The 52,999-nt window shown below is 42.1% G+C and overlaps 1 long non-coding RNA gene and 1 pseudogene across 1 annotated transcript; both read right to left on the bottom strand.

Annotated features, from left to right (window-relative positions):
- Positions 1–951: 951 nt before the first annotated feature.
- Positions 952–10,450, bottom strand: LOC100731291 (microfibrillar-associated protein 5-like; annotated as a pseudogene).
- Positions 10,451–17,371: 6,921 nt separating this feature from the next.
- Positions 17,372–30,544, bottom strand: LOC134473541 (uncharacterized). Its single transcript, XR_010043840.1, has 3 exons — positions 29,520–30,544; positions 24,673–24,802; positions 17,372–18,336 (listed from the first exon to the last, which is right to left on the bottom strand). It is a non-coding gene; the product is annotated as an uncharacterized LOC134473541 (long non-coding RNA).
- Between the last annotated feature and the right edge of the window lie 22,455 nt (positions 30,545–52,999).

The raw sequence follows: 52,999 nt of genomic DNA, 5'->3' as shown, positions 1-52,999 counted from the left end.
AGGCTGTGGGGCAGGAGCTTGTGGCCAACAGGGCCTACTGCTTGATGAGTAGGAGCCAGAGGTGAGAAACCAGCTGGTGTTTGCACCATCCGCCCTGAGTCAGAATGAAACTAAGGGAAAGTATGAACAGAGCTCTAGTGAGCACAGCGCATACTTGAGCTTCCAGCTTGCTCATTCCAGGAGAACAGAGAGTTTTCTTGAGTCACAGGGATGAAACATGGGTAAAGTCAGGCTCATAGTGAAGTCACCTCAATTTGGGAGGAGAAAGTAAATGCCAGCCTTCTCGGTAGGGAGATGGGGCTGTTGCCTGCACAGGAGGTCAGTAAAAAATTCAATCCCTAGTGGATACGTTTACCAGACCCTTTCATTCCAACACTGAAGATCCATTGTTTAATGGTACATAATTAATTTCCCTTATAATACAAATTCCAGGCCTGAGGAGGTACCTCATGGGAGAGTGCTTGCATAACTAGCATGAGGCCCTGGGTCCAATTAGCAACACCAATAAAAAAAAAAAAATGTGTAGAGAACATTAGAAAATGAGAAATGGCACAACACAGAAATTCAGACAAAAGTAAGAGTACACCCTGAAACTTCGCCTAGTGAGACTGTCAAATTGAAAAGGGCAGAAAAGGAAAAGGGCCCATATCTGGAGGAGGGAAAATAAATTGGAGATGTTGTAGGGGCAGCAGCAGAGTTGTGAAGGGTGGAACAGAGGAGAACAGAGCAGAGACACTGGAAAGATCCTGGTGCTAGGTTTGGAAGTGGGTTAAAAGAGCACAAATTGGCTGGGAATTTAGCTCAGCAGCGCAAGTGTCTGCCTGAAAAATGCAAGGTTCTGAGTTCAATTCCTGGTACCAGAAAAAAAAAAAAAAAGAGCATAAATGTAAGTCTTTCTTGTAAACATAGACAAGAAGAGAGAAAGCAATAACCAGACCAAAGGCCAGTATATTCTAAGAAGGAAATGGTAAAAAAAAATTCATTTTAAATATTTAATTTGCAATACATATACCACAGTGATACCCACTGGAGATGTCAGTCATATCTCCTTCAACAGGCATCAAAGGGTCCTGCTCATGAGAACTCTGTTTTTTCTTTTTTGTATTTTCTCAACTTCCAAGAACAAAGTGACTTTTTAAAATGTTTCCTAAAATAAACATTGAATTGATTTATTAGTTGTTGATTATTATGTTAAGTATACAGATGTATGGCATACAATGTACTAGTTCAGTACGTGTCTGTAGCATGCAATGATCATATCAGGGTAGTTCATATTTCTGTCTCTACATTTTTATTAACATGCAATCACTGCATATTTATGAAGTACGTGTTCAGATTTCAATACATGTACACTATATGCAGTGTTCAAATCAGTTTAATTGTGCCAGTCGTGATGGCACATGCCTATAATACCAGCACTCAGGAGGCTGAAGCAGAAGAATTGCTGTGAGGCCCATGTCAGTCTGGGCTACAAAGTGAGTTCAAGGCCAGCCTGAACTGCATAGTAAAACTCCATCTCACAAAGAAAAAAAATCAGGTTAGTTAATATCCATCTCATTACTTCAAATTTGGAGCATTTTGAAGAAATTCTTAGAAAATCTGTGCCCATGGTGTCTCAACAGTCACTACAACATTTTTATTATATTTACATATGAATATATTTAATTCTAGATACTATGTGTAGCAGAGATTATATGAATTGGGGTTTTCCTCTTGTACCAGTTGTGCAAATCCCATTGAACTGAAATTTTTCTTCTCTCCTTTCTTGCATTCTTTTTTGGGGGAGTGTGGTTGTTTTGTTTTTTTCTTGTTGGGTTACGGGCATTGCTCATGGTAGGCAAGTGCTCTGCCTCTGAGCTACAGCTCCAGGCCGTAAGCTGTTTAGCAGCAAGAACCCAGTCATTGCCAGGTGTCCTGCCACATGCCTACAATTCCTACTACTTGAGTCAAGAGGACTAAAAGTTAGAGGCCAGCCTGGGCAATTTAGTGACATCTTGTCTCAAAATAAAATAAAAAGGGCTGAGGATGCAGATCCTTGGTAGGGTCCTTGCCTGCATTCAACCCTCAGCACCATAGAAGAAAAAAAGAATCTGAGCCTCATTTCACTAGTTTTCTCAGCTACAGAAAGGAATCCACCCCCCACTGTCATATGTAATCTTTGTCTTCTAGTACCCATGTAAATTCTGCTGGCTTTTATGGAAAGTTTTTATTATTCAGAAGGAAGAGTTCATGGTAAATATTTGTCACTTATTAAAATGGGATTTTGGTGGCTGGGAAGAGTAGCTCAGCAGCAGAGTGTGTAGCATGCAGGAGGCCCTGGGTTCAACCCCAGGACTGCACTGGCTGCGTTGCTGGACTGCTGTCCATACCTAGGGCAAAGCAAGCATGCAGGCTTGCTGTGAATGTGGTTGGTGACAGCATATGTAGGCTCCAGTGCATCCAAACCCAGAGATTCATAGAATGAAACCCTTAAAACAAAATATGAGGAAATTAAACCAAGGCTCATCAGAAAAATACAGCTCTACCTGAGGCTTCATGGTTACGGAGAGAGCCAGGATAAGTGACTTTTTCCCCTTCCATTTTAAACATTAGGTAAGTTTTCTGCTTGCCTATTGAAGTTTGGATCCATCCTCCCTTCTTAGGACCCAGTCAGAATATTCTAGAAGGCACTGGCACAGGAAGCTGTACCTGTGCAGGGGGGAAGTGGTGATGGGGAACAAGCACAGTTTGAGGGAAGTCAGAAACATGGGTGCAGTCTCAAAAGAAGTTTAACTTGCTTGGTGGAGGAGGCCACCCGCAGCACGTGAATACTAATAATACATGATAATAATAATAATGATAGTAATGAATAACACATGAATCTGAAAACCAGGCTTCACTCCCCTTCCTATTTCCTGATGGGACAAAGGCATGACAAACTGGAATTAAGAGTGCAAGTTCTATAACCAGCGTTGTCCTCTCTCTGTAGCCCCAGCCTCCAAGTGTGGCAGAACGCAATCCTAAGTCTTCATGTATTTATGTAAGATTATAAAACACTTGGCTGTGTTGGACAGTCTCGTAGGACCACAAAAATTACAATCACCCCTCTTCTAAAAAGACCTCCCAGGCAAAAGTTAGGACAATCAAAGCTAAACATTTAAAATGAATATGGAGGAATGATGGGAGGTTGATCTAGAAGCCAGAAATGCAAAATAGTTGAAGCTCTATGGCCAGCCAAAATAGGCAAGAACAGCACTTCCACCTAAGATCTTGCTCCAACACATTTAATGGTTAAGATTATTAACCTAAAAGGCCGGGGCTATAGCTCAATTCTAGAGCCTAGCATTCGTGAGGCCTTGGGTCAATTCTTAGCACCACCAAATATATATATATATGTGTATCTGATATGAAAGCAGTGACAGCATATCTAGACTCCAGAGCATCCAAATGCGGAGATTCATAGAATGAAAACCTTAAAAGCATCAAAAGATGAAGAAATTAAACCAAGGCCTAATGCAGATATATATATATTTGTGTGTGTGTGTGTGTATACATATATGTATATATATAAATTTTTTTCTCTTCTGAAAACAGTATGTAGAATGTTTCTCCATCAGCCAGGAGGTCATCATGTGTCGACAGTGCCTATGATTTTGGGAAGCAGCAAAACTATGTAACAATTACATTTAAAGTACTGAAAACTGAGATAAATGTTATCAGACTCTGAAAACTTAGGGAGCAGAGGCAACAGCTACACACTATAGGAAGACTGATTTAGGAAACAGTGATGTCTCTGGATTAACTGACGGCAGATGGAGAAGCAGAATTCCCATGTTCCGGCTTTCTTCTTCCTTGATGATCACAGTCCAGAGGTCACTGCGAATCCACATTGTCACAGAGAGGAAGTCGGAAGTAGCTGGAGCGGCGGAGTCGCCTTGGGGGCAGACCTGCCCTCTGCCGGCACAGCTCATCTGCAGGGGAAGCAGGTATCAGGTTGGGGGGATGATGTAGGAGACAAGGGAGGGCTCTCATTGGAAGGGGAAGAAAAGACTTCATTCGCAGTGTGGTGTACTAAATACGTTGAAGAGAACAAGATCTGGGTAAGACCTCAGCTCTGCCACTTACTAGTCAGTTACCACTTACTAGAAAGTTCCTTTTCTTCTATGCAGTTCAGCATCCCTTTCTGTAAAATAAGCATGAAAATGCCCACCTCCACAGTGTATCTGTGAGTACTGATGTGCGCCAGGTGCCTAGTGCAGGTGGTCAGGGAACGGTAGTTTCCTTTCTACCCAGCTCCTGATTCTGCTAGTCATGAGACGTGCTAAGTGGAAAACAGGGTCCAGTCATTCCATGTCCCTTTGGTGTTTACTTTGTACAAACGGCTAACTTTAGCAAATCCCTCGAGACACCTGAAAGTGTCTATTGTCCCAAACACTCGTCTTCTGGCCCAAGGTGATTCCCTAGCAGGTGGCTCGTACAAATCACCAGGGGCCAGCAGCAAGTTTTCTCCAGTGAAGGTGAGTCCAGCTCTTACTCAGTAGCTCAGAGCCAAGCAGCTGCTGAGTCAGAAGGGGCTGTGTCTGTGGCTTTGTTCCTGACCACAGCTCAGCTTCGGGGCTGTCCACCGTGGGGTGAGGTAAGAAATGTTTGTTCCCACCACGCATGGTCTATAACCACACTTAGGACCCTTGTAAAGTGTTCTTACAAAGTCTTTCTACCTCGGCAGTTTCACAGAAAGCAACATACATGCTTCCTGGCATTGGTGAGCTGTTTATAAGGTAGTTGATTTCTAAATGCCCCATCCACAGTGTATGTTTTGTAGACCTTATCCAAACCTTACCATCTCCAAATGCACTGGTAGGGGGAATGTGTGTGTGGGTCCTTTTCCTGGGGACCTTTAAAGCAGCAGGAGCTTTAGAAAACTCTACAGAAGCACAGGGTTCCATCTCATATGAAAGGCATCCAGGGGTCCAGCAGTTTTGTTAGGGTGTGTGTGCATGAAACACAATCCTGGCCTTGTTTTAGGGGCTGCTTCCTGCAGCGGCTGATGGGAGTTAGTGAAGCTGAGGCTCCCCCAAAACCAGACCTGAGATGCAACAGCGCCATGGCCTTGTTTACCATCCCCGAATCTGTCGTTCCCCTTGTACACTCAGACACCATCTCACCTTTCATGGCCTCGTGCTCCTGCAGACGAGCCGGGAGCACATCTCATTGTTGACAATGTACATGTGCTGTACACTGCCGCCATCCCAAAGTCACAGTGAGGAGACAGAAAAAGCCTTGAGAGGGAGAACTAGCCTAGGCCTAGGATGCCTCTTCAACTCACGTGTTGCCCACCCATCCCTATCTGATGTCCCTAAGCCTTTCAGGCTTCTTTTTTCTTCCTCTTCTACAAAATGGAGGAGATGGAACGTGTTACATAATTCTTAGTGACACCTTGCCCAGATTGTTTGGAGTTCAGCTGAATGCTCCCTTACGTTCTTTTCTACTTTTGGGACCAGGTCTTTGCATCAGCCTCTTTCTATCAGGTATATTAAATCAGAATACCAGTGTTCCTTCCTGACCTTCTCTCCTCCAGCCTCACATTCACAGCCTGCTGGCATCTATCAGCCAGCCCTCACCCCAGATTCCAGCTGCTAGCGAGAACCTTGAGGAACAGCTGGGGGATTATGCTAAAATCTGCCCATCAAGGATTGCAGTTTCAGCCTGGTGTCTACAGTGCTAGTACTGTGAAAGGTTGAAACAGTAGAACTGCAAGTTTGAGCCCAACATGGGCAATTTAATGAATTGGCAAGCCCTTGCCTAAACAAATAAGTAAGGCTCGGGTATGTAGCTCAGTGTGGGTGGATTCAATCTCTGGTACTCCCAAAATACTAATAGAAATAATAAGTGTAATTCCACGGTGAGCACTCACTAAGTGGATACTGATAGGAAAATACTACCCAATAGGGAAGGCCCTCCCAGGTCTTCAGCCCTCACCTGGTAAAGCAGATCTGGTGGACACACTGCCTGACTGGCCGGTGTATGGAGTCCAGTCTTGTGCAAGTGAATTTTTCATCCTAGCACTCTGCTGGAGCCCAGCACAAAGCACAGGGAGATCAAAATCAGGCAGCAGAAACAGAGGCTTAGAGGCTGGGGGAAAGGAGCTAGAGGGGAAGAAACACCCAGCAGTCACCACAAAGGGCCACACAGCCGGGGGCGTGTGCTCCCCACTTACCAAAAGCAGCAGAAGAAGAAACTGACTCAGATGAAATTTAGGTGCTTCCCTACCTGCAAGCAGAAGAGCATAAAATAATCTCTATGAGCTCTTCTAGGAAAAAAGGCTTTCTAAGATTATTCAGGTGCAGTCGGAAATATTAAACCGAAAGACTGATGATCTCATTCTGGAGAATGAGCGTTCCTGGCAGGCCTCTCTGTGCTCTTCCAGCTGTTTCCACCCCAGCTGCAGATCAGAATGATCAGTGCGTTGGGGAAAGCGCTTATATCTGTAATGTCTAGGGTGATATGAGTCTCTGCCATCAAACTGATTTTATTTACAGTCTATTACCCACTTAATAAAGTTCAGAGGTAGGATAAAAACAAGGTTTGGGGATCATTCACCATGGTCTCCTCTTTCCCCAGTGACTTTTAGGGCAGGGCTCATCTGAAACAGGCAAATAAACAAGACTGAGGGTGGGGAGGGAAGAGCACTAAAAACGCTCTGTGAGGAAGAAGTAGAAATAAGCCAGATGGTGAACAAAGCGCTGTCTAAAGAATCAGGAGGTGGCTGGGGGTTGAGATTGGCCACTTAAACACTTGCCTGGCAAGTGCAAAGTCCTGAATTTGATCCTTGATACCAAAAAAAAAAAAAAAGAATCAGGAGGTAAGGGGTCCACAGAAACAAAGAAAAGCCTAAGCACAAGACATGAAAAAAGTAACCATACCTGCACTGGCATTTTTATCACTGGTCAAAGCTGGAAAGCAAAATTTTATTTAGTTAGTACCAATTATAGAAGTCACCATCTGTAACTGTGAGGTTGTCTCATTTGGGATCCCTTTGGGCTAGTCATGAATAGGGAAGGAATGAGTTAATAACTCTCAACAGAGTCTAAAAACCTCTATGGGGCTGATTGGATCCACATAACTGAAGAGATTGCTGTGTTAGGATGGAATTTTGCCTTTTCCCTGTTTCACAATGAAAAAATTCATTGCGTAGTAAAAATCTTTGTAGTTTTCATAAGAAAAAAAAAAAAGCAAAAGTGGAGTGTGGTGCACACACCTGAGGTTCCAGCACCCTGGGAGGCTCAGATGGGAGGACTGCAAGTTCAGATCCACCCTGGCCAAGACTTGGTGGCTTAGTGAGACTCTGAATGAAAATAAAATATGACCTAAAAAGAGGAGGGCATTAGGAACATAGCTCAGAGCAAAGGCCCTGGGTTCAATCCCTAGTACTGAAAGAGCCAAAAATAATTTTTTTTTAAATTTTAGAGAAAGTGTTTCATATGTTGCCCAGGGTGACCTCCAACCTGGGGGAACAAGTGATCCTTCTGCCTCAGCCTGCTAAGTAGCTTGGACTATAGACATGTGCCACCATGCCCAGCAATAAGCAAGTTTGGTAAGGACATCAAGCAAAGAGCCACATGCCCCAAAGAGCCTCACCCAGGCACCAAGGAGAAGACATCACTAGAGAGCAGAAGGTTCTCCCTAGGGAGAAAACGTCTTCCTGTAGTCCAGATGCATGGTCATGGGATATTTGCTAAGAGTATAGGGAGGGTCGTGTCCTTAGCTGAACCTGACTTTAGGAGCAAGGTTAATACAGGCTTAGTTTGCAGAATGGAGAACTGATTGAGGAGTGTGTATTAGAAAGTCATCTGGGAAAACAAATGTCAGAAGATCTCTGAGACAGGGGCACCAGGAAGGGTGCCAGGTGATTTCATTCGGCCTGTGACCAAGGCAGGTCCCAGTGCCGACCATGTCCAAGTCTGTTTCTGGGCCACACTCTCACACATAAGCTCCAGGGTGATTCATCTCAGTGCCCTCTTATGCAAGTGGTGTTATTAAATTTCCCAAAGATTCTTCAAATTCATGATGTCACAAACTGATAGCTTTTCCTTTGCCAGTCTGGGCTGTTCTTCAGGGAATGGTACCACCAACCGCCCATGCATGGCACCGGGACAGCCTGCTCTCCTGCTGTGTTGTCCTGCCCTACTCGCCTCAGGTTGCTGTCCCTCATGGAGAAGCTGTCCAGCATCCTTGGTGGTTTTCTAGGTTCCAGACTGATCTTGCTCAGATCAGTTTTGCACACTGCCCCAAAGGGCCAGGTAGAAGCAGGGGGTGCCCTGTGATCTTTCCTGGGTACCTGTCTGATTAGACACTTTCCTTATAGAAATGAGCTCCATTCCCAGCTTTTTGTTCTTGTTTTTTAGTTTTGAGCTAGGTTCCCATCAAATCACTTAGTTGCTCAGGTTAGGCTTGAACTTGTGATCCTCCTGCCTCAGCCTCCCAGAGTGTTGAGATTACTGTCATGAGCCACTAGGACCAGACTCTAATTGGTCATTATTTCCACCTGGTGCCTTTTGCATAAATCGTTTTCTTTACCTACAAGTTGGTCCCCACTATTCTCGATTCTCCTCTCACCTTCCAGGAAGCAGCTTGGTCTGGTGCACAGCCTTTTCCACCTCAGCCCTGAGCACTGCCCAGGGCCCCTTCTGTGTCCACAGCTCCCTTTGCTCACCTTTATCATGACTGTTGTGGACCTGAAGCAAACTGCCTGTGCATTCATCTAGCTCGTCTCTTAGATGAAGATAGCCAGTACAAGAAAACTGCTTTGTTCACCTTTATAATCCTATTAAGTAGCAAGCTTTCAAAAGCTATTTGTTTCAAACAAATCTGAGTGTAGCTCAGTGGTAAAGTGCCTTCCTAGTATGCAGGGGGTCGTGGATCCAATCCCCAGTACCACAAAAATAAACACATAAATGGTAGTTACTATCTCCTTTCCTTACTTCCTACTGCTGTCCCTTGTCCCTTGCCAGTTAAAAATCTCAGTTCCCCTCTGGTGCCAACTGTATTTTGCTTTTGCATCTTTTGAACTCACTGTTGTTCCCTGAGGCTGAAGGACCCTCACCTCCTTGGTCTTCTCCGTCTTGCCTTTGCCCACCAAGTCTTGGAAACTTTGAGAGAAATTTCCCTTCTCCATGTAATGCATATTAAACACCTAAAGTCCTGTTTGTTTGGGGCCTAAAATGCCATTCATTTCCATGGAACTGTTGGAAGAATCTGCTAGATAACCTGCAATTCTCCCTACTCAGGCTGCTTTGACAGCTATGCTGTCTTCCTTAATGGACTCCAGGAAAATCCCGGTAGCCCTGGGATCCCAAATCTGAACTCACCCAGGTCATCTGTGGAAGGCTCAATATCAGCCAGAATTGAAAAGGCACAAAACAGCAGGTGTGAGGAGGGCTTTGGACTGCAAGGGGGAAGGGAGGGGAGGACAACCAAGAGTGGAGATGCAGGGCAAGGGCAAGGCCACGGCAGCATCTATGGGCCATGTCCAAGGGGACTGAATTCACTGACACTAGCTGGAAAGGTGTTTTGAGGAACACTGGCCCTGCTGATGTTAAACTAAATTTTGGAAACCTTTATTATCCATGCCTTATTTTAGCTACGAATCCACTTTGTTCCACTGTCACTGAACAACATTCCTGCAGCTCCTTTGTGCAGAACTAAGATCACAGAATTAATTCAAGAGCTAAAATGAATACTGTGACTATTAATAAAATCAAGTCTTGGGCTGGGGATTTAGCTCAGCAGCATAAGCGCCTGCCTTGCAAGCAGGCAGTCATGAGTTCAATCCTTGGTACCGATACAAAGGAAAAAAACAAAAAAATAAAGTCAAGTTTTTTTTTTTTTTTTTGTCTTTTTCGTTTTTATCGGTACTGGGGATCAAACTCACGACTGCCTGCTTGCAAGGCAGGCACTTATGCCACTGAGCTAAATCCCCAGCCCCTAATCAAGTCATTTTTTAAGGGACTCCCATAAAACTTGCCTGTTTCATCTGTAGACGGATCATTCACCACATCTGCAAAGACACAAAACAGGAATTGAAAACTCTAGGTAGGAAAAGCAGCTAACAGAAGAGGACAATGGAATGATTATCTAAAAGGAGACAAGGATTGAAACTGCTTCATGCAGACAACTGAGAAGAAATGGGAGAGGCAGTAAGAGGAGACGTGTTCACAGCACCGGTGGCCTCTAAGGTGGACAGGAGCTCACAGTGCCCACCAAAGGTCTCGCAGTCTTGTGCTCACTTCTGCAGCGCATATACTAAAATTAGAACAAAGTTCTTGCAGTCTTTATTTTCCTTTGGGCAGATACCTCCCTCAACCCTTCTGTCTCCACTATGACAGCAAATAAACAAACAAAGAGGCAGCTTACTAGGATCATCTGTGAATGTTTCTTCAGTCACATCATCTGAAAAGAAATCAGAAAGCATTTTCTGAGAATTCTCTGGCCCCTGCACTCCTGTACTCCTCGAAATGGGACTTGTCTAGTGCAGCACCCAGCAGAGATCCCACACCTTATCTGCCTGCAATAATTACAATGGACCAATGTTCTCTAGGTGATACTTATATAAAATTAAAATTGCTTATACTAAATACCCTGAATTCTATATATATGGTGCCAAGAATGGGACCTAGGGCCTTAAACAGGATTGCCGAGCACTTGTTCCACCACTGAACTACCTCTTCAGCCCACTTTGTCACAGTAAAAGTGAAATAACAAGGCAGTGTTATCCAGGCAAGGCGGTGAGCACCTGTATTTGGGGCTGAGGCAAGTGGGATGCCATAAGGTCAAGACCAGCCTGCAAGCCGGGGACTTAGCTTAGCAGCACAAGCGCCTGCCTGGAAAGCATGAGGTCTTGAGTTCCGATCTCTGGTTAAAAAAATAAAAACACCGGTCTGCACTTCATAGTGAATTCAAGGCCAGCCTGAACTACATTTGAGAACCTCCTCTCACAAAACAACAAAGCAGTATTAATAATACCTCATATTTATGCCTACTTTGTTTTTATTTATTTGTGCACACACATGTGTGTGTTTGTGTGCCTGTGTGTGGTCCTGGAAATCAAACCCAAGCCCTGGATATGCCAGGCAAATTCTTTACCACTCAGCTACACCGCAGCCTAACATTTCACTGTATTTTTAAATATATGTATTCCTGTTGTATGTATTTTGTTAAGGTGTACAACATGTTTTGGTATTCATAAACAAAATGACATAATTACTACAGTCAAGCAGTCAAATTAATATATCTACCTTATCACATGTGTGTGTATATATATATACACACATATTGTGTGTGTGTAAGAGAGAGCATGCACTCCTAAAACACCTGCAAACTATCTTGTTAAATAACGTTTAATTTTTTGTTTTCCTTCTGTTGAGACAAAGGTTTTTCTATGTAGCCCAGGCTGGCCTCAAATTTGGGGTCGTCCTCCTGCCTCAGTCTCTCAAGTGCTAAGATTACAGAACAGCACCACCACCCCTTGTTTAAACACTATATTTAGTAAATGTTCATTTGCAATTAACCTTCAGTTTAGTGTAGTTTATTGTCATAATCCATTTTTTCCACTAGAGGGCAGAAAATTCACAGTTTGCTTCAACTCGTCGGAGTCTAAAAAAAACTTTTTTATAATGCAACCTAATTCACAACCTCAAGCATGCCAGGTAGGCATTTGAGCTGCTGAGCTAAACCCCGGCTAACCTCAGATTTAAATCTACTGAGAATAAACATTTTCATAAAGGCGTGTCAGTTATGGGTAATTGCCCGAGAGGTGCAAGTAAAGCATTCCACAGTGTCCTCTGCTTGTCTGGTCTTTTTGTATTTTTCCCCTCCCTAAATTCCAGATGGAATACATAGGTACTTTTTCTGTGCTGAGGGTGGAACCCAGGGTCTGGCACACGTTGCACATCTGGTCTGATCAAGCACTAACTGCTCTGCCACTGAGTACGCCCCAACCCTCGGCCCATCTTGAACACTCAGGATGAGCGTCCTTCCAGAACAGCATTTGCTAAGAGGAATCCACATCCGTTCCAATCCTGTTGTAGGATATTTGAAAAATCACTAACCCGCATCGTTCTGGAGACTAAAAGGTGGTGAAGCCCCGGGAGGACCTCGACCCCTCCCAGTTTCTTCCCTTCTGGAGGCGTCGCGGGTCCAACCCAGTGACCAAGCAAGAACACGGCGCTGCGGAGCTGCGGGCAGAAGTGCGTCCAACCTGGACATCGGCGCGGAGCACCGCCTTTCTACACGCTCTCAGGTAAACCAGCTTCCCCGGAGCTCCCACCAGGAGAGGAGTTAGAGATCTCGGTAAAGGAAATTTGAACCATTTTCATCATAAGCTAAACTGTTTCTGCTAGAAAAGCCTCCTAAACTCATAAAACAGGACTGGTCTTTTTAGCCCACCTGGAGAAATCAGTTCAGATTTTTAGTTTCGCCTGTGGTGAAATCTTACCTAGGTTCACAAAGTCAAGGTATTTTAACTAACAGCAGAAAAAAAGATTTCGTTTCTACATTTTTATCCTTTTCGGTTTTTTCAGGACTTCAAGACCTTCACACTGAGCCACCTCCATTTTTATTTTTTGAGACCGAGTTTCATTAAGTCACTAAATTGCTCATGCTGGGTTGAATTTGTGATCCTCCTGCCTCAGCTTCCCAGAGTGCTGGGATTACAGGCAGAGGCCACCATATTGGGCTCGTGTTTATCTACTGTAGCAGACTTGCAGCAATAAATACATATTACATTGGGTCCACGGGGCACAGTGACACAAACCTGTAATCCCAGTACTTGGGAGGCTGAGGCAAAAAAATCACTACAAGTTCAAGGCCAGCATGGGCTACATGGTGAGTTCAAAGTCAGCCTGAACTATATAGCAAGACTGTCTCATAATAATATCAATAATAATAATTGGGCCCCACAAGCAAATGCATGAAACTGAAACAAATTTTATAAAATAATACTTTGCTTTTGTGCAACACATTCTGATATATATTTTAGTTGTAATTTCATTTATTAAAAAATCCTGACCCACTAAATGCTTTTGTCACCCATTAGCGAGTTCCATAATGCTGTGCTGAGTCCTCTAATTCCCAAGGCCTGGGAGAAATAAAGAGACAAAGTAGGATTATGTAAAAAGCCTTCAGGCAGGGTGGAGTTTCCTTCTTCAGAAGGAAAAGGTCCCTCCGGAGTTGAAACAACCAGTTCTGTCCAGTTGTGCACAAGTTCACTGTAGTACCAAGATAACTGCTTACTGTCTCTGCGTTTTACTTTTTCCACTGTTACATGGATAGAATAGTGCTTCCTGAGACCTAGGAGTGCAGTTCAGTGATCGCCCAGCATAAATAAGTAAATGAATGAATGAAATTTCCCACCCTCACTCGAGTTTGTTTTTGTTTTTTTTTTTTTTTGTTTTGTTTTGTTTTTGTCTTTTTCCTTTTTATCGGTACTGGGGATTGAACTCATGACTGCCTGCTTGCAAGGCAGGTGCTTATGCTGCTGAGCTAAATCCCTAGCCCTTCTTTTTTAAGTTTTTAAGATAGAGTCTCACAAAGTCTCTAATTGCCTAAAGCTGGTTCAAATTTGCAATCTCCTTTTTAAAAGTTTTTACATTTTTTATGTTTATTTTTTAAAATTTTATTTAAAGAAAGACAAAACAGAAAACAGGTAGAAATAATACATACTTTCAAAGAAAAAAATAAACTAATAAATCACTAGTTGATGTTTACATATTGTCCTCTTACAAATAATTGTTCAAGGTACAAAAGTGTAACATATAAATGTGAATTCAAACAGCAAGACTACAAATAGTTCTGTTCAACTATCTAATAAAAACGTAGTAATATGGGTATCTATCCTATACACTAAAACATACATACATTTATCCATATCTTCATTTATGTTGAGATTAAGCAAACCAAAGCAGACTAAAATCACTCTGAACAAAGAATAATAGTATTTCTGGATTTCATATCATGACACTCCGGAATCAGCACTGGGTACTGTAGTGTCTTTTTTCCTTCAAATTATTGGTTCATTTCATCACATGTCATAAGATCAGTTTTCATAAACTGCTTATAGGTTTTATGCAAGCATGAGTCTTAACATGTATTTCTATCCTATCTATATTAGAGGGAGAAACAGAACAAAGCAGGACAGAACAAAACATGTTCCTATAGATACCTAAAACTAAAAAGACATATAAAACTGCTATACAAGGAGTTCTACCATGGTTACTGTGTTGTCTCTCTTGTTATCATCCATAGAATTGGCTATATCATCAGTTATAGTATAATTGAATATATCAGTATATAATAGTATTAATAGAAATACAACTTTGTAGATAGCGTAGAACTACAAAAACAGGTAGTAATCAAACCAGAATGGGTATCATACTGATTCATTGTCATTTTCAGTATAGTTGTCTATACTCTCAGACTTGATACTATCAACCTGAACAGTTTTGAATAAAATTTGTCAAAAACAACAATCAAACACATCAGATTTAACTAAGATCAGTCATGATATAGCAGTATAAGTTACACAGGGATGTATATTAAGTTAATAGGAAATTAAAGATGATTACTGTGTTGTATCCTGATATTTTGGGGATAGCTGTCTGTGCCCTCAGATCTAGTACTTATATACAAACTGGAACAGAATAAGTTCTATCTAAGCAGAGTGGTGTGAGTAATATGGGTTTTAATTCCTGATACACTATTAGCAATATCTTCTGCTGTCTTTTTTAAGACTATTCATCCCCTTTCCCTCCCCCAGGCTGTACTGTGCATTTTTGGGTCTCCCCAAGACCCATGGTTTTATATTGGGGGGGGGGGGCAAACTGCTATTTACCTAAGTGATTCCGAACTTTCTCCCTCCTAGACTTCATCTCTAGTTGTATTTCTTTACCTATTAAAGCCTGTCTTTCCAACCTATCCATAAATACTGGTCCAGTTGCCCCTGTTACTCTCTGCTTCCCTATCTCATAGAATACTGTTTTCTCATATTTGATTTTCGGTCCATATATCCTTCTTCAGGTTAATTATATTTCCTATAAAGAGCAACTCAGTGGACCCTACCTCTTGGTCCACTCTGCCTGTGATTCTTTTTTTCCTTAATTTAGTGTATCTAGGCCATCTATATTAGAAATTATATCCAACCTTCTCTGGCTCATTTCCATTGTGCTCTTTTTCAGTCATTAGTTGCCTGTTTGCCTTCTTCATTTCACTTTCTGCTCCATTCATTGAGGCCTCTCTGCCACTAATCCTGAGATTCTGGTACTTCTCTCTCTCTTTAGAATGTCCTACAGTATTCTCTGTAGAGTTGGATTAGTGGTTGTGAATTCCCCCAGTTCCTCTTTATCTTGGAAGCATTTTGTTTCTCCATTAATTTCTAGAGGCAGTTTTTCAGGGTACATGAATCTGGGCTGGAGGTTATTTTCTTCTCTTCTCAATTTTCATGGTTTGTGCCAAGAAATCTGCTGTAATTCTGATGGGCTTTCCCTTGTAAGTAATCTGTTTCTTGTCTCTGATAGCTTTTAATATTCTGTTCTTATATTGGATTTCTGGAATCTTGATTATCCTATGCCTGAGTGTAGTTCTGTTTTGGTTATAGGTCACTGGAGTTCTGTATGCTGCATACATCTGAATATCATTTCCTTTTCCTATGTTTGGGAAGTTTTCCTTAATTATGTCTGTGAATAGCCTTTGTAGTTCTTTTGTTTGTACCTCTGCTTCTTCATTCACATTCTTTATTCTTAAGTTATAGATCTTCTTGTCATCTTTTAGCCTTTGTATTGTTACTGCTTGTTTCCTTGTTATTTTTAAGAAATTTTTCTTTTCATGGTCCCACATTGCAAACCTGTCCTCCAGTTTGGATAATCTATCAGTTTCTTTCAAGCAGTTTTGCCAGCTTTAATGGAGTGTTTAATTTCCTGATAATCTCTTTGAACCTGCTTCATGTATTCTGTGTTTTCTTTATATTCTTCATCAAACGACCCTCCCCTTTGTGTTCCTCCATTCTTCCATCTGTGTCTTCTTGAGAGGTGCTTAGCATGTCTTTTATTAATCTATTTATATCTTGTGTTACTTGGTTAAGTATTTCACTTTTGAACTCATCTATGAGGTCCCGAAGATAATGCTTTATGTCCACTGGTGCCCTGTCTGATGTTGCATGTTTGCCGTCCTCAATCTCCTTTGCATTTACCTTTCCTGGATCAGTGTTCTCAGGGTTGGGGGCTGGGGATCCTTTCTTGTTGCTTCCTCTTCTCATATTTTTTGTTCCTTACATACAATTGTATATAGGAGACCCCAGTTTCTTTCTTTGTTGGTCACAGTTTGTCTGAAGCATGCTGACTAGGTGGTCCCACCCACTGCAATGTACTGTGAAGGTATAAACAGGAGCATTGTATGCTGGGTCCTCCCCTTTGGGTCAGTCAACCTGCTGAGGGCTTCACTGCATTAGGGTGCACTGCTGGGTGTAGGGAATTGGTTTGGGCTACGCTATTGGGTCTTAGCCCCAGGTATGACCCAGGCCAAGCACAGCCCACCAATCCCACTTGAGAAAGGAGCAGCTGATGGAAGTCACTGCTGCTCCTTGTTCTTGCCAGTCTGGCTGGCCCCAGAATGTCATCTGTTGGAGCCCCTCTTTCTGTGGATTGGTTTTATTCCCGTCACTCACCGCAGGTCGATGCAGGTTCCCCACTAGCTGAGCTCTCTGTTAGGCTCATAGATCCCCGACCTCAGTGTGAGTGCATCTCTAGTGAGTTGAAGTGACGGGCTTTTGGGTAGCTCAGTAACTCTCGGCTGCGCTAGTTCAAGCACTGTACCAGGAGCACCAAGCCTTTAGCTGTTCCAATAGTAGCACTGGGACTGTACGTTTAATTGGTTTCTCTCAGCTTAGTTTGTTCCTGAGTCTGGAGAATCCATCTCCCTCTGTTCATGACTCCCCATGCTGTATTATTTTTGGAATCTAAGTTGACCATCTCAGGGAGCCTCTGTAGCCTGCTGTTATCTATCAGCTATCTTTACCTGCGAGATTTATTTACTGATTGATTGATTGATTGATTCATTGATTGACTTTTTCAAACAGGGTCCCACTATGCAGGTCAGTCTGCCCTTGAGCTTCCTTTGTAGTTCAGGCTGGTCTCAGAATCACAGTAATCCACCTGCCTCAGGTTCCCAAGCACTTGGATTACAGGTATGTACACCCAACTCTCCCTGGGTTCTGAGATCACAGGAATGTGCCATCACACATGGCAATATTTCTTTTTTTTTTAAAGGGTAAAACTAAACATAACAAAGCAGATCAGAAGCAAAACATTGTGACACAGATTTCAAAGCAAGACAACAGGAGATATACAGTGGCTACCATAATGTATTTTGTTTTCTTCTAAATAGTTGTATCTTCACACACAATGAATTCATACAAAACAAATGGTATAAAACTGATCAGAACACAGTAATGAATTTTTATTCTGAGACAGAATCTCACTATGTAGTTCAGGCTGCCCATCTTTCACTATATAGCCTAGGCACTCAGTGATCCTCCTGTCTCAGCCTCCTCAGAGCTAGCATTATAGGCATGTGCCACCACATCTGGTTCTGTCCTTCTCTTTTAAAACAAAAAATTCATGTTCTTTTATTTCTTTTCTTCATTTTTTTTTTCTTCCTTGTGCTAGTGTCTCACAAATGTTAGGCAAACATTTCCCCACTGAGATATATCCCTGCCTCTTCTCTGACTCACACATTCAGACTCTAGCGTTTACTCTCAGAGATACTCTGTTTATTCTTACATCTAAGCAAACAGACACTAGGAGTGGTTCATCCTAGAGAAAGGCTATCTGTCTTAAGTTGAGGCAGTCAGAACTCTCAAATGTGGAGCCCCTCCAAGACATGCCAGCTTTACTTTGTCTTTGGCTTTATTTAGGCTACGACTATGGTCAGGCTGTTTTTGCTATGCATCTTAGAGTTTGGAATCTGAAAGTCAAAATTTTATAAGCCCAAAGACAACCGGGAGACCAGTTTATTCTGCTTGCCTCCCTGTCTATCAGTATTTTCCTCATGTCGTGTATAAGTAACATTCTCTGATCCTGGAATTTCCAAGTCTTTGTACTTGATCCGCTTTCTGAAGAGTGGTCAGGTCATCAGAGCTGGTTTGCAGGAAATGAACTTAAATTTGAAGCTCAGGTCTGAGGAGTGTTTAGCAGACGCGTGTGCTTTCCAAGTCACCTGCCAGCTGCTTGTGTCTACATCGTGAACCTCTCGGCTGAGGTAGATTAAGGAAGAGTGCAGGCAGCAGAGAGCTGCTGGTACAACACATCGCTACCGGAAGCAAGAAAGAGACAGCAGTGGAGAGAAGGGAAGAAAGAAGGAAGGGTTAGTGTGGAGAAAAGGGCAGCAATGGACATGGACATAACAAATGCCCACGCTCCTCGGAGCCAGGCCGAAGTGTCCCATCTTGGGGAGCTGGGTTCTGGTCCAGCCCCAGAATCAGTCTGAGGGAAGATCCCTCCCTGCCTGCTGAGCCTCCAGGCCTTCCTCTCTGCTCTACATGGCAGGGGCAGAGCTGGGGAAACAGATGTGATTCCAGCCCGGGAAAGCCAGGGAAAGAGAAGCCTGGGGCAAGAAGGTGAGGAAGAAGCAAACAAACAAAGGAAAGGCAGATGCAAAGCAGAGCTAGGCGGGACCTAGAATTACGCCAAACTCACGTTTTCCATGAGTCTCAGACAGCTGGGGAAAATGAACTCGGGCCAGTCTTTGACAGAGAGCGCAATGACCTCAATGTACTGGCAGGCTTGGGCATGGCCTGCCGGGTTGGAAACCTCCCAGGGCGGTAGGAGGGGGCGCCCTCTAGGGGTGGGAGTGGGGGAGCCGCAGGGCGGAGCCACAGCGCCGGGACCTGGGGACAGCCTGTCCGCGAAAAGCCGGCTCTGGCGCACCTGGGGACGCGACAGGGAGCAGGGCCGGCGTCTACTTTGGCTGGCTGCACCAACTTTGAGTGAGCCCATGTGTTTCAGCCCTTGTCTGCTAGCGCAGCTCCCCACTTATTTGGGGATTTATTTTTCTCAGACTGATTTGGTCGGCTCTGTTCTGCCACAGTATTTTTAGCATTTAGTTGAATCAACTCAAAATTAGCTCCAATGCCCAGAAATGAACCAATGCTATCTAGAGCCGCGAGCCTGTCTTCTGAAGTTCTTGTGAGTGAGAGACCTCCCTGGGCAGCAGCTCATACCCCCATCTACAGCCTGAGCTCCTGCAGGTAGAGAACGCATTTCCCAGCCAAGGAGAGCCCTCTCCATATGACATCTCCAATAAAACTAAACCAATCTCTATTCCAACAAAAACCTCAAATGAAAACTGTGGGGGCCTTACAATTGCCCCATCACAATTATGGCCTATAGACAACCCTGACAATTCACAAAATGGTTGGGATCAATTAATAAGCTACATTTCAGTTACCCAGGGTGTGAGGTTTTAGAAAAGTTCTGTGGAAGTGTGTGAATCGTAATTGAGCCTTCCCAGTTCATCGTCATAACCAGGCAGAAATTTAATAATAAAAAATCAATAAAGATACTGATTGAGTGGAAACTTTGTATTCAGTCTAGAGCAGCACAGAATATTAAAAGAGAGGAGGCAACTACATAAGAAAGTTTAATGAGGGGCGCGGAGGGAGTCACCACAAAGGAGGCTGAGGTGGCACTCTGCAGACAAGGGGCAGGTTCTGTCTGATATGGGCTCTGATGGGGGTAGGCCTCTGGGGACTGATGCGAGCTGATTTATTTTGCGAGAGTGCAGGGGACTGGGTAAATCTTTACACACACAAACTTTGGCAGACTTTTGGGAGGTAAAAGCCATAGGGGCTTCTGGGAAAAAGGAGTTATGCATTATCATTGCACAGTTTTTAACTACTGCCAACATGATTGCGCTGTCTGGGTGGGGAGGATCTAACATTTCCATCTCTTTGGTGTTAGGGGGTGCTGTGGAGTCTCTCTGGCTGCTTCTTGCAGAGAGGGTGCGTTTTTTGGGGGGCCTAGAGAAGAAGGGAATGGGGTTGAGGGATTTTTTGTTCTGGCTTGGATAAGCTGCGAGAGCCTGAAGGCACAGGGGACAAGAAGCAAAAAAAGTATTGTAGTAATTAGGGGACACATAATGGGCCTTAAGATGGGAGCCCACGTGTCTAGGGAACCCCACCATGATGACCAAGAGGTAGTTCATATATCAGTTGCCAATTTTTTTGTTTTGTACCTGGTCTTTTATTATACCCGATTGGTTAACAAAATAGTTCTTTTCCCAACATGGCATAGTATCCCCTTTTCCTGCTGTAAGAATACCAAGTGCCCTTCCTTATTGGAGATTTACCATGGCCAGTGAGTTTATTTGATCTTGGAGTGAATTAACATTTTGGGAGACTGATTTTATCGCTGTTTTTAAGTCATGTGATATCTGATAATATGTGAGGCTGGTTTTTAATCTCCTTGTTCCCTGACCAATGGCAGAAAATATACTTATCCCAGTCACAATAAGTGCTATGGGCACTTTATGTGTGATAGTGTGATGAGGTAGGCCTTGTAGATGTTGGTGTAGGATTTGTGAAGAGTGTTTAAAGTGATATGTGGTGTTATTAGTCACTGTGCATGATCCCTACCATAGGGAGGAAAGACATGTGTAGGCCCTATGTCCACAGACAAAAATTATCCTGTTGAGGGACAGATTGTTTGGCCTTTTTACGTCATTAGTATGTATGTTTTGTAGGAAGTTAGATTTTTTACCTAAGGAACATTTTGTGAATTGTCAGGGTTGTCTATAGGCTGTAGTTGTGATGGGGCAATTGTAAGGCCCCCACAATTTTCGTTTGAGGTTTTTGTTGGAATAGAGATTGGTTTAGTTTTATTGGAGATGTCGTATGGAGATTTTGTTCATAGGGTAGACAAAGCAGGTAGGATCTCAGATATTTAAAGCATGTACAGGTTGAAAAGTATTTAAAACTTGAGGTATGGAAGAGGTTGTTTCTTAAGAGTGGGGAAAAGGTGTTAAGAGTTGAGATGTGAGCCAGCAGTTTAGTTCAGTGACATAAGCACCTGCCTGGCAAGTACAAAGTTGTGAATTCGAGCCCCAGTACAAAAAAAAAATCTGTCACAACAGTTGAGATATGAGGACCCATGCAATTTTTTGTGAAGAGTTATAAATATAGATTTAGGAGCAGACATGACATACAGATGAAAACCCCATGTTTGACTGCATAGAAGTAGTAGAAATGTTTTTAGATTTTTCTTTATGTGAACATGTAAGACCTCTGTGCAGAATATACATGTGATAATTATGTTTATGCAGATGTAGTCATCATGATTTGTCCAAAATTGAAGATTATTGTATCTTATGTACTTACATCCTCAATGGGGACAATAAAAACTGGAATGGTCAAAACCTGGTACATAGTTTGGATTTTTAGGGCAGAGATAAAATTGAGAGCATAGGTTGCATACATAGGTTGTCCATTATAGTAACCTTTAATGGTGAGCACTCTCCAAGGGAAATCAAATATTAGAGGTCCTAACGTCTAATTGGTTTGAGCAATAGTTATGTGGGGGAAGGACCTGCTGCTCCCCCATGTTTAGTCAGGTAGAATTGGTATTTTGGGGCGTCTGAGTGTTGTAGGGTAAGGTGAAGGAATAGACTGAGGGAGAGAAGGCAATTGAGGCATGTAAACAGTAAGATTATTAAAATGAACAGTGTGATAACTGTAAGCCTTCGGAGAATGGGGTAATGGGGAGGGGTAATTTTTGAGTGTTAGAGCACCTGTGAGGAAGAGAAGCATAGAGCCGTATATAGGCCAAAACCAGGTAGGGTAGCAAAGCATTAGCGTTTGTGTTGTGTTAATCTGAGATGGGTGGGAGCTATTGGATGTGAGGTCCATAAAGTTCCTTTAGTGTGTTTGGGATTGAAATTACTGGGAAGCAGATGTTATCTCTTCATCTGGGTGATGTGAAACCAGCATGGGAATCCCTCTACCTTTACCACAGTTGGAGTTGCAATGTATACCAGATGAGGTCCGTTTTACTTAGGTTGAAGAGTTGAAGTTGAACCTGTGGGTTTAGGAATTTTAATAATAAAGGAGGATCTGGTGTGTGTCCCTTGGAAGGTTGAGGCAGGCAAAGATCTGCGTATTGTTGAAGAAGGTGTTGGAGGAACAAGAAAACTTGAATGTGGTCAGCTAAGGGAAGAAGATTAGAAGGTGAAGGCAAGTTTTATAAGACAGTCTACTGTACATAACGTCAAAGGGGCTTGACTGAGTAGGAGTTTTCTAAGGGCTAGAAGTAGGAGTTTTGGTCATGGCTGATGTAGTTGCAGAATAAGTTTGGTTAGGTGAGTCTTGATGAGCCCATTTGTCTTTTTTACTTTTCCTGAGGACTGTGGATGGTATGGGATGTGCAGTTTTTAAGTGATACTGAGAAATGAAGGCCAGGCCATTATCAAATTGTATATATTTTGAGGAAGTCCAAACCTGAGGATGATATCCTAAAGCAGTATATTTGTTAATGATTTTACTTTTTGCTAGTGTGAGGGCTCGTGTCAAGGCCATGAGTTTTGTCTTTTGTGAGGAAGTTCCTGGAGGTAATGGATTTGCCTCTATCACTTTTGACCTGTAAACTATAGAATATCTTGCTGTTTTGATCCTGGTGGTGCTTGTTGAACTATAATCAATAGCAGTAGAGAGAGAAGAATCATGTATATGTGGGAAGGAAGTATGAGTTAGTTGGAGAACATCTGCGCAGTCATGTAGAGGACTTATCTTTGTGTCTGTTGTAGGAGTGGGCAATAGTGTGGCTGGATTGAGTGTGTTACTGGTTGAGACTGTGACAGTGGGGTCGTATATTAGACTTAGATATTCTTGTTGTAGCTGTGATAGGGTCATTAGAGCTGGGAGTGTCCTGTGAGAAATTAGATTGACTAGACTTTGTGTTGAGTAGACTGTGATTGTCGGTCTTAAAGTGAACTTTTTGGCTTCTTATGTCTGGATGGCTGTCACTGTTATTGCCTGAAGGCAGGGAGGCCATCCCTAACTTAGCTGTTTTGAGAGGTAGGCTACGGCCTGGAATGAAAGTCTTTTACTATGTCCCAGTACTCCCATCCCATCATCTTTATCTGTTATAGTGTATAGAATAAAAGGTATACTAGAATTAGGAAGTGTAAGCGCAGGGGCTCTAAAGAGGACCTCCTTAAGCTTTGTGAAGGGAATGTTAATTGGCATAGTAGGGTCTAGAGGCTCTGAAATAGCCCTTTAGAGGCTACGTATAGTGGCTGAGCTAAGGAAGCAAAGTTGGAGATCCAAAGGTGAAAAAAGTTTGATAGGCCTAAGAAGGATAATATTCATTGTTTTATGATCATTGTCTATATGTCACAAAGGAGTCTTTTGGTCAGAGGTTCTGGACAGAGTGGTGAGTGTAAGCATGAGGCCTAAGTATTTGACCTTTGGTGAGGCAATTTGAGTTTTGGAGCAAAAGACCTTGTATCTTCTACTACAGAGAAAGTTGAGTAAAGCAGCTGGGTGTTGTGTTATTGTGGCACTGGGGGAGAGGGGCAAGAGTAGATGGTCATCTATGTATTGAATGAGTGTACTAGGTTGTAGATTTATAGTCGAAGATTATTGGCTAAGGCTTGGCTAAAGAAGTGAGGGCTGTCTCTGAATTCCTGAAATAGCACTGTCTGTTAGTTGAGTGGACCAAAAAGTATCTGAATCCGTCCATATAAACATGAAAAGGTCTTGGCATTGTGGATATAAGGGAATAGTGAAAAATGTATTTTTAAGTCTAATACAGGAAAGTGAGAGGTATATGGAGGAATATGAGACAGCATAGTATAAGTGTTTGGCACCACCAGGTGAATTGACACTATTGTACTGATAATAGCTCTGGGATCTTGCATTAAGTGATACGAGCTGTTGTATTTGAGGACAGGGAGACTAGGAGTATCATAAGGCAAGTAGTGACTTTTAGAAACCCATTAATTAACAAGTAGCAGATAATAGGTTTGAGTCCCTGTTGATGTTTAGGAGCTATTGGGTATTGGGGAACAGAAGGGAAGACTGTGGGGTATTTGAGACGAATTAGCAGTGGAGTAATATGGGTGGCATCAGTGGGATTGGAGGTGTCTTATACTGTAGGGTCCATGAGTGGGGGATGGAAGGGAAGAGGCTGAGTCAGTGGTGTGTGATGGTTGGGACTGGAGTATGAAAGCCATCGGGAGAGGAGAGAGATTAAAAGAAATTGAGTTTTTTGGGGTATAATTTTTATCAAAAAGAAGAGGTACAGGACAGGACAGCTGTGTGTAAAGAAAGGGTTTGGTGTCTGCAGGGAGTAGGTTTTGTCTGCAGAGGTCATGTACACTGGCTGTCAACTCCCACAGCAGAGACTGCAGATTGGGAACATGGGTCTTAAACCTCAGAAAGAACATTATGGGTGGCTAACATGTCAACAAGGAAAGAGAAAGTTTTACCTGAGACATGCAGCAAGACTTAGGGCTCTAAGAGAGATACCTCGGTGAGGCCGTAACCCTGAGCCCCATCGATCCTCTTCATTGGTGAAGCCCAGCAGATGAGCCAGTGGTGAGTCCAAGGCAGCAGTGTCTTATCCTGTGAGGGAGGGGAAGGTGATGACTTACCTGCTCTCTGGCAGACAGGACAGATGAACTTCCAGTGGTGCTCTTGGTTATAGATGGGTCCAATTCCCAGTCATGGTTGCAGATCAGGGCAGGCTTGTGTCCTGTGTTGTTTTTCTGCCGCACTTGAAGCCTGATAGGGGATAATAGGTTTTTAGGGGTTTTTTTTTTCCTCCAGCCTGTGTTTTATCTTGAGCCCTGAGCTGCAGCTGCCATGTCCATAAATTGGCCTTGGAGTTTTAGCTTGGAATGCAACTCATCCTGGAATGTAACTTTTTAAAGGTCATCCTACATTTGTTGTTTTTGTCTATCCTTAAAGACATGGCAAGCCATATATAAGAGATCTTCCTGGGGGGATTGAGGACCAAGGTCTGACATTTTGAATTTAGTCTGAATGTTTGGTGCTGCTTGGGAAATAATATGGGAGTTTAGCAGACTGCGGGATCAAGTATGATGGGCAGAGAGAGAGAGGAGGGGGCAGAGTTGGGTAAACAGAGGAGGAGCTCACAGTGGTGTGGTCCTCTGAGAGTGACTTTGAGATAAGAAGAAGGAGAAAGAAGGTGGGAGGAGGGTTTCTGCATGAGTTATGGTGGAGGTGTTTTGTCTATGGGGTCTGAGAAACAAGAAGAGGAAGAGTCACTATGGCAAGCTGATAAAGGAAGAGAACCTGTGAAGTGATCCAAAAGAATTTGGGAGGCCTTGCAGGTTTGGATTAGGTCAGGGCATGCCTGCAACTATAAGAACATTTGGACAGCTGGGCGTGGTGGCTCATGCTTGTAATCCCAGCACTCAGGAGGCTGAGGTAGGAGGATCATTGGGAGTCTGAGACCAGCCTAGGCTACAAAGAGAGCTCAAGGCCAGCCTGAATTGCACAGAGAGACCCTGTCTCAAAAAGACAAAAAAAAAAAGAACATTTGGACAAAAAGTATTTACCCCCATTTGCCGTGTCAGCAGTAAAAGTTATGAAAATCTCTTAATGGGGGGTTAGGGATTTAGCTCAGTGGCATAAGTGCCTGCCTAGCGAAGTGTATGGTCGTGAGTTTGATCCCTGGTACCAATAAAAAAGGAAAAGACAAAAAATAAAATAAAATAAAATCTCTTAATGTTAGCCTCTTTGGCCTGAGTTTGTTTTAGCCTAAGTGCATCTAAGTGCAGCCCAGAGGAGTGGTTTTGTCAGGTAATGATTATTACTCATGTTTTCAAATTAGAAAAGTGAGCCAGGGGTTGGAAGGGTTGTGAGTCAACAGAGAATCATCACCCTCTGGTGAGACACAACCAGGAGTCCCTCAAAGAACGTAGAGTAGTACCAACAATGAATTCACCAGTCATCACCAGAGAAGACAAAGAGGAAATCCCAAAGGATGTAGAGGGGAGGCTCACCTTGGACCTGACAAGATGAAGGCCCAGTGTTGGATGTTGGCTAGAAATGGCAAGGTAGAGGAGTCCCTAGTCCCAGAAAAAGAGACAGAGAGAGAGAGAGAGGGAGAAGGAGGAACAGAAAGGAAGGTCCATAGACCAGGGTGGGGACTTAGACTGGGGGACAGACCCCCCAGGAGGCAGATAGCCTCTGACTGCTGGAGTCACAGCACTAACTGGTTGAGTACTCAATCTAGAGCAGCACAGAATGTTAAAAGAGAGGAGGCAACTAGACAGGAAAAGAGGTTAGTGAGGGCATGGAAGGAGTCACCACAAAGGAGGCTGAGGTGGCTCTCTGCAGACAAAGGGCAGGTTCTGCCTGATATAGGCTCCGATGGGGATAGGACTCTGGGGACTGATGTGAGCTGATTTATTTTGTGAGAGTACAGGGGATTGGGTAAATCTTTACACACGCGAGCTTTGGCAAAGACTTTGGGAGGAAGAAGCTATAGGGACTTCTGGGAAAAAGGAGTTATACATTATCATGGCACAGTTTTGAACTACTGCCATGATGATTGTGCTGTCTCTCAGACGGAGGTAGGGATCTGACAATACAAGAAATGGATAACCAGTTTAGAAAGAAATGTTCTGTGGGAAATGAGTCCAATGCAAAGGGAAGATGAGGTGAGAGACAGCAAACTGGCTTTCTTCATCTGTTTTTGCCTGTAAAGAATACACCCATTAGTTGAAAGCTTCCAGGCAAATGTACAGAAATTTGACTATGTCTGATCCACTAAATTAAATTCAGGGGCTAAACACAAAAATTCCTATAATAGGAAGGGAAAGATGGACGGTTCGAGGGGGTGGGAAGGAGGGAATGGTGCCTGTCAAGCCAGGAAGCCATGAAACCGTAAAGACCAAAGGCAAAAGGACCCTAGATACCCACAGACATTTGTCCTCAGGACATTTGGGTGGGGGAAAACTTTGACCATCGGGTCCAATTTTGATGTCATATCCTCCCAAAAACCTCATCTGACCCCCAATGCTTTTGAAAAGTCGATCATTCTCTCTCCTGAATTGACTCATTTATTTTGCAGTCTCATCATCATCTTTAGTCATCTGTTATGGGGTTTATCTCATTCTCTGTTAGGCTGTAAATTCCCTGGTGGTGGAGGCTGAGTCTTACTCAGTCCTTGCCAACATAATGGTTCAGTGCATTGAGAACTCAAGAAGTATGCTCAACTGAATCGAAACGCAGACTTGAAACAGTACCTTCCCATTTATGAGACATAAACTTTCAGAAATTTAATCAACTGGAAATGGTGGAAGATAAAGTTTTAAGGAAGCAATATGAAAAGCTGAACTATTGTACAAGATTGGAAAGAAAGGAAATGGACCAACCCAAAGCAGAGGTATTGGGGAAGAGCTATGCTAAAAGCTGGGATATAGGGCAAGATCACTGCATGAAAAACAGAATTCAAATCTTCAATATTAGCCCTTCTAGGGCCATGTTTGGTGGCACATGCCTGTAATTACAGCCTTTCAGAAACGGAGGCAGAAGGATTGCTGCAAGTTTTAAGTCAGCCTGGGCTATAAAATGAGTTCAAGTTTAGTATGAACTGCAGAACAAGATTCTGTTTCAAAGAAAAAAATATTTATGTATATATAACATAAATATATTATATATATATATATACACACACACATATTTATGGCACTTCTGACTCATTACATTCTTCATGTAAAATTTTTTTTTTTTTTTTGCTTTTTCGGTTTTTTATCGGTACCAGGGATCGAACTCACGACTGCCTGCTTGCAAGGCAAGAGCTTATGCCGCTGAGCTAAATCCCCAGCCCCTCATGTAAAATTTTTAATGGCAGTGATTTTCTGATGATAACTTGCAGTTACTCCCATATTCCTTGTTAATGCAAATCTAAAATGTTTGATGCAGAATCAGGATTACACTGAAGTTCCTAAAATAGAATCTTCAACAACAAAAATCTAAATAGCTCCCCTGTATCATTCTGATGCTTCTTTTTAGTTGTCTTCTGTTTACTCTTGGTGATTTTCAAGGTTCAGGTCTCAGCCATCTCTGTCTCTGTCTCTATCTCTGTGTGTCTCTGTCTATCTCTGTTTCTCTCTCTGACACTCTCTGTGTGTATCTGTCTGTTTTTCTCTCTCTAATTCTGTCTCACTTTGTGTCTGTGTCTCTGTCTCTGTCTCTCTCTGGCTCCTAGAGACTGAAGCCTGAGGCCTGTTAGCACTACCTCCACACTATGCCACTGGGCTACTCCCTCAGCTTCCACCCCTCTTTAAATTGTATTCTCATTCATCCTCCACCCTCAGCAGAGACTACAAATTACCTGCCTGGGCACCCTAGGGACTTATATGTGAGTCACCCTCATGAGGCCTTTCCCTCACATTGAGTTCCTGCACACACCCAGCATGCAGGTAGCCTGCCCCCCAGATCTGGAGTCTCCTCACAGCCCAAGCAGGATCAGTTATGGCATGACAGGACCTGAGGCTGCTCCCCAAAGCGGGAACTATGGTCTTAGGTTAGGAACTGAATCACCCTTATGCAATGATGGCTCTCCCAGGACCTGTCCCAGCCAATCCTGAGACCCACATCTCCCAGCCCAGCACTTGCAACTAGGATTCTCTGCTGCCAACTAGACAGACCCTTGACCCTTGCTTTTGTCCCCTTTTCCATAAAGCCCCCAGGTAACCATCAGATCTTCAAGACATCATGGTCCTCTTTTTCTGGGCTTCCCAGGGTGGCCATGCAGATAAAACTCCTTTCCTGCCCATCTCTTTGGTTGGTGTCATGGCACAGATGACAGAGTCTGGTCTGTTGGAGTCATTATACACATTAAAGTTATGCAACTTGACTGGTAAATCATACATCAGATTATGGGGTGTATTTTGGGGCATTTTCTCCTGTTTCGTTTATTCCTCTTTCATTCTTTGAGACATCCCATCATAGTCCAGGTTGGCCTTGAACTTACCATGTGACAAAGGCTGGCTTGGAGCTTGCAGTAATCCTCCTGCCTCAGCCTTCCAACTGCTGGGATTATAGGTATGTACAACCATGATCACTGCACTTTGTTACTGTAACTTTACAAAGTCTTTTTCTTTCCTTTCCTTTTTTTTTTTTCCTTGAAACAGGGTCTTACTGGCATTGAACACATGACAATCCACCCGGATTTTCTATTGCCTAAAATCATCTGGAAATGAAACTTCCTGTAAAGAAGAAAGGCATCCACCACTTTTTTTTTTTAAAAAAAAGAAAGAAAACCGCACAAAGTACAAAAGAATAAAGTAAATCAAAACAAGACAATGAAAGCAAAACAGAACTTCAAAACATGATAATAGTAAATCAACAATGGCTACCATAATACCTCTTGATACCTTCAGAATAGCTGCCCATACTCTCAGACATAATAAAATCAAACAAAACAGAATAAAGCCAATCAAACACTTTTGGCTTTACTTACCACCTAGAAAAAAGTAGTCGAATATGGTCATTTTCTAAACCTCTTTTGGACTGGGATTTCATTTTCATATAGTTTAAAAATTCATCGCGATTCTTTAGTGTACCCTCTTGTTTCATTTCCATAGCAGCCCTGGGTTACACTTTTATCTCTTCGTAACAAAGGCGAAGAGGAAGTTAAGTAACTTGCCCAGGGACTGCACTGCTTTCTAAGGGGCAGAGCTAGTTCCATCCACCCTGCCCTTTGGTCTGTTATTTTTCAACCTGCTCAACCCCAAGATTCTCCAAAGAGCTCAAAACTGCTTCTCCACACATGGAGGCATTGTCTTTACTGCATACGCGGGAAGCCTTTCAGATATCCACGATCTTTGTCCCCAGATCCCTGCCTTCTGGTGAGGGGACAGACCCGGGAAGGGCAACCCGGACTGTGGCCGGAAGAAAGGCAGGGACCCCTGTACGCGGGGAGCTCTGGTGCTCGGGCCTTGGTTCAAAGTCCGAGAGGGAAGGCGAGACGAGGGGTGCGCCTAACACGGACCCATCTCACTCATCTCGGCGTTTTCAGCTAGGCCCAGACCATCACCGACGCCCGCTCCTCAGAGAGAACGGCTTAAGAGCGGAGGGGAAGCGCGGCTCTCACTCCTGAGGCGGAGGACCGGTCTCCGCGCAGGTGCGCGAAAGCCCGCGCGCCCTGCAGGCCCCGCCCCTCCCCGCACAGTCCCTGCGGCCGCTGGCGTCTCACGCGTTGTGTGTGAGCGGGGTCGCGCGCCCGCGAGAGCGAGCGGCACGCGAGTGAGGGGCTGAGGCCTAGCGGCGTGTGGGAGTCGGTGTCTGTGCAGTCGGGGCGAGGGCCAGGCAGCGCGACCGCGAGACCGTGAGGAAGGGGCGACGGCCGAGGACGCCTGGCCTGGCCGCGGCAGCGGCGGGCGGCGGAGGAGAAAGGAGGCGGCTCCGGCATCATTCCTGCCCCTCCCCCTCCACGCCTCAGGTGACCTGTCGGACCCGGGCCGCGATTTGGTGGGAGGGGGGCCGGAGCTGGAGGCCAGGTGAGCGTTCGGCGCCCGCTGGGGTGGGGCGCGGGGGGGGGGTGCGGCCGGGGAGCCCGGGAGGAGCTACCTCGACGCTGGGAGGCCGTAGGCTCCGTGGTCGGTGGGGCGGGACGCTGCCTGGCGGGGTGCAGGAGGTGCGGCTCCCCGTGGGCGAGGGGCTGTGGTGGCCGGGAGCGCTTCCCTGAAGGTCGCGAGTGAACCCCGGGCGGGGCCATGCCCTCACCTGCGGTTGCTCTGCGCCTACTCCCGGTGGGTTTGCGAGGTGCCTTCCTCCCACACTTTTGACAGCTCTCTGAGGAGAAGGGGGATGACCAAATGCTTGCTTTTTATTTTTAAGCATTTGGCTGTGATTTACCTGAAAAATTGTAAGTGGCGAGGGTGTGGTTAACTGCTCTTGCCTTACTAATTTTTACGTCTGAGCTCAGGTTCATAATACCAGGATATATTCCTATTTGTATTCATGAATACAGATGGAGTGTTCATTCCATTCTGTAAATGAGATTATTAAGCTAACCTTCTGAATTTCAGTGTAAATTCTTTGAATTATTTTTCCATTAATTGCATATGCTGTATTTTCCTCTGTTTTCTGACACTTAGGTTAAATTCTAAATTTAGGGGCTGGAGATTTAGCTTAGCGGCATAAGCGCCTGCCCTGCAAGCAGACAGTCATGAGTTCGATCCCTGGTACCAACAAAAAGGAAAAAGACCAAAAAAAAAAAAAAAAAAAAAAAAAAAAAAAATTCTAAATTTACATGGGAAGTATATGGGCAGCTTAATATGGGCTTAATATGTTTCTTTTGTTGGTTTACTGTTTATTGGTAGGCGTTCTTATTTATTATCTTTCAAATGTTATTTAAATGTTTTTTTCTCGTACAATGTTGAGTAGTTTAAGGGTCATTTCTTCTATTAAAATGATTTCTTGGGCTGAGGATTTAGCTCAGCGGCATAAGCACCTGCCTTGCAAGCAGGCAGTCGTGAGTTCGATCCCCAGTACCGATAAAAAGGAAAAAGACAAAAAAAAAAAGTTTCTTAAAAACAGTTGCAAAATACATTTAAGATAATTCATTTTGTAATAAAAACTGAAATTTCAGTCATGGAACGCAACATTTATTTTTTTACATTTTTCTAAAATGTAACCTAAGTTTAAGAACATAGTGAAATTTCTGATAGTTACTATATGTTACTCGGTTAGTATGTCAAAGGAAAGGAGGACTGTTTTCTGTTGGGGTAATCTTAATGTTTATTCCTATGTTAATGATTTTCTGTTTCCTGTATTAAAGAGGCTATCCTTTTTCCAGTGAACATGTTTAGGTCCTTTGTCAAATATCAGGTGGCTGTCTTTGTAGTTGTGTTTGCATCTTCTAATCTGTTCCATTGATCCTCAGGTCTATTTCTTTGCCACTACCATGCTGATTTTATCACTTTGTAGTATAATTTCAAGTCAGGAATTAAGATGCCTCCTGCCTTGCCTTTGTTGCCCAGAATTGCCTTTGCAATTCTAGGTTTCTTCTGTTTCCAAATGAATTTTAGGAGTGTTTTCTCTAAATCTGTGAGGTATGTCAATGGTATTTTGATTGGGATTGCATTAAATCTGTATAACAGTTTTGGGAGTATGGCCATTTTCACAATGTTGGCTCTACCTAACCAAGAGCAGGAATATCCTTTCATTTTCCGATATCATCTTCAATCTCCTTTTTTTAGAGTAGTATAATTTTCAGCATATAGATCTTTTACTGTCTTGATTAGGTTGATTCTTAGATGTTTCATTTTTTTTTTTCTTTTGTCTTTTTCCTTTTTATCAGTACCAGGGATTGAGAGATGTTTCATTTTTTTAGGTGCTATTGTGAAAGGTGGTATTTCCATAATTTCTCTCTCAGTGAGTTTTTTGCTTGTGTACAGGAATGCTATTGATTTTTTGAGTGCTGACTTTGTATCCAGCTATGCTGCTGAATTTGTTATTTGAAAGGCTTTTGGCCCAGACAGGACACTGTAGCCGGTAAAGCCTTAGTGGCAAAACTAAGGAGCTCTATCTTCCCCACCCCTAGGAATTTGCATCTGGCACGAAATGAATAGCAATGAGCTCCTGTGCATCCCTAATGCCCCCTCAGGCTCCACCCCAAACTTAAGCTACATGTATGCCCCCACTCCACGTGTCCTCGTCAGTAGGAAAGATCCTGACCCAGAGATCGCAGACCCTGTGGAGATGCCAGACCCCAGGGGGTTGGGGTGTCTCTCTCCACATTTCTTAAAATAAAGGTCATTTATATGTCATACTTATCTTTTCAGCCGCGCCACAATTCTATCATTTATTACCTCTAGTAGTTTTTTAATGGAGTTTTTTGGGTGTTCTATATAAAGTATCGTGTCATCAGCAAATAATAGTAATTTAAATTCTTTCTTTCCTTGCTTATTCCTTTTATTTCTCTCTCTTGTCTGATTGCTCTGGCTAATATTTCAAGAACCATATTGAATAGGAATGGTGATAGTGGACATCCTTGTGTCGTTCCTGATTTTAGAGTGAAGGCTTTCAGTTTCTGTCCATTTAGTATAATGTTGGCTGTTGGTTTGTCATAAATGGCCTTTATAAGAATGAGGTAGATACCATCTGTTCCAAGTTTCTGTAGGGTTTTTATCATGAACAAGCGTTAGACTTTAACAAAAGCTTTTTCTGTGTCTATTGAGATGATCATGTGGGTTTTTTTTTTCTTTTTTTTGTTTTTTTTGGCTCTGTTGATGTGGTGTATTACATTTATTAATTTGCGTATGTTAAACCTTCCTGCATTCCTGAAATAAATCCCGCTTGGTCATGGTGTATTATCTTCTTGATGATTTGCTACATTCTATTTGCCAGTATTTTATTGAGAATCTTTGCATCAATGTTCATTGGTGAGATTGGCCTATAGTTTTCCTTTTTGGTTGGGTCTTTCTCTGATTTTGGTAGCAGAATGATACTTGCCTTTAGGAATGAGTTAGGGAGGATTGCTTCTCTTTTGATTTCATTGAGGAGTAGTGGAGTCAGCTCTTTTCTAAATTTCTTGTAGAATTCAGCCGTGAACCCTCCAGGACCTGGGGTTTTCTTGGTTGGTAAGTTTTTAAAAATGTTTTCAATTTCAATAGCTGATATTGGGTTATTCAAAATTTTTATATCTTCTTGGTTGAGCTTTGGTAGTTCATATGATTCTAGAAATTTGTCCATTTCCTTCGTGTTTTCCACCTATGTGAGTAGAAATTTTCAAAGTAGGCATTCATGATCTTTTGAATTTCCATGGGATTTTTGTAGTGATTTCTCTTTTCAGTCCTTATTGTGTGAATTTGAGTTTGTGTGTTTTTTTTCTTAATAAGGTTGGCTAGAGTTTTATCAATTTTGTTTATTCTCTCAAAAAAAAAACAGCTCTTCCATTCATTAATTCTTGTGTGTTTTTTTTTTTTTTTTAAGTTTCAATTACATTGATTTCTGCTCTGATCTTTACAATTTCCTCTCTTCTCTGAGCTTTGGGTTTGACTTGCTCTTTTCTAGGAGCTTGAGAGCTAGCATCAGGTTATTTGTGCTCACTCCATTTTCTCAATGTGACAATTTATTGCTGTGAAAATTTATTGTTTCTTGATGTGACAATTTATTGCTATATATTTTCCTCTTAAGACCACTTTCATTGCATCCCACAGGTTATGGTATGTTGTATCTGTATTTTCATTGAATTGTAGGTATTGCTTTATTTCTTTTTTAATTTCACCTGTAGCCCATTGTTTGTTCATAAGATTGTTATTTAATTTCCATGTACTTATGCCGCTTTTGTAATTTCTTTTGCCATTAATTTCCAATTTCAGTGCACTATGATCAGATATTATGCAAGGGATATTTCAATCCCTTTGCATTTACTTAAGAATGTTTTATGGGTTAATATATGGTCTATTTTGGAGAATGTCCCATGTTCAGTTAAGAAGAATATATATATTCTGATGTGGTTGGGTGGAATACTCTGTAAACATCTACTAAGCCCATTTGCTCACAGATATGATTCAGTTCTGTTATTTCTTTGCTGACTTTTTGTCTAGTTGATCTATCTCTTTGTGACAGTGGAGTGTTAAGGTCTCCTATTATAATTTGTATTCTTGTGTATTTGATCTTTCATGTCCATTAGTATTTGTTTTATATAGTTGGGTGCTCCTGTATTTGGTGCATGTATAATTGTTTGTTCTTCTTGAAGTTTTCCATCAACAAGTATGAAGTGACCTTCTTTATCTCTTTTAATCATTTTAGGTTTGAAGTTCACATTGGCTGCAAACAGAATAGCTACCCCTGTTTTTTTCTGGTTTCTGTTGCATGGAATATTGTTTTCCATCTTTTGACTTTTAATCTATAAGTTTCCTTTTGAGTCACTTATGTTTCTTGTATACAGCATATTGTGGAATCCTGTTTCTTGATCCATTCTGTCAACCTATTTCTTTTGATAGGGGAGTGGAGGCCATTTACATTTATGGATGTAACTGATATGTACTGACTCAACTTTGTCATGTTATGTTTCTGTGGTTGGTTTTATGCTTTACCCCCTTGTTTAATTTCTTGCCCTGCCTGGTGGTGTCTTTCTGCTGTTGTTCTAGAGATTGTGGTTATCTTTGTCTCTAGTATGTCTTTCAGCATTCTTTCTAGAGTTGGTTTGGTGGACATGAATTTCTTCAGTTGTTCTTTTTCATGGAAGTATCTTGTTTTTCCATTAAATTTGAAAGATAGTTTTTCTGGATGCATCAGTCTGGGTTAAAAGTGGTTTTCTTTAAGGGATTGGAATACTTTACTCCAAGATCGTCTTAACTTGAGGGTTTGCACTGAAAAGTCTGTGCTACAAAGTGATTCTGATGGGTTTTCCTTGATAGGTGAGTCTTTTCTCTAACAGCTTTTAGTATTCTGTTTTTATGTTGTATGTCTGCAATTCTAATTATTATGTGTCTAGGTATAGATTTACGTTGGTTGTGACTGTTTGGCGTTCTCACTTATCTGTATATCGGATTTTTTTCCCCATATTTGGGAAATTTTCTGCTATTACTTCTGTGAATAGTTTACCTATGTCATTTGCATTGACTCCTGCATCTTCATTGATACCTATTAGTCTTACATTGTTTCTCTTGGCATCATCCTGAAGCTGCTGTATTGTTATTTCATGTTGCTTTGTTGTTTTTAAAATTCTACTCTTTCAGGATTGCTAACTGTGATCCTGTCCTCAAGGTTCAAAATTCTATCCTCAGCTTCATTTAAACAGTTCTGAAAACTTTCAATAGAATTATTTGTTTCTTTGATATCTCTTTGAATTTGTTTCATAGATTCTTCTTGTTTTCTATATTCTTCATTCAAAATTTTAATCAATTTCCCATTTCCCTGTATTTTTTGTATCTATTTCTTCTCTGGCTATGCTGATCATTTCCTTTACTAAGGTTGTTACTTCTGTCTTTATATGTCTTTATATGGGAAACTGTTTCTAATTTGATTTCCTTTATAGCCTCATGGATTTTCTTTTAAGCTCAAATATGGAATTCAAATGGATTTGTTTCTTTATTTCATTTGCTATCTTTTTGGAGATTTCTGGAGTATGACTTTTAAAGTCGTCTATTTCAATGTCACCTGTGCTTGCTCCTGATAGGCTAGATATTTGAGACTGTATTTTGCTTTTTCATTTTGTCATTTTCACCCTTTGGGCAATTATTTGGTCTTCTAATACCACTAGCCGCAACTATTGGTAGTGTGGGATTTAGGATCCTACTGTGTCATTGATGTTTGCCCGATCGCTGAGTACCACAATAAAGAGGAAGGCCAGTCTCCTGAATTCCTCCTGCAGGGGCTATTGTGTGAGTCCTATATTCTTCGTAGGCTGACAAGCCTAGGAGTATTGATGTAGGTCAACTCTTAGTTCCTGCTATTACTTTGTCTTCAGGTTATTCCAGGTCACCAAATTTCCCTGTCTATAGTGTTTGTGTCAGCTGAGGCCCTACTGTGTCCCTACTGTGTTCCTATGTGTTTCATAAGCCCTTTTATTTTTCTCCAAGTTGGGGGAGGCCTTATTGGCACACTTCTCACTTTGCCTGATGTTCTCTGTATGGAGAAAGGATCACCCACATTCTTGCCAAGCTCACCAAGGTCTTACAGTTAGTCAGAGGGAGCTTTACTACTGCTCTTATTTATCCACTACAGACTTCTGTTTTAGGGGCATACCACACTGAATGGAGCCTGCTGAGGTCTTCTGTTTGGGTGAGGGGTTACTGAATCTCCCATCGAGCTAGCACAGTTAATGTGCTGTAGTCCAAGGTTCTGGGAGAAAGGGTGAGAGCCAGAGATCAACAGCAGTATTAGGTCCAGGAGGTGGGGAGGAGGGTCCCTGAGGGGTGGGCTGGTGTCATCAGTCTGGGCATCCACGGGGAGCACGGGAAGCACACAGCGTGGCAGCGTAGCTGGTTGCAGTCCTCTTTTTCACTCCAGAGTGAAATTACCAGCAATATCTTAGAAATGTACTCCTTCTCAGCCACACTGAGAAAGAACACACAAGGCTAGGGATTTAGCTCAGCAGCATAAGTGCTTGCCTGGCAAGTGCGGTACTGTTTTGAGGCATGTGGGAAGCATCCATTAAAATATCTGCCAGTTGGCGCTGGGGATTTAGCTCAGCGGCATAAGCACCTGCCTTGTAAGCAGGCAGTCGTGAGTTCGATCCCCGGGTACCAATAAAAAGGAAAAAGACCAAAAAAAAAAAAAAAAAAAAAAAATCTGCCAGTTGCTACCAGTTTGTATCCACCTGGTATTTGCTACTGGGGCAAGTCACTGGATTTGTTTCTCAAAGCTCCTCACTCTGAGCTGATGGACTCATGCAGCACACTAGTGGGGTGGGGGAGAGGGCGCCTGTGAGGGGAAGGGGAGAACTAAGACATCATTGCATACCTAAGCAAGATTAGATTTTATCTTCTAGGGAGCAGGCCTAGAAATGTAAACTGAGTGAAAATGGCAGAGGAAAAACTTCTGTACTCAAAAAAACACAAAAGGGGATGTAAAAAGATGTAAGAAATGTACATGCACAAACTCCCCCAACGATGAATCATTATATACTATAAACACATGATAGTACAAATTAAAAAGCAAGTTTTAAAAACTTGGAGCATGAGAGAAAACAAAGTACAGAGTAAGGATGGAGAGATCTGTGTTGCTTGCTGATACCTGTTGTGTGGGCAGTTTAGTGATGTGGATTCCTAGAAACTATTTTATGACAAGTAAGTTTGCAAAGTATATTTTGCAAGTAGGATTTAAATCATAAGAAAGTGAGAAAACAGTCTTTAGAAATTATAATTATTCCACACATGCACACTATTTCCTGAGGATCAGACTCAGTTCCTTGTGCATACTAGGCCCATAGCTAGGCCTAGGAGTTATATTTTAAGATCTGAGGGTCGTTCCCTGTTGCTCTGCTGCTTTCTTCTTGACATAAACTGTTTGCCCTCTGCGATGCCTGTCATGCAGTCTGCCTTGGAGCAAACCAATTATGGACTGAACCCTCTACAAGTTCTGCCAAGGCAGAGCACAAGTTCTGGATCACAGACCTTGGAGAAGTTACCTGATTTGTCTGTGCTTCAGTTCCTTTGTATGCAAAATGGGGAGGTTTAGCTCAGTGGCAGAAGCACCTGCCTGACAAGTTGTGAGGTTGTGAGTTCAATCCCAGGTACCAAAAAAACTAAAAAACAATGAGAAAGTAATACGTACTTTGAGCATTGTCAATGATGAGTGAATTAATAAATGAGGAACACTTAAACTGTTCCTGGTACATAATAAGCCTTCAATAAACATTAGCAAGGAATTGCAGAATGATGGCAAAGTGATAGGCAACACAGAAACCAGCCTGTCTTGAGAATCACTGTCAAGACGCTGGAATAGAGCATTGTGAGGAAGAGTAAAAGGAGAGAAGTGGACCCCCTGGACCCAGGAAGAATTAGAAGTTTGAATTCAAGCCCACAGAGAGTGAAAAGAAAAACTTCAATGAAGAAGAAGGGGGTAGTCGGCATCACCTATTCTTAAGACCAGACTCACTGCATGAGAGGAGCTGTTCAAACCTGTGGGTGCAGACTCATGGAAATTGCATGGCTTATGGCAAGCTCAGTGGGACTGCTCTCAGGGTAGGCCTGCTGAGATGATCCACTACCCTGCCAAAAAGCTACCAGGCTGAGCATTTAGCTCAGTGGCTCAAGTGCTTTCTTGGTGAGTGCAAGGTTGAGTTCGATCCCTGGTACCAAAAAGGTGGGGATGTCAGGGACATAGCTCAATGGCATAAGCACCTGCCTGGCAAGTGTAAGGTTGTGAGTTTGAGCCTCATTACAAAACCAAAAAAAAAAAAAAAAAAAGCAACTACTAGCTTACAAGGATAGATTGGCTTACTTCAGGAGTCTCCATTGATTGTCTACTAGTGAAACCAGAGAGACTCCTGGAAGTAAACTATTTGTTTTCCTTTTTTTTCTTTTTTTTTTTTTTCCTTTTATTTCTCCTTCATTGTTTTTATGAGTGTGAAAGTATCAGGTCCTGACCTAGATCCTCAATTTCCCAAATGAGTGTACAGTAAAGAAAACAAAATGAGACAAGTGGTGTGATTTTAGGGCTCCAGGAGGGTCAAAACCCTTTAGCTGAGCTTAAGAGTCTGAGGGCTAAGGCAAAGACTTTTCTGGACCACCCATATTTATTAGATCCAAAGGGAAGGGAAACTGAGGAAAGTGCAGTAAATGAGCAGGGCCTTGGGAGTCATTTCAAAGACTTCTCCAAGTAGTAAATTATGCTAATTTAAGAGAACCATCTTTTCTCCAGAATGACATTTATTTTAGGAGTGTGATTGCAGGAATAAGATTCTTTCAGCTGCAGTCTCTGTTTACTTAATTAGTGTTGGAACTAAGGTGTCTTCAACGGTAGCCTTATCTTGCCCTTTGTGGAATCTCTGGCCTCACAGGGCCACTACAGGCCTCAGATAGGACCAGTGATGGATAGAGATTCGCTTACTATGAATTAGCGTCCATCACCAAGCAAGGGGCCAAGGCCTAGGACAGACTCACAGATAAACATAAAAGGCCAATTAGTGAATTTTAAATCTTGCTCAGAGCTGCTTTGTAGTGGTCTATAACATGAAAGTGGTTCCTAATCTCTTTGTGGATGTGGGTCTGTTCTGTTCTTCCTTTTATCTCTTTCATCTTCAGTCTTTTGCACCAGTTTCCCAAAGTTGGTGTTATCCTCCAGTACTATTTTACATCCCTTTCTCTTCTTCCATTTCTCTATTTTCTTCTTAATTCATTTTAAAATTTAACCTTAGGGGCTGGGGATTTAGCTCAGCGGCATAATCACCTGCCTTAGCAGGCGGTCGTGAGTTTGATCCCCAGTACCGATAAAAATGAAAAAGACAAAAAATAAATAAATAAATAAAATTTAACCTCTAAGGTTAAAATAAATAATAGGTTAAAATAAATAATAAAATAAAATAAATAAATAAAATTTAACCTCTAAGGATAAAAACTCCTCTAAGGGCTTATATGTTATTTTGTTTTACATCTTGTTCTATAATCACAAGTCTAGTTCATACAGTTAAAAGTTGCAAATTAAGAGTTAGCTCAGTTTGTTGTTTCCAAGACTGTTTGATGCTATTGGTACCACTATAGCCAAAGTTGACATAAGTGTTCTAAACAGCTGTTGGTCCTGGTATTCCATGACTCAGATTAAGGGTCACAGAAAATACATGGAACAGTGCCAAAGAACCAGGGACTAGACCAAACAAGCACAACTTCTCATCTCCAACAAATGGAAGAGGTAACATTTTCCATCAGACTCAAAACCAAAAGGCAGATACATCTGGAAAATACCTCAGAGAAATAATCATCATGTAGGGGTCCTAAATACTACCAATAAAGCAACCCACCATAGGCAACTTAAAAGCATCACTGCAGGAATTAAACTAAAAAAAGAAAGAAAATAAGACACTTGAGCAAAATGCAGCCTCAGATATCCATTTGCTCAAAAGGCAAATCCAGGGAACAATGAGGGAGGACAGTCCTAAACCCCCCCCCCACCAGGTCTCTCTGAATTGGAAACAATAAAGCAATTGAATGAGGCTCTGAAAAAAAATGAAATCAGAAATAATCTCTGAGATGTGTACAAGGACTATCATAATGCACACCATGCTTACCAATGTAAGAGCAGACACAGACCAAAAAAATAGGTAAGCTTAAGAAAATTATGGAAGATCAACACAGGGGAAAAAGGGAATCCTTCAAGCAGATATCCATGAGCATAAAAACTTCATTGAAAGTATTCAAAGCAGATTTGAAGTGAGTGTGAGGACAGAATCTCAGATATTGAAGACAAGTTTACAGGAGAAGAAAGAATTCTTAAAAATAGCAAGGGACCATGAGAAATCAATCCAGCAGCTGCTAGATAAGGCAAAGAAGAACAGCATCAGATTAGAGTCAATGAAAGAGTCAATGAAAAAGCAGGAGATAACCACAAATGACATTAAAAAAATATTCACAGGCATCATGACAGGAAACTTTCCTGGTAAAGAGAAAGAATTTGACTTTCAGATAAATGAGGCATATAGCACTCCATTTAGCAAGGATCAAAAAAAAAATATGGAATACCATAGTCAGGATTCCAGAAACTCAACACAAGAATAGAATCTTAAAAGCTATTAGAGAAAAGAAACGAATCACCTATAAAGAAAGCCCATCAGAATCATGGCTGAGTTCTCTCTCAGCACACTCAAGTAAAGGAGAGCTTGGAGTGAAGTACTCCAAGTTCTAAAGGAAAACAGCTTTCAGCCCGGATATGTACCCTGCAAAACTATCTTTCAAAATTGATAGAGAAATAATATACTTCATGACAAAGAACATTTGAGGAAATCTATGACCACCGAGCCTGCACTCCAAAATGTTCTGAAGGACATTACAGAAAGAGATAATGAGGTCTATAGCTCCATGAACCCCAACAGCAGGAATCTACCAAGGGAGGCAAACATTTAAGAGGCAGGGGGAAAAAAGGAGCCAGCAAGGAAATAGCATCACAGCGATAGGTCGGTACATACTACTTATAACCGTCAGTGTTAATGGTCTCAATTCACCAATCAAAAGACACAGACTGGCAGAATGGATCAAAAAGCAAGATCCAACAATGTGCTACATACATTTAATTCAAAAAGAAATTCATAGACTAAATGTCAAAGGAAGAAAAACAGTATCCCATGTGACAAGAACCCAGAAAAAAATTGGATAGCTATTCACAAAAAAACTGAATTTCAAGCCAAGACTCAAACTTTTTAATGAACAGACTTAGTAGGTGTCTATAGAGTGTTCTACCTGACAACATCAGAACACACATTCTTCTGAGGTGTGTATGGGACATTCTCTAAAATAGACCATGTACTGTCTCACAGATCATGCTTAAGTAAATGCAAAGGAATTCAAATTACCCCATTTATGCTGTCAGACCACAGTACAGTGAAATTGGAAATTCATGCCAAAGGAAATGACAGGAACTTCATAACACATGGAAGTTAAATAGCATCCTACTAAAGAACCAGTGGATTACAGATGAAATTAAGAAAGTTTTGTTTCTTTTTTGGTACTGGGGATTAAAGTCATAACTGCGCGCTTGCAAGGCAGGCACTTAGGCCACTGAACTAAATCCCCAGCCCAAAATTAAGACAGTTTTTATAGCTTAATGATAAGGATCATACCTCCTACTGGAATTTGTGGGATATAGTGAAAGTCTTAAGAGGCAAATTACAACTGTAAATACCCATATCAGTGAAACAGTACAAGTGTATATAAACAAGTTTATGTTGAACCTCAGGCTTCTACAATAAGAAGAGCAGACTACAAGAAAGAAAAGCACATACAAGAAAGGAATTGTAAAGATCAGAGCAGAAATTAACACACTGGGGACTAAAAAAACAATGCAAAGAATCAATTACTTAAAGAGGTGGTTCTTTGAAAGATTAAATAAAATTAACACACCCTTAGCCAACATTATCAGAAAAAGAAAATGCTCAAATTGCAATTAGGAATGAAAATGGCAAAAATCCCAATAGACCCTGTAGAAACGCAGAAAATTGAGCCGGGCATGGTGGCTCACATCTGTAATCCCAGCACTTGGGAGGCTGAGGCAGGAGGGTCATTGCAAGTTTAAGACCACCCTGGGCTACAAAGTAAGCTCAAGGCCATCCTGAACTCCATAGAGAGACCCTGTGTCAAAAAAGAAAAAACAAAAAACAAAATCATGTATACCTGCTTTGAAGACTTGTATTCTAGTAAGATGGAAAATACAGAAGAAATGGACAGATTCCTAGATACATATGAACTAGCAAGGCTGAATCAAGAAGATAGAAAAATCCAAAATAACCCAATATCAATAAATGAAATTGAAGATATAATTTAAAAACCTATTAACAAAGAAAAGCCCAGGCCCTGATGGATTCATTGCAGAAATATAGTGAAGACAAGAAATATAGTGAAGACCTAACACCACTATTTATCAAACTGATGAAATTAAAAGGGAAACAATACTTCCAAATTTATTCTTGGAAGGAAGCATTACTGTGACACCAAAACCAGAGAAGGACCCAACTAAGAAAGAGTTACAGGCCAGTTTCCCTAATGACCAGCATTGCAAAAGTGCTCAATAAAATACTGGCAAACAGACTGCAGCAAATCACCAAGAAGATTGTACACCATGATGAAGTGGGATTCATCCCAGGGATGCAGAGAAGATTCAACATAATGTAAATCCATAAATGTAATATATCATATTGATAGAACCAATAACAAAAATCATATGATCATCTCAATAGATGCAGAAAAAGTTTTTGACAAAATCCAGCACCTGCTCATGATAAAAACTACAAAAAATTGAAATAGATGATCTTTATGTCAATCTGATAAAAGCCAACTGTGACAAATGAGCAGCCAACATTATACTAAATGGACAAAAAATTAAGGCTTTCCCTTTAAAATTAGGAACAAAGTAAGGATGTCCAGTGTCTCCACTATTCTTCAACATAGTATTGGAAACTTCAGCTGGAGCAGTTAGATAACACCAGGAAATAAAAGGAGTAAAGATAGGAAAGGAAGAAATTAAACTATTGTTACTTAGAGATTACGTGATACTCTACTTTAAAGACCCCCAAAGACTCCTGCATTTAAATCAAGTTCAGTAACATAACTAGTTGTGAGGTCAGCACTGAAAAATCAATATCCTGGGTCAGGGATTTAGCTCAGTGGCATAAGCACCTGCCTGGCAAGTGCAAGCCACAAGCTCACTGAGCAAGAAATCGGGGAAACAGTACTGTCTTAGTTTCTTTTTACTCCTCGCTGAGACAAAATGCCTGAAGCCCAAAGTTGGGAAAGGAAAGGTTTATTTCTTAAGTTTTTGGAGGTTTCAGTCCACACTCAGTTGGCTCCAAGGCAGACGGGCATGGCTGGGCCGCAGTTCATGGCGGGCAAAGAGCAAGACACACCTTCGTGCCATTACATCACATCCTGGCTCCACCCCTTTGTGGGTGGAGAACTGACACCATCAATCCAAGCACTAGACAATGAACGAATAACAAATGCACAATTCAAACTCATGAGGCCTGGGGGCCACAGACATAAACCATGACAAGTACCTTTTATGATAGCATCTAAAAAAATGAAATACCTAGGAATCAGTTTAACAAAGGACATAAAAGACTTGTACATTGAAAACTACAGTGCTCTGAAAAAGGAACTTGAAGATGTTAGAAAATGGAGAGTTATTCTGTGCTTTTTTTTTTTTTTTTTTTTTGTCTTTTTCCTTTTTATCGGTACCAGGGATCGAACTCACGACTGCCTGCTTGCAAGGCTATTCTGTGCTTTTGAGCAGGGAGAAAGAATATAGTGAAAATGGCTATATTTCCAAAACTGTTACACATATTCAATGCAATCCCAATCAGAATTCTAGTAGCATATCTCACAAAATTAGAGAAAATAATCCTAAAGTTCATCTGGAACCAGAAGAGACCTAGAATAGCAAAAGCAATCTTGAGCAACAAAGACAAGACAGGGCATCACAATCCCTGACCTGACATTATACTATAAAGCTACTGTGACAAAAACAGCATGGTACTGGCCAAAAAAAAAGATGCAAAAATCACTGGAATAGATTAGAAGATACAGAAACAACTCCACACATGCTAAGCCAGCTTATCTTTGACAAAGATGCCAAACATTTACTGGAAGAGAGATAGCCTCTTTAGTAAATGGTGATGAAAAAACTTATGCTACATATTCCAGAGATTAAAACTGGAGCCATATCTTTCTCCATGCACTAAGCTACAATCAGGATGGATCAAAGACCTTAATCTTCTGTTTTTTTCTCCTGGTACCAGGGACCATACTCAGGACCTCACACTTGCCAGGCAGGCGCTTATGCCACTGAGCTAAAATCCCCGGCCCAAAGAGCTTAATCTTAAAACAGAAACATTAAAACTACTTCAAGATAGAGTAGGTAAAACTCTTGACATTGGTGTAGGCAAAGACAATAAACAAAACCCCAGCTGTACAGGATCTGATACAAGGAATCAACAAATGGGATCTCACCCTATTGAAAAGCTTTTGCCCAGCAAGAGAAACCACCAACAGAGTGAAGAAACTATCTACAACGTGGGAGGAAAATGTTTGCCAGCTTTCCCTTGGACAAAGGGTTACTATGAAGAACATAAAGAACTCAAAAAAAAAAAAAAAAATCAATCCTCTAGATTTAAAGACTTAATTCAAAAATGAGCATCTGACATGAATAATGCTTCTTGGATAAAGGAAATACAAATAGCAAATAAATATGTGAAAAGATGTTCAATATCACTGGTCATTCAAGAAATGCAAATTAAAACAAAACAGATTTTGCCTCACCCCAGAAAGAATGGCCACTATCAAGAAATCAAGCAATTACAAATGTTTGAAGGGTTGAGGGGGAAAAGAAGCCCTTCTCCACTGATGGTGGAGTGTAGACTGGTGCAACCACTGTGGAAATCAGTTTGGAGATTCCTCGGAAAACTGGTATTGGAGATCCCATTCAATCCAGCTATCTTCCCCAAAGAATTAAAAACGTCATACCATGGCAATATATGTGCACCCATGTTTGTAACAGCACAATTTGCAATAGCTAGATCTTGGAAACAACCTCAATGGACATCAGCCATGGAACAGATAAAAAGGATGTTGTATTTTTATACAAGAAGGATAAATTAGATACTTATACAGGTAAATGGGTACAACTTGAGACCATACTCAAAAGTGAAATAAATAAGATATGTGTAAGCATCATATTGTCAAACTAGTGTGAGAAACTGAAAGAAACACTATAGGTGTGTGTGTGTGTGCGCGCGCACGCATGTGTACACATACTAAAATAGTTAAGATTGTTGTTCTGGGGCTGGGGTTTTAGCTTAGCAGCGTAAGTGCCTGTCTGGCAAGTGCAAGGTCATGAGTTGGATCCCCATTACCAAAAAACAAAAACAAAAAACCAAGGTTGTTATTCTACTTATTTCTCCAAATTCACTGAAGAGAAAGATTTGTGCTGGTATTGTTTATTGTTGGAATAATTGAATGTAGATGTCTTGTGCTCTGGTTAAATGATTTGGAGATGACGATACACAGTTTGTATGCCATTGTTACTTCCTGATTGACATGCTTTTAAATTTTGCATTTTTCTTTTCTCCTTGAAATAAAATGGGTTTCAAAAAAAAACATTTCGGGCTGGGGATTTAGCCCAGTAGCCTAAGTGCCTGCCTAGCAAGTGTGAGGTTGATCCCCAGTACCAAAAAACCAACTTCTTTAGGGTTTGCTTCTAGATTTGTTTTGGTTCTTGGCTCATATTTTCTGTTTTGTTTTTTTTTTTCTTCTTCTTCTTTTTTTTTTTTTTGAGACAAGGTCTCATTATGCAGTTCAGAATCACCTTGGACTCTAAGTACCCTCAAACTTCCCGTGATTCCCCTGCCTAAGTTTTCCAAATGCTGGAATTGCATGTGTGTACCACTACCCCCAACATGGGTCATGTTTTCTAGTTTTTTTTGTATGCCTTCTTATTTTATGCTGGGATCTGAGTATGTGAAAAATACGATTTTACAGTCACTTATAAACAACTAGATTTGGCCGGGGATATTGCTCAGTGGCAAAGCTCCTGCCTGCAAGTACAAGGTCATGAATTCAATCCCACTTACAGAAACCAAAACAGATCAAAAACTATTTGTACAAAGAAACACCTTTACTGGATTGTGGATTTAGCTCAGTGGCTCAAGTGCTTGCCTGATAAGCACAAGGTCATGAGTCCAATCCCAGGTATCAAAAAAGAAAAGAAAAGAAACACCTTTACCAACATACCTAAGCTAGCTGAGGGCAACCTTTGTTGGTATGACTTCTGTGGGCATGCCAGACTGCATCCTGCTAGGCCCCTGACAGCCCCATTAGTGCCCCAGGCTCATCCCACCTGTTGGACAGGGGACCTCACTGCTCCCTAGGGGCTCACTCCAGACCCTAGCAGGCATGTCTGAGCAGCTGCTGCAGGCAAAATGTTGGTCCAAATGCCTGGTCCCATCGGCCTTCACATTAGAAAAGGCACAAGTTTGGCGGACAGGGTCTAGCTGTGTAGCCCAGGATGGCCTTAAACTTGCAGTGTTCCTCCTGCCTCAGCCTTCTGAGTGCATACACTTACAGAAAAGGAAAACAGGGATCACTGTTATTTTGTTGTTTTTGGTACCCAGGATATTTGCATTGAGCTACATTTACAGTCCTTTTAAAATATTTATTATTTAGTTTTTGAGGCAGGCTTTAGCTAAATTTTGCAAAGTTGCTTGAACTTGCTAGCCTCCCAGACCCCTGGGATGGGCAGGGGGTGAGGAAGCATTGGAGGCACAGGCTAGGTGAGCAGGCAGCATGGCCCTTGCTCTGCTGAGAATATTGAGTGTGAGCTGTGCAGTAAATATTGCCTCACTTTCACGGAAAGTCTTTATTAGGATTAAATTAGGAGGAATTGAACTTGGGGACTTGGAGTTTGGTTTAGTTCTTTTTGGGGACTAGGAATTGAACCCACAGCCACAGCCCATTTTTATTTTATTTTTTAGTTTTTTGTCTTTTTTGAGACAGGGTCTCTATGCAGTTCAGGCTGGCCTTGAACTCACTTTGTAGCCCAGGCTGGTCTTGAACTTGCAACGATCCTCCTGCCTCAGCCTTCCAAGTGCTGGGATCACAGACGTGATCCACCACACCTGGCTTTTCATTTTTTATTGTTTTGAGATAGGATCTTGCTAAGTTGTTCCATTGCCCAAATTGAGCTTACACTCCGGATCCTCCTGCCTCAGTCTCCCAGAGCACTAGGAGTCCAGGCCTGTATCACCAGGCTTGGTTTGTTTTTGCGTTCCCCAAGTGAGAATGGCCTAAAAAAGAAGCACAGCTGGCAGAGCAAGAGAAAAAAGGGGCAGGGTGGGGGAGGTGGCCCTCAGAGGACATGCTGTCCTGCTTTAGCCTCCCCTTGGACTGTGAGCTGTCCCAGTAAGTGCATCTACCACTCTCAGCCCCCAGCCAAGGTTGGACAGGCTTGAAGGGAATGGCCTCCACTCTCACACTGGGGTTGAGGACATTGTCCCTGTCCCTACCCTGCTGCACAGCTTCCGTGCTTCCAGGTGGTGACAGGCTGCAGTGAAAGCACAGGAAGAGCCTGTGTCAGATGTGGCAAAATAGGCCACATTACATCAGGTTTTGCTAGGCATGGTGGCACGCGCTTGTGATCCCAGCACTCCAGGCTGAGAACTCAAGGCTGAGACCTTAAGTTATAGGCCAGCATGGGCTACAACATGAGTTCAGGGCCACTTTCAACTGCATGCTGAGACACTCTCTCAAATAAACATACAGGTTATTTTGGCACCAGATGGAGAAGTTGTCCTAGTGGATGGGAAGCAAGTACTTGGGCCTTGGAGGACAAAGGTCCTGCTTCACCATATTCAGCTTGTCTTTACCTTTTTCTCCCCAGAACCCTTAACCTAATTAAAAATTTTCCTCCCAGCTAGTGAATAGGTGGAAAGAGCTGTACTGATGACCCCGGAGATGAGTTTATCTGAGATACCACAGAATTGTATGGGATTCACCCTTCACGAATATTTGTTGGAGTTCTCCCAGTGCCGTGGGCTGCTGAATCATGAGAATCTTAAGTCCAAGCCCATCCTGGGCAACTGAGTGACTTTGGGAGAACCTGTCTCAAAATGAAAAAATAAAAATATGACTGGGAATGTAACCTGACATGAAGGCCGTGGGTTCCATCTCCAGTATCACATCCATGCACACACAGAAAAAGAAAAACAGAGTGACTAAATGACATGCCCCTGACCACCCTACAAGTGTGCCTTGGAGAGGAAGTGGCGGTAGAGTCTGCTCTCATTGTCTGGGAGAGACGCAAGACCAACAAGATGGAAAGGAGTGTGAGTACCAGAATGGGGTCAGAGGACCCATGCTGACCCGTGCCTTTCCTGCACTTACGGGCTACTGGGGCATGTGTGGTGTGGGGTGACCACGGCGTTGCTCCCACATGTCTGTTACACGTAACCACTTAGTAGTTTTGTTTATGGTTATTGTTTTGTTTTGTTCTTTTTCTTTTTTTATTTTGGTACCAGGAATCAAACTCAGGAATTTGCATTTGCCAGGCAGTAGCTCATATTGCTAAGCTATATCTCTGGTCCCTTGTTTGTCTTTTTGAAGCAGGATCTCCCCTTGTAGGTCAGGAGAAGAGAAGCAGCCCTTCTTTAACATATTTTCCAAAACATGCATCTTCAAGAGAATATAAAATGTCAACACATTTAAGTGAAGAGACCGTAAAACCATATATGACAGTTGTAAAACTGCTATTGAAAAACTGTAGAGGGACTTGGGGATATAACTCAGTGACACAAGTGCCTGCCTGGCAAGCGCAGGGTCCTGAGTTCAATTCCCAGTACCCAACCACAACAACAAAACCCAGAAGAACCACAGAATCACTGTAAGAACAAAGTTTGACACAGAGAAATTTGTTGATTTTTGTTCCAGGGATCAAACTCATGACCTCATGCTTACCAGGCAGGCACTTATGTTGCTGAGCTAAATCCCCAGCCCACTGAGAAATCTTATTTGTTGAGCCAGGTGTGGTGGTGCACTCCTGTAATCCCAGCACTCTGGAGGCTGAGGCAGGAAAGGTTGCAAGTTCCAGACCAGCCTGGGCTACAAAGTAAGCCCAAGGCAAGCCTGAACTGCATAAAGAGACCCTGTCTCACAAAAAAAAAAAAAAAATCTAATTTATTGTTGTCACTGGGAATGAATTGAGAACATGCAGGCCACTGGCCTGAACTACTTGATAAAATCCCAGGCTACTTAGACAGGTTGGTACATTTCTGTTACCTAGAACTCGGGAAGTGGAGGCAGCCTGGGCTATGTAGTGAGTTCAAGGCTACCTGAGGGCCTATCTGGACAAAAAAATCCTAGGCTACCGCTGAGTCTTGGAGAAGGAATCTCAAACAACTGCTGGGGTTGTAGTTCAGTTGATAAGATGGCCGCCTAGCATGTGGAAGGCCCAGGGTTCAGTCCTTACCACCAAAAAAGAGATCTGAAGTTTTTGGGTTTTTTGTTTTGTTTTGTTTTGTTTTTTTGTAGGAATAGGAAAATTGGGCCAGGAATTTAGCTCAGTGGCGTAAGCCCCTGCCTGGCAAGTGCAAGGTCCTGAGTTTGATCCCTGGTACTGCAAAAAAAAAAAAAAAAAAAAAAAAAAAAAAGAACAGGAAAATTTATTATGGAATAGGAGTCACTCTGGATAGATAGGAAGGTCCCAGAATGGGTTGCTGAGATCTTCAGCTTTCTAGGTGAGTTTGATACATACAGAAAGAAGTATAAAAACTTGCTTGAAAAAAAATAAATAACTTGATTCAGGTTGCTCCAACTTGAAATGTTCTGATAATAGAAATTGGGGGGGGGGGCTGGGGATTTAGCTCAGCGGCATAAGAGCGCCTACCTTGCAAGCAGGCAGTTGCAAGTTCGATCCCGGTACCAATAAAAGAGAAAAAGACAAAAAAAAAAAAAAAAAAAAGAAATTGGGAAAGAAAGTTTAAACCAAAAAACGTCAACTCCAGGCGGGAGGGGCAGGAGGGAAGAAGGGGAGAATGGCCTGCTGTGTGCTGGCAGCTTCAGTCTGGTTTCTAAATCTGCAGGCACAACTCCATGCTCATGGTCAACATCCTGGTTGTGACTGGCGGCTGCCTCATGGGTTTCTGCAAGGTGACTGAGTTCATGGGGATGTTCATGTTGGGCTGCTTAATCACAGCCATCTTCAGTGGGCAAAAGGAATGAGATGTATTGATTTTACCAGTTGTTAAACATGGGGCAACTAGATTTTCAAGAACCACAAATGTATATAGAAGTGCTTGTATTGATTCCTATATTTACCTTTTTATTTTGAAGCTAGATCAAGAAGTGTCTTGATGATTATAAGTCTGTTACGACTGTATAGCTTGCTAAATTTCATGTTTTGTTTTTTTTTCCAGAAGAAGGAACTGTAAATTTACATACTTGGGAAGAGGTAGGAAAGCAGCTTAGAGTAAGGCTAGAGAAAAAGCAAACCAGCACAACTCTTTTCTAGATCTCTACAGACTTTTAAAGGGTTATTTAACAGGGAGAAGCTGCTACTTTCTGGTCCTCTTACCGCTTCTCACAAGCCCCAAGGTAGGGGAGAGAACCACAGAGCTGCACAGAACTTGGAGTTTGGCCTAGACAAGGGAGGAGAGAAAGAACTTTGCTTGTTTCAGCTACATGGGCAAAATATTATGCTTCTAATGTAATATGTTGATAGACTTACTACTGGTTCTTAAGGATTGTTAAATCTGTGTTAAATGTTCAAGTTATGAAATGTTACCATTAAGCATGTATTTGTAGCTGGAAACTGGTTTAAAGAAATGTATCTGGAGGCAAATTGACAAGGGGTGGATTAGAATGGTTGATACATTCTGCCAATTTGGAAAGTTTAGAAGCTTGGCTGAGTGACTGGGGTGGGAGGTGGTGTTCACTTTGTAAAGATTCTCATCCTGTGTAGGAGGAGGGCAAAGAGATGGTGTGCATGCTGTACCCACCCAAGGTGGGTAGCCCTCTTTCGATGCAGGGGAGAAAAGGACACTCACCCTCACTTCTTTTATTCTTCCTACTTTTGCTGTCTTCTGCTGCCATGAACTGTTGTTGCTCCATCAGATACTGTTCAACAGGCTTCTGCCTCCCATGCCACCTTCATCAAAATGCTTCTGCCTTATGCAAACAGTTCCATTTAACCCAGGAACAGGCTCCACAAATTGTTCAACAATGTTCCTCATGCATAATACATCTTCCTCAATCTCTATGGGACTTAATCCTCGAAGGTTACATGCCAGTCATCTCTGTCAGATGGATGTCGCTCACATTCCTCAGTTTGGCTGTTTATGCTAGGTGCATGTTTAAATCAATACTTCCTCATGTTTTATTTTTGCTTCTCAGTCCACTGTGAAGCAGCAAAACATAATTGCTCATTGTTTGGATGTCTTCAGTGCCACTGTGCCCTTGGCTGCCCCTGAGCACTTAAGACTGATAATGCCCCAGCACATACAAATGCTGCTTCCCAAAAGTTTTGTAAAACTTCATATTTCCCTTACCATGGGTATTTCTTATAACCCTCAAAATCAAGAAATTGTTGAATATGCTCATCATACAGTCAAGACTCAGCTACAAAAGCAAAAGGGAGGATCCTTCCCTACGGAATTTATACTTCACAGTAGACTTCACTTGGCAGTATAGACTATTAACTCTCTAACTTCTGCTAAGGATGAAACTAGAGCAGCAAAAAAACTGCTTGGGCTGGCTTTAGCCCAGCGGTTCCTTCAAGTCTGGCTTCCCAACCACCCGGGCCGATTAGTCCGGTGGTTCGAGACCCGCAGGCGCTCTCTAGTCCTTTAGAAAAAAAAAAAAAACCTGACTCAATCAGGTAAAGGAAAAGAAGCTAAAAAAGGTCCTAGCCACTACTCATTTGGGGTAGAGGATATGCTCATGTATTTCCAGAGAATGCTAAGTGGCCTATCTTTGTGTCAGAGTCTGCAGTTATATCATGAGCCCAGATCCAGGGGAGTTGATTTGACCTCTCAAGAGGTTGATGCTCAGTCCTGTGACAGTGATGCCTCAGAGACTGTTCTGCAGCTGATAGACAAGAATGGGGCTGGAGTCAAATTAAGGAATTAACCCAGAATGCCCAGGAGAGGGTAAGCAAAAAACAGAAATCAAAAGTCTGAATAAGTGATAGAGTACTTGGAGATAACCAGGCTGAAAGTTACATGAAAGTTAGGGGCACAAAAGTTAATACTATTTTTTTGTGTGTGTGTGTCTTTTTGAGACCAAGCCTTGCTAT

Source organism: Cavia porcellus, unplaced genomic scaffold (genome assembly GCF_034190915.1).
Source record: "Cavia porcellus strain 051 isolate PalLab524CR breed Dunkin Hartley unplaced genomic scaffold, mCavPor4.1 scaffold_27, whole genome shotgun sequence".
Taxonomy (NCBI): Eukaryota; Metazoa; Chordata; class Mammalia; order Rodentia; family Caviidae; genus Cavia; species Cavia porcellus.
Note: the sequence above shows the minus strand (reverse complement) of the source record. Positions and strands in the feature narration are given on the sequence as shown.